Source organism: Monodon monoceros, unplaced genomic scaffold (genome assembly GCF_005190385.1).
Source record: "Monodon monoceros isolate NGI ecotype Baffin Bay Population unplaced genomic scaffold, NGI_Narwhal_1 Super_Scaffold_21, whole genome shotgun sequence".
In the NCBI taxonomy this organism is placed as follows: domain Eukaryota; kingdom Metazoa; phylum Chordata; class Mammalia; order Artiodactyla; family Monodontidae; genus Monodon; species Monodon monoceros.
Window position 1 is genome coordinate 146,763,410 of NW_021703778.1, and position 57,658 is coordinate 146,821,067.

Sequence of the window (57,658 nt, forward strand, 5' to 3'; positions counted from 1 at the left end):
AAAAAAAAAAGGATCAGCTTGAGAGTTGCTGACACTTTATTTGAGGTTAAGGGCACAAAGATAAGTATAAAAGACTGCAACCTACTATCATTTTTATTTCATAAAAAAAGAATCTTAACCACCCTGTTTTAAAAAAAAAAACAGGAAGGGCATAATATCCAAATAAATTTAGCTTTGTAAAAAAACCTCTTTACATTGTCTTTTCTGAAAATCAGGAAAACATCACAGGCCAGTGTTAAGGAACCTCTGATTGTCAAACCATGCCTTCGCTTTATGGATGAGGCAGCTGAAGCCCAGAAAGGTAGAAGTGACATGCCCAAGGTCACACAGTGGCTGCCATGTCTCACTGTTATCTAGGACAACACCCCTGGACATAAAGCGTTCCTTTCATGTGGCTGAGACAGGTGCTCCAAGCTGAAAGTTAGCAGGTCTGGGCTCTACTCCCAGCCATTTGCCCTCAAGCCACACTTTATGCCTTATCTGTTTTTCTAAAATGGGGATGATAATCACCCCCTCACTAAGACTGTCTGAGAACCTAATGAAAGATGAGCTTCAAAACTGCTCGGAGATGCATACCAGGGTATTAGAGAGTGAGGTATTAGGAGTGAAAAGTCTGGTCACTGTCTGTGATCTACTTGAAAGTATTTCTGCCAACAAAAATAGATGAAGCAAATATGGCAACATATGAACAATGGTTAAATCTAGGTGATGGGTTTATAGATGGGTGTTGTGACTCTAGTCTCTCCACTTTTCTGCATACTTGAAATTTTTTTAAATGAACATTCCATCATCATAAAAAGTGCTCTGGAAAGGTAAATGGAAGGGATGGTGTTACTCACAGAGAAGACGCCCTCAGGGTGGTCCGGTCCTGGGCTCTTCAGCCAGGTGGGGCTCGCCACCCCAGGAACTGGAGCAGCAACACAGCCACAGTCTTGAAGTGATTTTGGTTTCCCTGCTTCCTCCCCAGGCAGGCCTGGTGCCTGTGGCTGGGTAAGGGAAGCCTCCCACCTCTTCTCAGTGCAAGGCACCACCTGACAGACCCAGCCCTGCTGCAGCCGCTGGCACTGGGGACAATGAGGGCTGCCTAGCGCAGCCAACCAGTGTGGGGGGGGTTATGAATATGCAGATAGAGGCCAGAGCTGGTTGGCTGCCCCCCTGCCATCTCCCACTCCCACCCCATCTCAGATGTCCAGAAAAGCCAGCTCAGAGAGGACCTTCTTGAAATGCCATCTCTTCTGTCCTTGCCTAAGGATCCACGGAGCCCCTTGATATTTTGAGAATGAGTTACCCAGCTTCGCCCATTACACTGGCCTCCAGCAGGGAGCTCCTGACCTCGGCTTCCAGATTCTCCAGAGAGTCAGCTCCAAAGTGAACATCTTTCTCCTTACCCCTCACGCATCCTGAGGATATGGAAACCAGGCCAGCACCAAAAATACGGCCTCTCGGCTCTGCAGGAAGGCTATACAGCTTCTCCCTCCAGCAGAGGTCTGAACACTTTTGGGGAGGCTGTTTGCTGGGCCAAAAGCCCCCTTCTTTGGCAGAACTGGGGAGAACTCACTGGCCAAATCATTTCCCCCCAACATCACTAGAATTTTAGCAACTTCTCCTCCTTCATTTTGGGAAGTGGAGTGAATGTTGTGAAATACAGCAATGAAAATCGATGCACTAAAGCTCAATTCAACATGGATAAAGCCTCAAAATGTAATGTTGAGTGAAAGATGTAAATCACAGAATGACACAGGTACTGTGATTCCATTTATATTACGTTTAAAAATTGGCCAAGGGGCTTCCCTGGTGGCGCAGTGGTTGAGAGTCCGCCTGCCGATGCAGGGGACGCGGGTTCGTGCCCCGATCCTCCGGTCCGGGAGGATCCCACATGCCGCGGAGAGGCTGGGCGCGTGAGCCATGGCCGCTGGGCCTGCCCGGGCGGAGCCTGTGCTCCGCAGCGGGAGGGGCCCCCACAGTGAGATGCCTGCGTACCGCAAAAAAAAAAAAGGCCAAAATGTCTAGATTTTCGCTGAGTACTCATCTATCCGTTATTTTTAATTACAACTGAATGAAGAGATAGATGGAATCTAGGTATCATGAGTAATTCAAAGTGAATATAGGGTATAGTCTCTATTTTATGGACCCCAGGCTCTAGCTCCATCTATCATCTGGTCAATAACATTAGAAAAAATATAAGTAAGGATGTGAGTGTATAGTTCAGACCACACTTACGAATACTGGGGAATTTCAGTTAAAGAAAAAGAATGCTGTGTGTATTATTTAAGCTGAGCTGCCCTCTCTGTGGTGTTTTTATAAATTAACTGAGCCATTTATTCTTCCTAGAAACACATTTCTTTTTCTTATATAATTTGAAACTAAATACATCTTTTCCTCAATTTAAAGAATAAACAAAAACATGTGTACAGTTTAGGACACATGCATATTGAAGCTGCAATGGAAGCCTGGGGATGGTTAATATATAATTCAGTATAGCAGTGGTTAACTGGGACGACCAGCAAGGAGGGTCACATAGGGCTTTGTCATTTCTTAAGCTACATGGCGAGTGTGGGTATTCTTTTTGTTACTTTTCTTTAAATCATACACATATTTATACACCCTTTTGAATATATATTTTGCCATAAAAATTTTCTTTTGAACCCTGCCGTAAACACAAGTTTATGAACTTGTATTCATCAACTCCTGTCCCAATAGGTGATGCTGTGTCCTGAAAGGCTTTAAATACAGAAGAAGGTGTGAGCTTATTGAGTTGGACCCTGGGCTCCACGGAAGCTCATATGTGACTCTCAAGGAAATCAGTTTTAACCTTTATCCTGTGAGAGAAATTTTGCACGCAACTGTGTGTGTGTGTGCACTCCTACGTGTGTGGTGTCTGACTATAACATCTAATTAACTTGGGCAATCACTGAAACTCCAGGAGAAATGCTTTGCCACATTATCCAGGCCTGAGCTTCTAAACTCTCAATCAGAATCTCAAAAATTAATTATTTAAAACTGAAAAAATTAAGTAGTTATCTAAGAAATATTAACAGCATCCCCTGCAAAGGATTGCCACAAGTCCTGATTACTGTTTCTGGACTCTTTAGCTGCATCCAGCAGTGCTGTCAGCATGGCAGTATTTAATCATTCCAGTTGTATTTATTGAGTACCTACAGAGTACCAGCCATTGTGTCCTGTGCAGGGGATTTAGGAAAATAGAGTCATCTCTTTCCTTCTGCTGTTGTGCCCAATAGAGGAGACAGACAGGTAAAAATGACATTACAATCAAGGTAGAGATACAGACACAATGCTTTGGAAAAACAGAAAAGATATCTGTTAACTCTGCTAGAGGGGATTAGGAAGGGATTCAAAAGACTTTAGAGGATGATTAGGAGTCCCTAGGTAAATAGGAGTTGGGAGCAGCCCGGGCAAAGATGTGAGGGAGTGAAATAGCACTAAAGTTCAGCACCTGGGAGAATGGGGGTGGGGAAGGTTAGGGAGAGGATCGCAATATAGCCAGAGGCCAGGTTATCAGGTGCCTGGTCAAGTTGAAGAGTTTGGACTTTACCCTACTGACAGAGAAGCAACGGAAGGACTTTAAGCAGGGGAGTGACGGGATTAGATTTGCATTGCAAAGACATCTTTGACACAGGTGTGGAGGATGAGTTAGAGAAAGTGAGAGTGGAGGCCCAGGTCCTTTCAGGAAGCTTTTTAAATTTTTTATAAATTTATTTATTTATTTATTTTTGGCTGCGTGTGGGCTTTCTCTAGTTGTGGTGAGTGAGGGCTACTCTTCGTTGCCGTGCTCGGGCTTCTCACTGCGGTGGCTTCTCTTGTTGTGGAGCATGGGCTCTAGGCGCCCGGGCTTCTAGTAGTTGCGGTGTGTGGGCTTAGTAGTTGTGGCTTGCGGGCTCTAGAGCGCAGGCTCAGTAGATGTGGTGCATGGGCTTAGTTGCTCCGTGGCATGTGGGATCTTCCCGGACCAGGGCTTGAACCTATGTTCCCTGTATTGGCAGGGGGATCCTTAACCACTGCACCACCAGGGAAGTCCCCAGGAAGTTTTTTAAACAATCCAGGTGAAGGATGCTGAGGACTTGATCAGAGGCAGCTGCAGGACAAGGACGTTTTCTCTATTTAAAGTTAGGGCTTCTGCTCATCCCTCCAGAATTGCAGTGGAAGTGCTTTCAGGGTTTGGGTGAGTGAAGGCATCATAAAGCTCCTAAGGATCAGGCAAGAAGACTCAGCTAAAGAAACCAACATGAGTAGGCACCAAGTGGCTCATTCATTCATTCATTCTTAATTCAAACTGAAGCTTATAGAACACCTTTTCTATTAGGAAGGCAAACTATAAAAGTGGATACTCAGGGGCCTGGGGCGTTAAGGGGAGGATAAACTAAAGAGTAGAGGGAGTGTTACCTGCTTTCACTTTGAAGCATGGTCTGCCCAAAGCTGGGAGGCCCAAATTCAACCCACAAATATTTTTTGCACACCTAAACTGTGACAATCTCTGTTCTAAGTGCTGGGGATACATTATACTTCAAAAACAAGCAAACAAACTCATAGAGAAAGAAATCTTATTTGTGGTTACCAGAAGTGAGGGAGGTGGGGGAATTGGATGAAGGTATAAACTTCCAGTTATAAGATAAATAAGTACTAGGGAGGTAACGCACAACATGATAGATTAACACTGCTGTATGTTATATATGAAAGTTTTTAAGAGCATAAGTCATGAGTTCTCATCACAAGAAAAAAATTTTTTTAATTTCTCTAATTTTGTACCTATATGAGACAACGGATGTTCATTAAACTTTTTGTTATAATCACTTCATGATACACATAAATCATTATGCTGTATATCTTAAACTTACACAGTGCTACATGTCAATTATATCGCAATAAAACTGTAATTTTAAAAAATTGCTGGGGATACATCAGTGAACCAGACAAGGTCCCTAATCTTATGGATTTTATATTCTGGGGGTAGAGTGACAAATGAATGGCCTTCAAAATGTACAGGATGTATGGGGAACAATTAGCTCAGCTGGAGACAGTTTGAGTTGGCACTATGGCAGATCAGGAGATGTGGATGCAGAAGTAAGCCTACTTGGTGAAGATCTTCAGCTCGGTTAAAGGGCAATAGGAGCCCTTTAGAGCTTCCTTGGGGTTCTGTTTCTTTGTTCCGGTGTTAGGGAGCGAGGCAAGTGATTATTGCTTTTTTCAATATTTGAGGAACCTGAGGCTTAGGAAGGCAATGTCACCTGCCCAAGGCCACACAAGTGTAAGATAAGGCAGGCAAGTCTGCCAAGGTCCGAGTCCGAAGCCCATGCCGCCTTCGGCTCTTTTCCGGTAGTGCAGAGGAGGAACGGCGCGGTGCCCCTGGGTGCCAGGACAGAGGGGCACCTTCGGGAGGACCGGCCCCGGCCGGCTGGCAGCGCGGCAGCCTCACCAGCGCGGACAGCTGGCTTGAAGCGGTGGCAACTCCGCGCTGCCCGTCGGTTCCCCCCGCCCGCCAGTGGTTCGCTCCGAACACCCCTCCCCGAGCGGCGGGTGCCGCGGCCCGCCCCACTTCCGGTTGTTGCCGGGCCCTATATCCGGTGTCCGCCTGCCCTCCGCTCCGCCGCCTCCGCCACCGCCGGTGCCGCGATGCTGTCCCGGTCCCGCTTCCTGTCCCGGGCGTTCAGCCGCTCGGTCTCCGCCTTCCAGAAGGTATGGTACGGCCGGGCCGGGGCCCCGGCGGGTGAGAAACTCGCCGGCGGCGGACGGGCGGCTTGGGGACAGGGGCGTGGCGCCCCGGCCAGGCCGGGCACCAAGGGCACCGGGACTCGGAGGCCGCGGGCTGGGCGGCCCAGAGCCGCTGTTGCCCTCGGGGCCGTCTGGCGGAGCTCACCGGCCCGTCGCTTTCCCGAGACAGCCGGCGCCCCGTCCCCTGCTGGACCCCACCCTCCGCGCGGGCGGAGGAGCCGCCTTAGGGCCGCGCTCGCCCCCGCACGAGACTCAGAGTTCGGGAGGAGGCGCCGCGGAAGCCCCGACGGTATTCGGGGGCCCGTTTCCTTTCTGTTTAAGTTGGTGGATATCAATCCGGTTGGGAAGTTGAGATAGTTTGGCAGGCCCCGTGTGCTGACGGACTGAGAGCCCGCCCAGGCTGTTGCCTTTACCTTTTGGAGTCATGAGATTCGCCTGTCACCGGCACCTGGGCAGCTTTGAGTCTGTGCTTGAAAGAGAAAGCTGTTTATTCTCCCCTTTCGTCTTGGGTGACGTCGATAATGTCTTCTTTCTCAACAGGGGAACTGCCCTCTAGGGAGACGTTCCCTGCCTGGTAAGTTCTGCCCTTGCCGTCACCTAAAATGCTCTCCTCCTGGGCAGAGCAGTATGCGAGGAAATCGGGGTGCCTGTGTTTCTTCGCATCGTGTTCAGATAGATAGAAGTGAAACAGGTGTTGTTTAATAACAGCTATCATTTATTCATTTGGCACTTAGCTACTCAGTATCTGCTGAGTGTCAGGCACCATGCTAGGCCCTCACAAGGGATCCAGCAGTGACGGGTTCTCGCCCTCCTGGAGCTTACAGTCTAGTGGTAAAGACAAAATGTAAATTGCTAAACAAGTGAACTATCGTGAATCTTGGTTAAATGCTGAGAAGGAAACATACGAAGCTGGACACTAAAGCTGTGACCCAGAGGATGTGACAGGCCAGCCGGATGAAAAGCAGGAGAAAGAAAGAGAATAGCATGTACAAAGTCCCTGAGGAGGGAAAAGCTTGGCAGTATTTTGGAACTGGAAAAAGGGTGGTTTGGCCAGAGCATTTTAGTTGAGCGAGAGAGTGGCATGAGATAGAAGATGGCATGGAGACTACCGAGAATTTAGGTTTTATCTCAACAGTTCTTTATATGCGTGGCATAAGTATTTGTTGAATGAGTTGATCTTATTGTGGGCATTCTGTGTGCCAGGCATTGTTCTGAGTGCTTTCTGTGCATTTTTTCAGTTAATCATCAAGAAACAGTAAAAGAGGTGTTTTCTCTATTTTACAAATGTATAACTCAAGACTTAAGAGAGGTTAAGTGCCTTGACCAAGGTCACGCAGCCAACTGTTGGTTAAGCCAGGTCTGCCTATTCCTCAGCCCGAACTCCTAACCCACCATGTTATCATTTACTCATATAATCAACAGATTATTGAATTCTTACTACATGCCAGGCAGTGTGCTACGTGACAGGGATAGAGGTGGTCTCTACCCTCCAGGATCTTAGGGGCTGCTTGGAGAGAAAACAAATAAATATTTATGCATATCTAAGGACATAATTACATTGTGATTACTATAAAGGAGAAGTGGAGTGTAATGAGAGGATGGGATGATGTAGCCAGACTTGGGAGGGTGGAGAGTGTGGTGGCAACGTCAGTAAAGGCTTCCCCAAAGAAGTGACATTTAAGCTAAGTCTTGAAGAATACATAGGAGTTGGCCAGGAGAACGATATTCTAAACAAAGGGGATTGCTTGTGCAAAGGTTTTCAGGCAGGAAGAGACTTGACCGGTCATAGAAATGGAAAGGAAGCCTGTCTGGGAGGGCTGGACAGGAATATGGAAAGTTTTTGGACTTTATCCTTAGAGTCATGAGATCATAGGCACCTAGCACAGTGTTCGCTCATAGTGGACTCTCAGTAATAAACTTTTTAACTTGGAATTTTGAAAAATGTCAATAAACATTTTCTCCACTTCATAGATTGGCAGGACAATGGGAGAAGCCTTGTATTTGGGGTGTGCGTTGTGGTTCAGGGCTTCTCCTTGGGCTAGTCACTTAACCTCCAGAAGCCCTGTTTATATATGAAACGGGAGTAATGGCAGATGGCCGTTCCACTTCAGGGAGTTGTGAGACACAAAAATCAAAATGAGGTCATTACGTGAAAGCTTTTTATAAACTCTTAAATGCTGTACAAATGAAACTTGCTATAGGATGAACTCTAAATTGGAGTTAGGGTTCCAAAAATCAGTCAGGGCTGCTGACTGTTCTAGCTCAAATATATGCTGTGTTTGGGATTTGTACTGCAACATCATTGGTTACTGGATATAGAGGTGACTTAACTTGCCTCTGAAACCCTGGGGGTGTTTGTAAGGAGGTGGGCACAAGAGAGAATTGTCTCCCATTTGGTGTTTACCGTGCCCGTGGTTCAGAAAGAGTTGTTAATAGATCTGAAAAAATAAGACACATGAAAGAATATAATCAGGTGAAGCAGATGTAGTAATTAGTTGTCAGTTGAAGAAGTGCAGTTATCTGTGATAAGGACAATTGGTGGGGCAGAAAGGAGCTCCCACCTTGTTGAGTATGACCAGAGTGGAAGGTCTCGGGAAGAGTGTAGGAAGACAATAAACTGAAAGGAGGGACAATGATTTGCTCGGTCCTAGAGCAAGCTGGAGACCTTAGGCCTGAAGTAGCCTAGTCTTTGCTACTGGGGTTCAGGCAACAAGACTTCCTGCTCAGTGCGTTTTAAGTAACCAGGGAAACAAACTCAGATCAAACATTCCCACTGCTTCTCTGATTAGGCTATATGTAGTCACAGGATAAGCCATCATGTGTCTTTTTCAAGCTTCAATTGTATTTGAAGTCGTGGGGAGTAGAGCATTTTATTATGAAAACATAAAGGGGTAATGAAAGTTTATGAGTTTTAAGATAAATAAGATTATAGAATTCTCCCCTTTCTTCCTCAAAGCCATTCCCACCCGAAGTCCCACATGCCTCTTGTTCTCTGCCGTTACTATTGCTATGGTGGAAAAGTTTAAGAAGCAGGACTCTGTGTGATAAAGATTATGTTGTTGCCTGCTGTTGATCCTGTTCTACCTCAGAGTTAGGGGGTGAACAGACTTCTTTTCCATTCCCAGCAGGTATCCTGTATAAGATAAAGAGTTGTTGGTTAAGAGTTGTTTTGTTTCTTGCAGGGATCTCCTTATGTCAGGGACCAGGTTACCCTGACAGCAGGAAGACTGTGTAAGTATCACTGGGAAGCACAGATATGTGGACATGGGGTATTTAAGACACCAGTTGAACCATCTGCTTTCTTAACTGTCTTGCAAGCCTAGTAATCAAGCTGGTTATGTTGAGTCCCTCTACCTAATCTTGATGTTAATTTATGACATGTGCTTGAGCTTCAGCCCCGTGTTAAGTGCTGGACCAGGAGTGTGTCTATCCTGAGGTGTTTAGATTATAATGAAAGTGAAGCTGGAATCCTCTTTTTATGGGAATAGATATAGAAAGGTGCTCCTAAATATTCTGGTTGGATACAAGTGAAGCTGAGGGACTGGAGGTTACATTTATTGTGGAGATTAAGAGCATCTGTTTGGTTGCATGGTTACTCATTTTAAAAACAGTAAAAGCAGACTAGTCAGTTGAGTCATGGGACTTTGCCTAGTTCAGAGGGAATGCTATTATTGCATAATGCAAAGTTTGGGGAAAGGCCACCCATGTGTGTTTCAGATTAACTTCTGCTTATGAATGTTGCTTAATGCTACTTTGCATTCCAAGTATTTTCAGGGTGGTGGTAAGAGGATGCTCTTTAGTTACCTGTTGAGCAGCTGTCAAGCTATTTTCTCTACAGGTAGGATCTTCAAAATGAAGTGTGAGCAGATTGGCTCCTTCTTCACTGTGCATTACAAGCACAATCCCATTGTAAATGTTCTTTTTGCTGTTTCTAAGTATTCTACTGTTAACATCTAATACTTTGTAATTTAAAAGTTATTTAGGGAGATTCAAAATGTGTTACTCATCTGCAGTTTAAATGAAAAGTGGAGCAGCCACAAATCCTATGCAGTAAATGCAGTAAATAACTGTTCAAAAGTAAATTATTTTAAAATACCCTAAACTTTGAGGGATAAGGATCACACATTAGGGTATTACTCTAATCTAATAACTGTTTTTGTGTCGTATATTGTCTTTATTCATGAATAAGGTACCCATTTTGCTTAAAAATCTTTTATTGTAAAACTATTTTTCATTTTATGTTATTTAATAGCTTATAAATTTACATGGTTCAGAAGTAAAATGAGTGTCCATGAGAAGATTTTTTCCTGTTCTCCGGTGCCACCAAGTTTCTCTTCCCAGAGGCAGCCAGTGCTCCATGTTCTCGGGTGTCCTCAAAGAGCAGTCTCTGCACTTATACATTACCTGTTAGTTCTTGCCTACGAACATGTACTATACATGGTTGTAAACTGTTGGCAGAACACTTTGTGTTCTGTATTTTTTTAATAACATACATTTTCCCCTTGATTTTACATAGACCTTATAGTTATTTTGAAATTATAGAAATAAAAATATCAAAAGGCAACTTAAATCTGTTATACTTTTCTATTATAAAGATGCTTATGGTAGAATATTCAAACAATCCTGAAGTGTAGAAAGTGAAAGTCCCCATCAGTCCAAATCACTCTTCCAAAATGTGTGTGTATGTAACAGATAACCATAGATACCATATATATCTACGTTTCCCACTCTCCAGTGGTAACCACTATTAATGATTTTGTGCATACAAGGTAATATTCTCCAGTTTACATTATTTAAAGTTAGTGTTATATCAAAGAATACCTTGCTTTTTTTTTTTTTTTTCCCCCCCCGCGGTACGCGGGCCTCTCACTGTTGTGGCCTCTCCCGTTGCGGAGCACAGGCTCTGGATGTGCAGGCTCAGCGGCCATGGCTCACTGGGCCCAGCCGCTCCGCGGCATGTGGGATCTTCCCAGACCGGGGCATGAACCCGTGTCCCCTGCATCGGCAGGCGGACTCTGAACCACTGCGCCACCAGGGAAGCCCTACCTTGCTCTTTTGAAGGTCCTCTTGAATGAGTCCAGAATGGACTGATATGCTGCCTCCTGGCAAGAGAACAGATGAGGAGATACTGTATCAGTTTTTTGGTGTTTTGTTTGTTTGTTTGTTTTGCATATAACACCTTGTTTTACTTGTTAACTGTCTCATCTTGCTGTCCTATATAAATCTATAATCGTGTGGACAGAAATTCTGTTGTATGTGGCACAGTGGCATGTACCCTGAGGGCACACAATTTATCTTACTTGCATTTAGTTAAGAAAAAAACGTCATCAGGAAGCTGAGTCCTTTTGGTGGGTATGCAAAGGGCCAAGATGCTATCTTTTCCTTCAAAGACCCAAACTAGATCTGTTCTGGGAGAGCTGGCATTTCACTGCAGCACATTTCACTCACCCAAGGGACTCACTGTTTAAGGCACCCAAGTCATCCAGGCTTTGCTCTAGACATGCTGAGTCAGAATCTCTGGGAATGGGGCCTAGACATGTATGCTTTGAAAAAGTTCTCCCAGGTAACACTGATGGGCACTCCTAGTCAAGAATCACTGATTTAAAGGGAAGGTGGGGCTTCCGTGGTGGTGCAGTGGTTGAGAGTCCGCCTGCCGATGCAGGGGACGTGGGTTCGCGCCCTGGTCCGGGAGGATCCCACATGCCGCGGAGCGGCTGGGCCCGTGAGCCATGGCCGCTGAGCCTGCGTGTCCGGAGCCTGTGCTCCACAACGGGAGAGGCCACAACAGTGAGAGGCCCGCGTACCGCAAAAAAAAAAAAAAATAATAATAAAAAATAAAGGGAAGGTGAAAGAATCTAAAAAAGAGTGGATATATGTATAACTGATTCACTTTGCTGACAGCAGAAACTAACACAACATTGTAAATCAACTATACTCCAATAAAAATTTAAAAAATGAAAATAAAAAAGGGAAGGTGACCTGTGATGCTTTATCTAGACTAAAATGTGAGTGAATCACCTGTTAAAGGAGTTTACTTTTATGTTTGTTTTCTAGCATTAACAGCGGTAGTGTCTTCATTGTTCGCTTTTTCAGAACTACAGCTGTGTGCAGTAAGTACCTTCAGCTCCCTACCCTATTGGGAATGGAGTTTTAATGGGAAGAACAACAATTGACTGAATTTAATTAAAGAAAAAAATTAAAAAGGAGAACTGTGGACTATGTGATTTTTTTTTCCCCCTCTTTTCCTAGAGGATGATGTGATTACAGTCAAAACCCCAGCATTTGCAGAATCTGTCACAGAAGGGGATGTCAGGTGGGAGAAAGGTAAGATTTAGTGCCTTCTCACTTCTTAAGTTTAAATACTTTTGAAAAGTCCCCTTTACCCCCACGATAATCAGCGGCTCCACCCTTTTCTTTACCTGCAGTGTACTTTCCCCTGGCTTTAGGAAAGGGGTCTTGTAACACACCTGCCAGTGGGGATTTTGTGGCTACTGGAGGGTTCCCCCCTGCACCCTAAGAGGTAGCCTTTGACTATCTTTTCAGCTGTTGGAGACACAGTTGCAGAAGATGAAGTGGTTTGTGAGATTGAAACTGACAAGGTAGGCTTGTCCTATTAGTACCAACTTTTCATGGTCTCCCCTTGGTTTCTTAACCTAATGAAAGGAACAGGGACTTAACTGTTGGTTATAGATCATTTTTAACTGCCTCAGTTGTAAAATTGTTGGAATAGCTCATTAAAAAGAAAACATTAAAAGTTTAATTTTAGATTGTTCTAGGTGTATGTACTATGTACTTTAATAGCTTTAGTTTTATAGCTTTTGTGTGTGTGTGCATGAGCTGTTTCCAGTTGTTTTTATGTATCACTTGGAAACACATTAACTGAATCTTGCTTTAGTGTTCTGAGAAAGGACAGAAAGGGTGAATCTTCACAGTAGCATTGATTACTCTTACTCTGAAAGTGTGGCCTTGGTGTTTCTATATACAGGGTCTTGTGTATCTGTGTTGCAACTCTTGTGACTCATTTGAGATTCTATACAATTAATTTTCTAATGCTGAGTAAAAATTTGGACTCTTTCTCCATCTGTCTTCTTTTCAAGACATCTGTGCAGGTTCCATCACCAGCAAATGGCATGATTGAAGCTCTTTTGGTACCTGATGGGGGAAAAGTAGAAGGAGGCACTCCTCTTTTCACACTCAGGAAAACTGGCGGTAAAGAAGTTCTCCTGGTTGTCAAGGTCTCCAGTGTTCCCCCTTGGAACTGGGGCTGAGCATAATATACTAATTCCTTGATACCTCAAAGACCATTTGGCATTCCCTCTGCCCTTTTTGAGGCAGTAAGAGGGGAGCTATTTATATTGTGAACTTTAAATGTCAAGTTTTAGAAGAAAAGGGTACTAAAAAAAATAAAGCTCATAATACTCTGTTCTTTATTGTGCTGGACCTTTTCTTAAATAGGAATGAAGAAGATTCTAAAGACAGTGATTTCCCCCACCCCAGCCCCGGCGTCAGAGTCACATGGAGGCTTTAAAAATAATACAAATGCCTAGATTCTGAGTCCCAGGGATTCTGATATATTAAATCTGGGGTTTTCAGATCCTGGTTATCTTATCATAGTTTTCATTGTTGTTGTTGTTTTTAACGCTCTCCAAGTGATTCTGATACACAGCTAGGGCTGGGAGCCACTCTTCTAAAATGAAAAGTAGTATTTCATCCTGTCTATTATAGAGAATTTGGTGTAGTTTTTTCATATCTATTCTCTCATAACATTTTTTAGGGAGGGTTGGACTTCTCTTGGGAAGAAATGAGAAATAAGGAAAGGAATTTGTACTGGATCTCACAGCCAGTATTAGAGATTAGAAAAGAACTTTCTGATTCTTAATTAAATGCTGTAACTACTAAAGTATTTTTTTCATTGTTAAGATAGTTAAGCAGAAAGATGGTAGATTGCATCGTTACGATTGATCAGGGCAAGACCAGAAGCCCAGAATGGAAACAACATACAGTAGAAGGCTAGGGGATAAAATTGATTCTTCTAGTTGGAGAATTTCATCTTCTGATCATTCCTTAAGAGAATGTTCTTCTAATTTAAATGTAAACCCAGATGTGATGTCCAAATTGGTAAAATCAAAAATATTTATATTGCTTGACCACCTCATTGGTTTATAAAGTTACCCTAGATAAAATGCTTTGAAGTCTTCAGTCTAAATGTGCCCTTGATTATTTAAACTTTTAAGTTTTAATAGTTAAGAGTATTCTCCCACATGGGATGTTAAAATAGAAGAGGAGACGATCAGTATTACCATAACTAGAAAGGTGTTGCTCTTATGTGTGTATTTTAACATCTTAAATTACCTGGGTTTCTTTTGCTTTGAAGTTTACATTACCATGGACTTCAGTAGGTGCTTTGAAAGTACTGGCTGAATTTGATGATCAGTAGATATTTGTGAAATCAGGAAGGCAGCTGAATTAAGTCAGTTATCTAATGTAGGACATCTAGGAGCCCTGGGGAATAGAAGCATAGTGCCTTAAATCATTCTGTGTATCTCAAAGCTTTACATGTATAGCAAATACTCAGGAAGCATTTGTTAATTGATTGGAGATAGAGCTTTTGCTGCTAAATTCTACTTAGTATCTGCAGTTTGGTTGCTTTCCATTCCAGATAGTGCCAATGGCATCTATTTTTCCTGTTTTTCAGCTGTTCCTGCTAAGGCCAGGCCAGCCGAAGCTCCTGCTGCCGCAGCCCCAAAAGCAGAACCTGCAGCATCGGCAGTTCCTCCTCCCCCTGCAGCATCTATACCCACTCAGATGCCACCAGTGCCCTCGCCCTCACAACCTCTCACTAGCAAACCAGGTAAGCCTCTGGCTCCCACGTGTCTTTATGTGGGAGAACAACATCTCATCTTATGTCATGTTCCCTCACAGTCTAAGACTAATTACGGCTCTGAACAGGCTCCACTGTCTGCTTTGTAGAAAGAATTATAGACTTTGTATCAGAAGACCTGATACAAAGGGTTTGCATCTCAGCTTTTTAGCTGAGTGTATAGCTGTGTGACTTTAGGCTAGTTATTTAACTTCTCTGAGCAGATCGTTCGTGAAGTAGGAATGATACTAATTCACCTCAGCATATCTTGAAGATTAAGTGACAGTACAGTATGAAAGCACTGGCATGTACTCAAGTAAATGTTTCTCATTTTCTGATGCAGTGTACCCTTTCTTCATTTTCAGTGTCTGCCGTAAAACCCACTGCTGCCCCTCCAGTAGCTGAGCCAGGAGCTGGCACAGGTCTGCGTTCAGAACATCGGGTGAGTCTCTGAGGACCACTTCCAAGAAAGAAGCCGAGGGGCAGTGCTGAGATTAATGGAGTGGGTATGCTCTGCCTACGTTTGAATGGCTGGCAGCTGATTCCCTTGGCCTTGACAAGGAAATTGAGTTTAGGATGCGACTTGTTCAGTGACATGACTGTCAAATGACAGGACTAGAACCAGAGGTCTTCTGAACACTTGTCCGTTGGTTTTTCCCACTTTGTTATGCCAGCAGTGAAATGCTGTGGGTGAGTAAGATATATGCAGAGGATGGTAGCCTAGTGATGCATCCCTTCCCTCCCATGATAACGCATACTTCAGAGAGGTGGTTTACTGAGCTCTATTCCTATACTTCCGGGATACTTAGCTGAGGGCTACCCAGTGGCAGTCAGGAGCAGACATAAGACCTCAAGGAAGTATGGTCAAGAGGGTGGGTTCCTCTGCCTGAGAATACCTCCTAAAAATACTATAGCCTCAAAAGTTTGTGCCTCTGAGTTTCCATTCCACCAGTAGCTGTTCTCGTGCAAGTCTTTATTACCAGAAATTTCCTTTTGTGCAGTGACTCTTGGGCTGGCTAGCCCTACCCCACACTCTTCCATAAATTGGTTTTGGTTTTTAAATCAAACCATATCCGAGGCCTCTATTCTTTTTTTTTTTTTTTTTAAACATCTTTATTGGAGTGTAACTGCTTTACAGTGTCGTGTTAGTTTCTGCTATATAACAAAGTGAATCAGCTATATGCATACGTATATCCCCATATCCCCTCCCTCTTGCGTCTCTGACCCTCATCCCACCCCTCTAGGTGGTCACAAAGCACCCAGCTGATCTCCCTGTGCTGTGCAGCTGCTTCCCACTAGCTATCTGTTTTACATTTGGTAGTGTACATATGTCCATGCCACTCTCTCACTTCTTCCCAGCTTACCCTTCCCCCTCCCCGTGTCCTCAAGTCCATTGTCTACGTCTGCGTCTTTATTCCTGTCCTGCCCCTAGGGTCATCAGAACCATTTTTTCTTTTAGATTCCATATATATGTGTTAGCATATGGTATTTGTTTTTCTCTTTCTGACTCCACTCTGTATGACAGACTCTGGGTTCATCCACCTCACTACAAATAACTCAATTTCATTTCTTTTTATAGCTGAGTAATATTCCATTGTATATACGTGCCACATCTTCCTTATCCATTCATCTGTTGATGGACTCTTAGGTTGCTTCCATGTCCTGGCTATTGTAAATAGTGCTGCAGTGAACATTGTGGTACATGACTCCTTTTGAATGATGGTTTTCTCAGGGTATATGCCCAGTAGTGGGATTGCTGGGTCATATCGTAGTTCTATTTTTAGTTTTTTAAGGAACTTCCGTACTGTTCTCCATAGTGGCTGTATCAATTTACATTCCCACTAACAGTGTAAGAGGGTTCCCTTTTCTCCACACCCTCTCCAATATTTATTATTTGTAGATTTTTTGATGTTGGCCGTTCTGACTAGTGTGAGGTGATAACCTCATTGTAGTTTTGATTTGCATTTCTCTAATGATTAGTGATGTTGAGCATCTTTTCATGTGTTTGTTGTAGGCCTCTATTCTTGGTCAAACTTCAGGCACATCTGAGTGGGTAGTTTGTGTTTCCTTGTTCTTGCACAGAGGAGCAAGGCCACCACAGGAAAGAGGAAGCCTGTCTCTCCCTGTATTTAGATACTACAGTCTGTCCTTATCCACTCCTAGCAAGCCCAGTGCTCCCTCAGACTAAGTGCGAAGGGTTAGGTCCAGAGAGACCAGGTGGTCAATACTTGTCCCACTTTCCCTTTCAGGAGAAAATGAATAGGATGCGGCAGCGCATTGCTCAGCGTCTGAAGGAGGCTCAGAATACCTGCGCAATGCTTACCACTTTCAATGAGATTGACATGAGGTGAGAGCTCTAGTCCTCTTCCTCCCTGTGCCCATTTTCTTGGAGAACACTTGAACTTGCCCAAGTCCCTACCTAGTGCTGATTCCAAAACTAACTTAACAGGAAAGAAGTACTTCTTTGCAGTGCTTGTTGACTTATACAGAGTGACCCACTGGTTTCACTCTCTAATTGACTTTCCTAATACTGTGCCTGCCTCCTCTGTGACCTAAAAAACTTAGCCTTTTATTTTATACCTGAATCTTGTGATTTCTGATAAACAAGGCTGGTAATAGTCTTAAAATCTAATGACTACTGTCGAGCTGACAAGTAGAGATAGGGCATCCAGGCTGACAAGGCTCCCCTAGGGATACAGAATCACTTGACAGCGTGCCCAGAGTCCGGCGCCACATCCTGCTTCCTTCTCACTGGGACTGCTCCTTATGTGTGTTCCTAAGCGACTCAGAATTGAGTGGGTGGAAAGGCATAGGCTTGTCGTACCTTTCACCTTTCCCAGCTTTGATAATGAAATGGGAAGCAAGTTGTGCTTTTAAAGAAAAACTTCAGAATTAACCAGAGGGGCTAATTCAGTATACCCATTTCTGTAGTGAGCTAATCGTTGACTCACTTATCTTCTTCAAGACTTTGATGTTTATAGGTGTCAGGACTGTAGGGAAGAGAATGTAGTTAAAGTCAACAAACAGTTTTTGAGTGCTTACTGTGCACAGTATATGATACTATATTTGAGGGGGGTGCAAAGATGAGTGAAAAAGAGCCCTTACCTTCAGAGAGCTACCATCTTGCTTAGATAAATAGAAAGTAAAATCTCTAGTATCAGTATCAGGAGGATACAAAACGTATGAAGTGGAGAAGAGAATGAGATCATTTGTTTATGAGGTGACAGGGTGGAGGTAGGGATCAGGAAAGGCTTCCTGGAGGAAAGAGATTTTTAATAGACCTTAAAGAACGACTAGCACTTTGACATAGTGGAGGAAGGTCATTCCAGAAGATGTTAACAATATGGACCTGGCACAGACAGGAAAGTACATGACACATTTGAGAAACAATCGCTTTGAGAAATATGTGTAAGAAAGAATGGTAAAGAAAGTTGGATCCATACTTCAGAATGTTTTAAGTGGCAGAGTAAGAGTTCATAATTAATACAGGAGGTAAAATCATCAAGTCTTCAGGTCACCTCTTTGTTTTTTATTTTTGTCCGAAGTGTTTAGTCTGTGAATCTACATTTCGTTAAGGAAATTGGTCTCCTTTGGAAGGGGTCTGAGAAGTGTAGAGAGGGGAGTGTGCTGTGGCACTCACAGAGTAGGACTCTGTGGCCCATTTCACCAGATGTCATACATTCTATTGTGAAGCTTCCCAAAAGACTGGATGTCATTCAAGCCAAAGATTTCTCTCCTATCCATAGGATGTAGGGAAGGACCTTGACTAATGAATCACAAGGGCTGCAGCTTATGTTTCAGTGCATTAGGGCCAAATTGTACACAAATCGAATTGGGCTTTGAAATTCTACCCAATTCCTTAAGACAAAACATGTAAATATTTGTGGCCTTGAAAGATGCAGTTGGCCCAACAGCTTTGATTGAAGGTAAGTACAATAGCTGGATCTCCTTTCAGCAGCTAATCGAAGTGTCACTTAATGATGGCCTGGGGTCTTACTGCAGTCAGTAATCTGGTTTAGATTGAGTGCCCTTTGGGTCTTGCACTGATCAGCTAACCCATAAGGGGCCTTTCTGAGACCTTCTCCTCTCCCCTGTTGTCCCAGCCTCTGCCTGCAAGGGCAGAGCTCTGAAATAGAAACTACTTAATGACCAGACAATAGCATTTGGGCAGTTTTGAGAGCAGAGATGTTTATCACTTCTCTTTCCCTCTTCTGCAGCTCTTGTGTCTTGGGAACCAGTAATGTCTTTAGGGTGGTAATCCTAGCACTAAATGAGGTTAGACTCAGGAAAACAAAACATTTTAAAACCAATCAGTCTCCCTAGGAAAACTTCCCTTTTAAAAAACAAAAGGTCTAAAGGGGGGAGTTAAAGTTATATCATCTTATCTTTCGTGCTAATGCCAAATTAGGCCATTATAGAGAGAAAGGGAGAACTGAGCATTTGGGCCTAAGATAAAGTTAAATTCGATTTCCATCACGGAACTGTATTCCCATAAATACAGAGGTTTCTGCAGCAAAATGATGGGAAAGCCATTTCCCACTAACTCTGTTGCACATGTGTTGTATGTATGTGAAAAACCAGCCCCGAAGGAACAAAGACTGGTCACCTTGCAAAGGCTTCTCAGGGGCCTTGCTGCTTGTACTTTAAAAAGCTTAGGTCCACACATGGTCACTTTTCTAAATACCAGGGAAACCACGTCCATCAAACTAATCTTAACAGCAGGAACTGTGTCTTTATTATCTTTATATCTTGGTGCCCTGCATTGACCCCCACGTGTGGTGGGTGTTAGTACCTGTTTGAAGGAACAAGCGGGGGCTTCCCTGGTGGCGCAGTGGTTGAGAGTCCACCTGCTGATGCAGGGGACACGGGTTTGTGCCCTGGTCTGGGAAGATCCCACATGCTGCGGAGCGGCTGGGCCCGTGAGCTATGGCCGCCGAGCCTGCGCGTCCGGAGCCTGTGCTCCGCAACGGGAGAGGCCACAGCAGTGAGAGGCCCACGTACCGCAAAAAAAAAAAAAAAAAAATGGTAGAAGGAACAAGCGGATGGAACTGCTAACTCTGGGGAGATGAATGAATCTACTGACTTTCTCGTGAGCCTGAAACAACACTGGATTATACCCATCCACAGATAGTCATGACTGCTTTTGCTCCCATGAAGCCCATGCACCTGTGGGGCTTTGGGGTTTATTTCATCTTCACTAGTTAGGAGACAGGAGGAATGTCACAAGGAAGTCATAATCAGGTTTGGTGGTATTTTGAAAATAAATGAGATAAAAAGAATGGTGCTTATTTTGCAGACTTTGTTTATGCTTAAAAAAAAACTTTTTTCGGTGTGGATGGCTCATGATTTTAGTGTAGCTGGAAGTCACTTTCTTGTCCAGGGTGAGAATGTTGGTGTGCTGTCTGAGCTCTCGTTCATATTGTCTGTAACTGAAATCTTTGACTTCTGGAACACAAAGGAGCCCTGTAAAGGGCTCAATATACCTTAAAGACAGATTGGATCCGATTCCTTCGGGTCCAGGTTTTGTAAAGGAATAAAGTTATTGTGTTGACCTCTAGTGGACTATTTCAAAACTTGAATTTAGGTAGATGGTCCACAGTAAGGGAATAAAGCTTACGCAGCTGTGTACACAGAGTTAGAAACCAGTATGAAAGTCTTCTTTTGTGGTCAGTTTGTTTTGTAATGTTAATGTGTCTTTGCAGTAACATCCAGGAGATGAGGTCTCGGCACAAAGATGCTTTTCTGAAGAAACATAACCTCAAACTAGGCTTCATGTCGGCATTCGTGAAGGCCTCAGCCTTTGCCTTGCAGGAGCAGCCTGTTGTAAATGCAGGTGAGTTTGTGGTGGCTAGAATCACAGAGGTCCTGGGAGGTGTGAGTGTAAACACACACCTGCTCACAGACACAAAGACGGCGGTCGACAGACTAAGACTTCTTATTTCATACGTGTGAAAACTTGAGTACCTTACCTGGGGATTTCTTGACTCACCTTCCCAAATGGACATCATGATTACTTCCTCCCCCCTAGCTGGACAGAACAGGTTATCTTCACAGTGCACAGCTTGGCAGCTGCTGTGGTGACAGGCAGTTCTGAGCCAGCCCAGCAATCCAGGCTTCTCGTGTCAGTGTGGAGACTTGTGTTCTGGCTGATGCCCACCTTCCCACAAGCCCTATTATCTTGGGACCTGACTCTTACACCTGGCATAGCTCCAGGGTGACCTTTGATTTCTGGTCAGTGGACCTCATTGGGAGGCCTTGGGCCTGGCCCCTGTTTCCTGGACTTGGTGCCCATTTTCCTTACTTTTTGCTCACCTACATCATTGGAATGTTGACCTGACAAGCAGTTCTCTTTCCCATTGAGACAATTCTCTGTTCCCTGGAAGATTAGAGAGGACAGTGGCACTTCTGCAACCCTCAGCAGTGCAGGGTCCCTAAAGGTCTAGAAATAGAAGTCCTAGTCCCTTCCGCCAAGTGGTGTGCCCTAAGGTGGGTGGAAGGGCTTTGTTTCACCCCGATGTGTATCTCTTTATTTTTTCCATTCTTCTTATGCTTCCTGATGACTCTCTCCATCGCTTCTGCCTACACATACATGTAGGCATTTCTCAGAGTTCCCCTGACCTCTTTCTCACTTTACATGCTTTTCCGGGGTGTCTTATCTGTAATACAATGCAGACTTTCTATGAAAAAGATTCCCAAGCCTGTATTTTCTCATGAGCACCAGACTTAAATTTTTAGCTGCTGGTTTGCTCTCTCAGGCTAGCATGTTAAAGCCAGACCACCCTGCTTCCTACCGAGTCTCCTAGAAAGAGGCTTGCCTCCTTGTTGAGAGTGGGCAGCAGAATGGGCAGCATCCCCATCCCCCCACTTCCACTTCCTTTACTAATTTGCCCTTTTTGGGAACACTTTTTAAACCTGCCGTTAGCTAAGGGAGGGCTGGAGTAGAGCTAGCTAACAAGAACTTTGGCACATACTTATCCTGTGTTAGCCTGTGTATTGATCCCTCTGAGGGCTGCCAAGGAAACGGATGCTCCTGTGCTCATGCTTAGTCAGGGCACTTGGGAGAAGTTACAGTTGGCTGGCATGGGAGTAAGAGGAGTGTCAGCTGCCACTTGTAACGCGGTGGGTTTTGTGCTAGTTGGTCACCGCACACTGTACCAAGCACCGTGGATTTTTCCTCTATGATGCAAATTTTTCCTCACTAGCCTAGGCCTGGGGAGTTGTATGTAATGTGTGTTTTCTCTCTCATAGTGATTGACGATACAACCAAAGAGGTGGTGTATAGGGATTATATTGACATCAGCGTTGCAGTGGCCACGCCTCGGGTATGTTGGGGCAAGAAGTGGGGAGCTCTGATCTTTGACTCTCTCCTTACCTGTGTGAAGAAGCAGACCCCTGGGAGAGATCTTTCCTGTAGTTCTGTCTTTTTAGAAGGGAGTTACTAGAAGAGTAACCTGTTTTTGACCATACCACATTCTTCTATCTCTGGCAAGCCTAAATATTTTAGACTCTGTTAATCACGAGTCTGGGGGATATTCTGGGAGAGGGGAGACTGTAGGCTTGAATCAAGAGAGTTATAACTATAAAGGGTACTATTAATTTGCAACTGAAAAGAACTTTTCACTCTCATCAGGGTCTGGTGGTTCCCGTCATCAGGAATGTGGAAACTATGAATTATGGCGATATTGAGCGCACCATCAGTGAACTGGGAGAGAAGGTAAAATAGAAAGGATGGTATGAGCTGCTGGGCAGGTCAGGGAAGAGAGCCTGGGGAAGCCTGGGCCAGTGAGCGATGCTCAGGGAGCTAGAGCGTCACTTTCTTCTGAAAGGAGTGCGTGGCCCCTGTGAACAGCAGTCACAAGCGAGAGCTGAAGTACAGCTTCCTGGTGGAGCTTATCGTGCTCTTACGACTGAAGAGCTCATCAGAGGAAACCTCAGAAAAGAAAAGATTCTGAAGTCCTTTCCCCTGGTGGAGCACTAGTCACAGGCATCTCAGCTGAATGCTTTCACGTTAAAGCTAGACCTTGGATCGTTGATCTTAGATATGAGCCTTCTGGACTTCCTTTAGGTGAAGAAAGCTGGGTTGACCTTACCTTTCAATTATAAAATCTGTTTTTAGGCCCGGAAGAATGAACTTGCCATTGAAGATATGGATGGTGGTACTTTCACCATCAGCAACGGAGGCGTTTTTGGCTCGCTCTTTGGAACGCCCATCATCAACCCCCCTCAGTCTGCCATCCTGGGCATGCATGCCATCTTTGATAGGCCAGTGGTCGTGGGAGGCAAGGTAGGGAACATCACCATTAATGTCCTAGCAGCTAGGCGATAAGGAGAGGTAAGTCTAACTAGATGCTCATTATAAAAGATTCGCTATAATTTCAGGCATAAGTTGCAGCTCCTAGTTTCTAATTACTAGCTGAGGCACTGGTTCTTAAATTGTGTGTGGAGTAGCAGCACCTGGGAACTTGTTGGAAATGCAAATTCTTGGACCCCTTCCGAGACCTAGCGAAGCAGAAAGTACAGATGATTCTGATGCACGTTCAAGTTTGAGAACCTTTGAGCTGAGAAGGCTTGCTCCTTCATCTGGGACTAGTCAACAGGCTTCATTCTCTAGGTGCTGTAGAGAGTGTGGGGATACAGTTGAAGACATGGTCCTTGCTCCTGGGGAACAGAGGACAGCAGGGCAGAGCCATCTACAAGCTGCCAAGTTGTAATGATGAGGCTTAGAGGTTTTCTGGGAGTTCACGGAATGAGGGCAAAGGGTCTGGAGCTGGCCCTAGAAGATATGTTGGTAGGAAAATGTTTTCTGGGACTCCTGCGTTTAGAACCTTTTTGGGTCACTAACTCCTTTTTCAATCTAAAAATCATAGATCTTCCCTGAAAATGCTCATACACCCAACTTTGCATAGAGTTTCAGAGAATTTGTGGACCCCAGGATAAAAAAAAATTTTTTTGTTGTTACTATAACCCCAAAGAAGCAACTGCAGGCAGCGAGAACTGAAGAGGAACTTCCCTGTAGGCAGCAGACAAGTGAGAGGGCAGAGCATGGTGTTTTGTTTTCTTTTGTTTTGTGTTTTTAAAGGCAGTTGTAAGGAGACTCCTGTTTTCTTGATTTAAGCTTTGAGTGTGGGAGCTTTGCACTCAGGGTAGGGCTTGGTCTTTGAATATACTGTACATATCCAGAAGCAGCAAAGCAAAGCAGGAAAGGCTCTGCAACTGGGAACTTAACTATGGGCTGTGCTGTGTCATCTTCCCTTTGATCTGGGCTTTCTCTGCCCCGCTGCAGACAACGGGGCAGACAAACCTGTCGACCTCTCTTCTCTGTAGGTGGAGGTGCGGCCCATGATGTACGTGGCCCTGACATATGATCACCGGCTGATCGATGGCAGAGAGGCCGTGACTTTCCTCCGGAAAATCAAGGCAGCGGTAGAGGATCCCAGAGTCCTCCTATTGGACCTGTAGGAGGAAGCCATGCGCCCTACACATCAACCATGCAGGAACTGAAAACCAGTCTTCTCCCTGTCCCCTCATGGGCCCCGGGTTAGCCTGGTGACAGACAGGCATATGCTGTTGTTCTCAAGCAAGGAAACCAGGGCACTATGTAACCAGCAGTCACAGGTCTCTTGGTGTTCCTGCCAGGCTCTCTCCCTCTCTGCGCTGTTCTCTTACACTCGAATATCTGATTTCCTTAGGCTTGAGGGAGAGAGAGAGCCTTAATGGATGCTCATTAATATTCCTGCCTTTCTCCATTAGCCCTCCGCTGAGATGATTTTGCTTCTCCCCCGTCCAGTATACCATAGGGAAACTGCCGGCGACCATGTGATTAAGTTTCTATCTCTTGAAAGTCTGTTCTCCAGAGATGCCTAGGAGGGTGCTGTGCCTCCCAAGCTCGGAGCAACCTCTGTCCTGGCTGTGCACGTCCTTACTCGGTTCCACCCGTGTGGAGGTATTGACCACAGGCCAGGAGGTGCTGCTTTGCTTCTTAAATGGCATCTTCATTCTCAGCTGTCACTGACTTCAAGCTGCCTCTTCTACCTCTTCCAGGAGCACAGGCTGGGGGATCTGGAGGGGCAGGGGATGGGTAGGCAGTGTTGAGGGGGAGGACAGCTTCTGAGGTCAGAGGTTGTAAATGAGACTGGAGCAGAGCCCCGGCCTGCCCTCACCCTCTCCGTCATAGCTTTGTACCAGGAAGACCCGTTTTGGCACAAGCACGCCCAGCTGTGGTTGTGCTGACCTTTCCAGACCACTGGGACCATTCTACCACATTGTTCTCATCTAGAGCAGATTCTAGCACATCTTGGCAGGGAGACAGCATGTCACAACCGAGGGCTGGATGGCGCCTGGTAGAGATTGGAGTGAAGGAGGCATACTGTGGACTGGCTCACATTGTCTTGAGCTTTTAAATTCCATTGGTTTAAGCCTGTGGGCTGAAGAGGCAGTTCTGTTCCTTCCTGTATCATGGCCCTTAGGGAGCGGAGCCTTAGCTCTTCCTCCACAGAACACAGGTCTGGGAGAGGATGGATTGTGGTGGAAACCAGCCCAAGATGCCAGTACACAGTGGGGAAACGGCCGATGTCACCTACGAGGTACTGCCTTGGGTCTGGACACAATCATTGGAATTCTTTGGAGGATGGTTAAATCCACACGTCTTGTCATGAAAGCTACTGGGCTTCATCGCTTCGTATCCAACTGCGTCCAGGCCTGAGGCTGCTGACACTTGACACAGGGAGCCATTTATTTAGTGCAGGGTGCCCATTTGTATTTTGAGCGAAGAAGCAAGGCCTGGGGGTTGGGGTAGGGGGAAGGGGTGGGAGCCAGTACTGAGTGCCTGCAGCATCTCCTATGTCTTCACTATTCGGAACTTGTAACTAAAATATTTAAAGAAACTGATTTTAAATGCAAATTAAAGGGCAAATGTTCGCAAACAGGGTTCCTGCTTCTGTACTTCTTTTGGTTACTGAGGTTGTGCAAGTCTCCAGCACTGTAACTGTCATTAGCACTGAAAGCCACGTAATGTCCCTCTCATCCAGAAAAGTGCCCTGGCTTCCTTCCAGGGCACTTCCTTCCTCGAACCTGGTGAGCCCGGCAAGCCACACTGTTGAAGAGAAACTGGTTCTCACCTGCGTGAAGCCCCTTGAAACACCAACAGACATTTAGATTTTGGTGGCGGTGCCTTGCGTTATTTCTGGGATGGATGGGGGAGTGGTGGAGCAACATAGCTTCGCATTTTGCACTTGATTGCCACGTGGGTACCCAGATGCTCAAGGTTGATTTGAACAAATGAGGGTAGATCACCTCCTAGGAGCAAGTGGTGTGTGACGGCGAGTGGACGGGGTTGAGAGAGAATCTGCGCTGACTACGTGTGATAGGCTTGATGGTGTCCAGGCTTAAACTCAGCCTGGCTTTTCCACACGCAGTCCCTGCCTGCTGATCTCGCTTGCGGTGATACCATCTTCATGTGAAGGTCTGTCACGGGAACAGAGTGGCTCCTAGAGGGTAGAACTAGAGCTAGTAGAAAAAGCTTGGGTTCAGTGAAAGGAAGAATTTTAGGTCAGGTTTGGGGCATGGAGCTAGAAGCTTTAATTTCTTTAGTAAACCTACAAAGGAGGTACATTTAGCCCCATTTTTATCAAATGGAAATAGACTGTACGCCCCTTAAGGGCTGGGACCACAGTATTCTAAACTCAGGGCCTAGCAAAGTGCCGGATGTGCAGTGTTTATTGCATGAATGAGGCCCAGAAGTTGCAGAAGCAACTTGCACTTTGTACAGTAGTTGGAGGTGCTCTGACCTGACTGAGGGAGTGTAGCGGAAGGAACACAGACTTGGGAGCGGGCTTCACCAGGCTCTGGCCAGGTCCTGTCATTTCCCTCTTTGAATTCCAGTTTTCTCAGGAGCCACCATCTGTTGAAGAGGTCACCGTGAGGGTTAGGTCCACTCCCCTGCACCACCCCCAGGCACCATGACCCTCTTCGAAGATGTCTTTTCCTGTTTTACTTCCCACGGAGCCCAGTGCTGCCACTTTCTGGGGGGCTCACAACTGCTCTGCTGGGTACAGGCTGGCGTGCTGTTCACTACCAGCCCTGCTTCCTCCTTCCTAGCAGGATCCAAGCACACTCTTGGTTATCATGGAGCTTGCTCTGGAGGAACCCTCCCATCTCCCCATCTCCTCTCATTGCGTTAATGAGGCAAGGACACCAGAGGCAACAGCAGGCTTTATTGGAGTCGGGGTGGAGGGACGTGGGCAAGCCCCAGGGAGAGCCAGGACCTTCCAAAGGCTGCACCTCCCACGTCCCCCAGACGCGTCCAGAGGGCCTGAGGAGCTTCGCGCCATGCCCACAACAGGTCCCCAGCCCCAGATTTAGAGCTGGGCCTTCACAGCCAGACTGGAGGGTGGTGTCAGAGGCGCCACCTGGTGGTGCCGGAGACGCAGGCGGGAAGGAGTTGGTGGAGATCTGTGGAAGATTGTCTTCGATGCCACACCCCAGTGACAGGGTGAGTCCTGAGAGGAAGAAGGCCCCCAAATCCGGGGAGGGAATTGTCTTTGGGGATAACTACTTACCCCAGTTCTTCCGAGACCAGAAACATTTTGCTTCCGGCTAAATGCTTGGGCAATCATTCCATGTGTTTTGTGGTTTCATTTCAAAAGGATATGAAGTCACAGTGGGCAGTGGATTGAGTGGACCCTCAAGACTAAAATGCAAAATGGTAAACAGGACGAACGTCCGAGAAGGGAGTCCTAGTGGGTACAACTTTTCTTCAAGTGGCTTCAGCCTGGAGACTGAATGGCGGTCTCCCCTCAGACCCATGGGGCAGGTTTTCCTTTCTCTCCATATGGGTGGGCTAGCCGGGGAAGGGAGCTCTTTGTTTCCAAAATTTCTCTAAGTGGCAGAGCTGTGCCTTCCTCTCTCCCCCCATTCCTCTTTATCCTTATTTTCCTCCCCTCCTTTCCTTTTGCTCTCCAAAGTCTGTAATCACAAGATAAGGGGCATGGTCAGGAGGGGGGGATGGGTTGTCCTGTCCCATTCCCTCACCCCACCCCATGCCCACTACAGACTTCTTCCCTGCTTCCTCAGCCTCCCGACCCCCTGCAAAAGTAGCCTCTGGTGGAAGAGGCCCACTAGTTGCATGGTTAAGATGACCAGCCAGGGCAGCCCTGGTTTGGGACCACTAAGCCAGTGGACTAGTATCCTGAGATGAGTCTCCAGAGACATCCCGAGTGGGGCACATGGCAGATAATGAGTCACAAAATTTCACGGCTCAGCACGTGGTCAGTAGCTCAGAGCTAATGCAAAGGAAGGCACCTTTTAACATGGTAGGTCCAAGTTCAAGTACAGGGTGTGCATTCAGCAGGGGACTGTTGACTGATGGGTGGAGGGGTTCAAGCTGCCTAACAGGCTGAGGTCTCTCTTTCCCTCCCGCTCAGCACCGTCTAGGAAGGGTTTCTCCAGGACGTGGCTGGGGGACTCCGTAGGCCCTTCCTGGTCAGTGAAGAGACTTCTGAGGCCCAAGGGAGGGGCCCGACCAGGAAAGGCAAGCTGCCTTTCATTCTTTGCCCGAGGGCCGCCGATTAGAAGGGCCAGCTCTGGGTGGCAGGCAAAGAGAAGAGAGGAGATCCAGACCAGTCCAGCTGCTTCCACCGCCTACTCCACCCCCTCCGGTTACCCCACCAGTTTGCTCCACTGGATGCTGCTGAAAAAGGGGTGGGACTTGAGTTTGTTGACACCGCCTCCTCCAGCGCCCAGGCGCCCGGCGGGCTCAAACTGCAGCAGCTGTGGAGAAAGGCCCAGTCAGCACTGGGCAGGCCTTCCCAACCCCGTTGCTCCCTGCCAGCCCGGCCCACAGAACCCCCAGTGTTACCCTGGGGGACATTGGTGTTTGGCCACCAACATAATAGAAATTTGTTGTCCCCATTAACCTCCTGCACCCACATCAGACACCTAATACGCTGGGCGGCTTGTTCACACACACGGCTCTGTCCTCCCTTCTGTCCACCCTCAGTACAAAGAAGCTGCCTGCTCCGGGCCGGCCACACCTCACCTCAGTCAGCAGGGAGGCTGCGGGGCGACTGAGCCACTCGGGCAGCTGGAGCTGGGTGTGGGGTTGGATTCCTGAGGGGTGGCTCTGGGACAGCGCCTGGGAAGACACGGGGGCGACCCCAGGAGAGTCTGTACACTCCAATGGCGGCCAGGTTTTATCTTTTTCCCCCCGTGTCACATCTCATGGGGATGCTGCTGCTGCTGCTTGTTGCCTCTTGCTTTGGATCTACTGCATGTCAGGCTGCGGAAGATGCCTGAGACCCATTATCCGTAATTTCCACAACAACCTTCAGAGTAAGTATTATTACCCCCATTTTAAAGACAAGAAGCAGCCTCAGAGAGGTCAAGGGATTTGTGCTGAGTTCAGGGTTTGAACCCAGGTCCCTCTGGCTCCAAGCTTGCTAGAAACATTGGTCTTGGGTTGCAGTCAGGGCAGGCACTCTATCAGGAATAGCACTGAAACTTGTCTCCTTACAGAAAAAAAATTTCTATGGGCGACTCATTTGACATGGCGTCCTACTGTCAGGGCCAAGGCAGGGCTGTGGCGAGGGAAGAAGGTAGGACCTCTCTGTGCTCCAGAAGGGTGCAGCTGCGGGGAGCAGAGAGGTCTGTCTGGAGGTCAGGAAGAGAGGCAAGAAGCGACCAGGAGGAAGGCCAGAAGACCTGATCTGGAGACGTGGTGGGAGGCCAAGAGGAGAGAGCCACTGTGTGGGGCTGTGTGCAGCCAGGGCTCTCAAAGGCCCTGGCTACAGGACCAAACCAGGAGGGAGCCAGGAAGGACCAGTCAGATCTGGACTTCCGGTCACACTGCATCCACTTGGGGCATTCCCTGCTCAAATGCAGTTTGGCCTCTCCCTGCTGCCCGACCTAACCAGCCCCAGGTGTGGTGTTGAACTCACGAGCGAGGATGGAGGGCGGAGGCCATCATCCTGAGCAAGGGTACTTGCCAGGGGACTTTAAGCTCTGGGTTGACCCAGGCCGGACAGGGCAGCTGCCAGCCTGGGATGAAGGAGGCCCTCTCTCTGGTCGTCCAGCCAAAGTCTGGGGGTTATAGCTCTGAAGGGTGTGGATGCGGGGAGTGAGCAGCGGGGAGAGGAGGCTTGGGGGATGATCCGGTGGCCTTCTAAGTAAAAGGGCTGTGTCAAACTCCACCCTCCCTCCAGATCCAGGCCCGGACGCTCTCTTCCAGAAACCTTCGCTGATCATCCCGACTCAACTCTCACTGAGTTGACAGTCTCCCTAGCTATAGCCACTCATCTGGCAGTGGTGCGAAGTGTAGCCATGGCCTGGGTGGGAGTGGCTTCCATGGTCTCTCATGGCCTTGGCGGTGGAGGCGGGAGCTGTGCTGGCAGAACACTGGGCCCGACGGCCAGGTCTCCGGGACCCAGGCAGGCTCTGCCCCAACACCGACTGGCTGGACTAACCCCAGCCCCTCCTACATTCAGTGACACCCACGAGGCCCTACACCCTGCCCACACACCGCTCACCGTTCCCGTCAGCAGTTCATACAGCAGAGACCCAAAGCTCCACCAGTCGCAGGCTTCGGTCAGCTCAGAAATCCCACCCACCTCTGTGGGAACAAGAACATACGTGTCTCAGTCTCGCCCGCCCAAGGAGGCGTGTCTCCCCTCCACTCACCCTACCCAGGTGCCCCAGGTCCCTCCATCATCCTCAGTCCCCTGGCTCAACCCACATAAAGACACCCAAGGGCTACCCCCTACCCCTTCCCTTCTTGCCTGGGGCGCTGTAGAGTTTGTCCAAAGCCTCTCTGCAGCACTGGGGCTCCACCTCTGACCACTGGCCGAAATACGTGAGCCGGATGTGGCCTTGTCATGCAGTGCATGCAGGGAGGAATAAAAGGGGACAAAAATTGCTATTAGTCATCTTGGAGCTGCAGGCATGACGCAGGGGACTCCAGCGCTTCTCCCAACAGCCACAAGGCAGGGGCCAGCGGCTGCACTGGGCAGAAGCTCCCTAAGGGCCCGCCCCCCCCCCCAACGCCGAGGCCCCGAAACAACCTGGTCTTCACAGGAGCCTTGCCCTGAGCTCATCGAGGGAAAGGGTTTGTTTCCCAAGCTCAACCCTGACCAACCAGGCTCAGCAGAGTCCTTCCTGAAAAGGCCGGGGAGGGGAGGCAAGGGAAGAAGCAGATAACCTCTGCATCCGCTTGACTTTGGGGAAATTTCCTTCTCTGTCTTGAGGCTTCGGGGGCCTCCCGCCGGAGGGGTGGGGTAGGGTGAGGGCCCACTCTTCTCCCCCTGGGCCCAGGGCTCCTACCTGCCTGGTCCAGGAGCAGGTTCCGGGGATTGAGGTCCCGGCACAGCACCCCCTGCTCGTGCAGCGCCTCCAGGGCCACCAGCATCTCGGCTGCCCACTGCCTCACCTGCTCCTCCCTCACACTCCAGGCGGCTCCACCGGTTGAGGGGCGGCTCCGACCTCTGCCTCGGCCACAGCCCCCCAGCACCCGGCCGGCCCCTGCACGAACCCAAGGGAGCCCGCAAGGGGGCCCCGGATCAGAGCTCTGGCCAGGCCCCCGCCTGGCTTGGTGGTGCAGGTGGCCACCTGGGGCCTTTGGAAGGTCCCAGGAGCAGGAAGGGCCGGTCCCGGCTGAGGGTTCACCTTCAGCCTCTCTCTGGGGTCTGATGGCTGCAGCCCCCCTGGCCGGGGTAAGGCTCTGAGAAGTCCGGGGAGGCTCCAGGGGGATTCCGTCCTGCAGGCAGGTGTGGCCAGGTGGGAAGCGAGCTGGGGTCTGGAGGCTGAGTCGGGAGTTGAGCTGAGCCTTCATCCTCTCCAGGCTGGAGCCAGACCTAGTCCCAGACTGTTGGAGGCACGGCTGGGAGAGCAGGTGGGACCACAGAGTGCCTCCTGGGCCGTGCAGAGGGCGCAGCAAGCATGGGGACAGGAGTAAAGGAGCGTGGGGCCCAGGTCCCTCTCCCACTCCCGCCCCCCCCCCCCCCCCCCCCCCCCCCCGTCTTGGGCACGGACCCTTTGCCTTCCAGGTCCTCACCTCTGCTCCCTCCCCTCCCTCAGCCTAGGATGCCCTCTCCCCTCCTCTCCACCCACCTAAAGTGGCCCCAGCCTCACAAGCTGGCACAAAATAGGTGCTTAACCCCTAAGGAGATGTAAATTATTCTTAATGTCCTTGGTCTACGTGGTGGGTTCGCCAGTGTTCAATGTATTATAATTTTTTTTAAGGGAGAAAAGTGTAATGAAGCTTAAGTAAGTAAAATAAAAACAAAGCCAGGCACGGACCTGCGACGACTGTATGTCATGACCCAGAGATGTGTACCTCATTTAAAAAAAAGTCATAGCTGATCAATAAATATGTGCTACGTGACCCAGTTCCTGTCCTTACAGCTTCAGCACCATCACCCCACGGGGCCACTCTGAGGGGTGGGCACAGACTAGGAAAGTGAAAAGAGCCAAGACTGGAGGAGAGGGTGACAAAGGGGGCATCTGCATAAATGCCCTCTCACCCACCCAAGATGTGAACATCCTCCCAGGACGTCCCCTGCCCCCCTGGCACCACACAGAAGCCCCCAGCAGCCATCATCCTCCAGGAAGGCTGGGTCCCCTGGTCTGTGCTGGGCATCTGGGCTCGGCAGTTTAAGAGGATGAGACAGGACGACATCCCAAAGGCCTAAGGAGCTGACAGGGCCCCCTCACCTTGCACATGCTCCAGGTGCAGGAAGATGGAGTCCTCGCTCACAAAATACCGCAGCAGCTTGGTCATGTAGGGGACGCCGTGTGGGATGATGGTCAGCCGCTCCCGGCTCACCGCGTGGCACCTGGACAGGCTCTGGGGAGGGAGCAGAGCAGGCAGATCAGCTGGGGGCTGGCCAGAGGCTGCTCTGCTCTTCAGGGGCAACCAGACGAAGGGTGGGAGCCACCCTGGAGAGCAGCTGCCTGCCCCCAGTTCCTAACCTGACCCTCAACCCTCTTTCCACCCTGGAAGGCAGGCCCTCCCATCTCTGGTCCAAGGATGAGGCAATGTGTGTGTGCGTGTGTGCACGTGCACATTTCTGGGAGGCAGGGTGCATGCTGGGGGCAGAACAAACAGCTGTTGGATTTGGAGGGAGTGTGGGTTTCCCATACGGCTTCTGGGTAGAGGTTCCCCAGGGGGTAGGGGTTTCCAAGAGCTCTGAGAAAGTCCAAAGGGGAATGCAGAACGGCAGGGGGTTGGGCGGCACCTGCCTTCACCACGAAGGTCCCTCCAGTCGCTGGGTCCTGGACCAGCTGCACCTGCCGAGGTCCAGGAGGCACTAGTCAAGTCACATGCTAGTTCCCGGGACTCCATGGCCCCAGCCCCAGCCTCCCAGGGTCCTCCACCAAGGCTGGGCTGGGAGGCCAGGCTTTGGTAGTGCAGAGTGTACCCCCCACCGCCAAACTGACATCAAACCTGTCCTGCTCATCCACCCTTGTTAGATCTGCAGGTCTTAGCTCAGGTACCACCTCCTCCAGGAAGCCTTCCCAACCCTCACGTTAGGCTGGGGCTCCTAATCTGTCTCCAGTGCTCTCTGGGCTCACCCTATCACACTGTGTCTAATTTCCTGTCTCCCCGCTGGGCTGTGAGCTCCGAGAGGGCAGGGACCACATGTCCAGCTCTGTACTCCCAGAGGCCTGCATAGGACAGGGAGGTAGTCGGTGCTTCCCGCATGCATGCTGAGTGGTCCATCCTGTACGGTCCAAGGGTGTCATGGCTGGAAGTGACCTCAGAGCCAGTCACCTTCTCTGATCTCTTATTTTACAGGTGAAGAAGCCAAGGCTCTGAGAATGTGGCCCCAGTGGTGCCCGAGACCTTGTGGTCTTGCCATGCTCCTTCAGGTCTCATCCCCTGCCCCCAGCCCCTTCTCTTAAATGGTCTTTCTTTCTGGAGGCTATCTTTGGAGGGCAGTCCACTCCTTCTCCTGTTGGTTTTGCTTGGAGGCAGTGGTCTGCCAATTGCTGGGCAGAGCCTTGTTTGGAGTTGGGCCCTAGACTCATCTCCATGGTGGGCAGGGGTGGACCCCAGCCATAGGAGAGGACACGTCAGGGGAGGAAAGCGGAAGATTCGGCCCAGATGAGGGGCATGTGGGGGGCAAGGCCAGCACCCTGGTGTTGTGACTTCTTAGCCGTCAGCCTGCCCTGCACACGTTCCCCGTAGTGGCACATGGGAACCAGGCCCTGAGGCCAGGCCACTGGGCAGTGACAAAGGCTGCAGCCTACGATTGGGGTTCAGATCTTGGGTGAGTGAATTGATTTTCTCATCTACCAAACAGGAATTACAAATGCCCACCCTCCCTTATCACTGGTTTGTTGAGGCCACCAATGGGAAGGCCCTTGGAGAATGTAAAGGCGGTGGGAATGTCAGTTACATTTGCCAAGTCACATGGCCTCTGTGAACCTTGGCCTTCTTCACTGCAAAATGGGTCATAGCAGTACCTCCTTCAGAAGGCCATTAGGAGGATTCTATTAAAGCGAGCAACTCAAGTACAGCAGCAGCCTGTGCCTGCCACATAACATGCTCTCAATAGTCTAGTGACGATTATTAATATCATCACAGGGAAACCCCACACTGGCTATACAGCATTTACTCTGCGCTAAGGGCTTTATCTAGGTCATTTAGTTTCATTCTCCAGCCCTACCAGGTGAGCATTACTAGTGACTCATTTTACTGATGAAGAAATTGAGGTTCAGAGAGGTTACGTTGCCTACGGTCCCCCTGCTAAAAAGTAGTAGAGCCAAGATGTGAATCCAGGCAGGCTGATCCCGGAGCCCTGGAGACATAACTTCAAATAGGGGCACAACCAGGTGACCTGGTGCATGCCTTCCCCTCTGGGCCTCACTTTCCCCATCGTCAGTGAGATGAAGGTGGTGGACTCTGAGCACAGGGGCAGCAGGCGTGAGGCATCCCTTCTGACCACTAGAGGTCTCTCCTCCAACAGCCAGAGATGGAGTCCAGCCTAGTCCCAGCTCTTTGGCCAAATTTATGCAAAGCTTGAAAAAGAAAGAAAGAGAACTCTGGGGTCATTTAGGATAATACAGTTTCCCACAAGTGCTGACACCCCGGATAATTCCCTACTGCCACTTGCCAAGTGGGATTCCCCTCCACCTTGTCTTGTCTTGGGCAAGTCTTCTCGTTTACAAAAAAACAGCAGTGAAGGTCGTGGAGGCCAGAAATAAAACTTGATCAGTACATTGAAACAAGTGTGTTAAAAAAGAGAAGAAAAAATATATATATACACACACATCTATCAAGAAAGAATTAGACCAAACCATTAACAGTGATTATCTTGGAATTAGATAGGATGGTGGGGAATTTTTTTTTCTTTTCTGTTCTAAACTCCTTTCTCTTTCATGGTATTTCAAAAGGGGGCATTTTCCCATTAAACCAAGCAAATAAAAAAATCCCCTTTCTCTTTTGCTCTGTGCTATAGAGCACTAGTTTGTCCCTTGACCTCATGAACCTCAGTTACATTCTCTGTAAGACAATGATTAAAATGCAGCACTGTCCAGGGACTTCCCTGGTGGTCCAGTGAGTAAGAAAGACTCGGCACTCCCAATGCAGGGGGCCTGGGTTCGATCCCTGGTTGGGGAACTAGATCCCACATGCATGCCACAACTAAGAGTCTGCATGCCACAACTAAAAGGTCACACATGCCACAACTAAGAAGTCCACATGCCGCAACTAAGACCTGGCACAGCCAAAATAAATAAATACATAAATACCTTTAAAAAAATGCAGCACTGTCCAGTAGGACTTTCTGCCATGATGGAAATATTATATATCTGCACTGCCCATTAGAAGCCATTAGCCACATGTGGCTATCAAGCCCTTGAAAGGTGGCTGGTGCCACTGAGAAATAGAATATTTAATTTTAATTAATTTTAATGAATTAAAATAGTCTTATGTGGCTGGTGACTACTGTATCGGACTGCACAGGTTTATAACCCTTTTCCTCCCCAGGGTGACCGAGCGGGTTTAATGCAACAGCTTGGCAAACTAGAATGGGCCTTACGAATGTCAGGTGAGTATTGCTATCGGGAAGGTGGAAGGCAGTTCTGGTGAAGGGTGCCTGCCTTCATCTTTTTAAAAAGGGAAATGTCGGGCTTCCCTGGTGGCGCAGTGGTTAAGAATCCGCCTGCCAATGCAACGGACACGGGTTTGAGCCCTGGTCCGGGAAGATCCCACATGCCGCGGAGCAACTAAGCCTGTGAGCCACGCTACTGAGCCTGCGCTCTAGAGCCTTCGAGCCACAGCTACTGAGCCCACGTGCCACAACTACTGAAGCCTGAGAGCCTAGAGCCCGTGCTCCACAACAAGAGAAGCCACCACAATGAGAAGCCCGTGCACAGCAACAAAGACCAAATGCAGCCATAAATAAATAATAAAAAATAAAAAGGGAAATCTCTTTTTTAAAAATGAAACCCACTGAGTTCTCGGGATTCAGGGACAATGAAAGCTTTGGTGAAACACATTAACCCTTTCTTTTAAAATGTCCACAGTATCAAGGTCAGGAGGACTCCTCCTGGAGCAAACAAATCCAGAAGTTTCAAGCAGGTTCTCAAGCACTAAGGTCCACAGGGGCTGGGCATGTGAGCCAATGGGCAGGATGAGAAAGGGGCCGACGGAGGGCAGGTGCCCCATTAAATCGGGCAGCCCGTCCTCTGCTCCGGCTGACATGAATGTGAGGCAGCATTTCCAGAGCTTCTGATTTCTCAGGATAAGTAGGAAATCTGGACTTCTCTATGAAACCTGCCAATTTTTAAATGCTGATAACTAACAATAATTCAAAAAACACCCCTGTGTTTGAGCCAAAAACACGGAAGTGACTTGGCTGGTCTTCTCTTTCTTCCCCTCCCTGACTCAGGGCCTGGATCCGGGACAAAGCTCGGCAAATAGGCAGCATTGTCTCCCAAGCCCCCCAGGCTCCCCAAGAGCAGACCCTGGCTCTCCTGGCCTGCTGCCTGCCTAGTCCTTGATCCACCCTCCTTGCTCTTCCCTGCCACCCCCTACCCCTGCCAGTATCTCTTCGGTCCTGAGGGACCCCCCCGCTCCCCAGCCCCTTTAGCCCTCACAATGGGGTGTTTCTGGGGGCACTCAAGGCTTCCTGAGCGGGGCCCTCTGCTCCCCCTGAGTCTGCGAGCTGCTGCAGGCTGGTACTGCCCTCCCACCTGCCTGCCCAGATCTGCCTGGGCAGAGCTGTGGTATGGAATGTGGTGATACTCATCCAGGCCTGGCTGCAGGGACCTGGGCCCAGTGGCCCCAACACCTCTCCTAATTTGAGGAGATTGGTGTTCCTGGCTTGGGAATGACTCAGAAAAAGGAAGCAGGATTTTAGGAGGGAGGTGGAGTAAGTAAATTGAGTGCCCAAGAAAGTATATAAAAAGAAAGAAAAGAGGGCACTCTCAAGACAGAATGGCTGGGCTTGGCCTGAATTTCTAATTCCCATATGCACAGGCCTCAGTATATGGGATTCCAAAAATGCTTTGCCCATGTGTGTCTGGGGTTAAATTCAAATTCGGGGAATTCTGTCACAGACCTCCCTCTTGGAGATTCACTGTGTACATCTACATCCTAAAAGCCTGAAACTTCCTATACTTAAAAACTGAAGTAATGTAACTTTAGCTCACTGTTTCCAAAACTTATTTGACCCAGAACCCCTCTCTCCAAAACACCACTGGTTCGGTGGGATCCCACACGGGGAAACAGTGGTGGCTGTCACCTCCTCCGCCTGCCCGGGGAAGCGGCCAAGCCACGTGGACTCGCGCAATGGGAGGGAAGGGCTGGGCAGATGGAAGCTGCTGGGCCTTGGCTGACAGACTGGGGCCTGTTCCAGGGACCTGGGAGCAGCAGCTGGAGCAAGGCTGGGATGGGAAGCCTGCTCGCCACACACTCTCGTCATTCGCCTTCACGGCCACCAAACTTGTATCAAATGCTTTAGCGTGTGCTAGGCCTTTCCCCCGAATCATTTCACTTTAGTTCCCACATCATGCTGGGTGGGGCAGAGGTGGGTGGGAGGATCCTTACCTCCACTTCCAGATGAGGAAACCAGCGCCCAGACAGGGAAAGGAGCTCGTCTGTGGCCACGTGGTGCTAGCCCGGCCAGCACTTCACCCTCGGCATGTCGGGGAGCACACACCGGTCCCCTTTTCTCTGCGGGCTCCCAGACCCGTCCAAATCCCCCATGAGTGTTTTAAATTACAGGTGCCTGGGCTCAACCCTAGAAATTCTGACTCAGTGGGTTTGGGATGGGGCCGGCGCATCTGTATTTTTAGGAAGCTCCCCGAGGGGATTCTGATAAACAGCCAGTTTGAGGAAAAAAACGCTTTAGCAAATATTCAGGTATCCCTGGGCTGGGGCGAAGAGCGATCAAATATTGGCTCAAATCTCATTTGACCCAACTTGTCTGTCCTTCTGATGAGTGTCCCAGGTTCAGGTTTGGCTGTCAGCTCCTATCTTCCTGTCTGCCCTGAATTAAGGGAAAAGATCCTAGATGGGGTCAGGATGGGGGGTGGCCGGAGGAGCCAGGAGAGAAAGGGCAGAGCTGCCAAGGCCCTGGACAAGGCACCAGCCCACTTCGACCATCCGCAGAACGGGTTTCTGGAGATAAGCGCACTCCCGCCACAGGAACCTCTGGGCTGTGCTAGGTGGGGAGACTCCTGGCTGCAGCCCTGGCGAAGTGGAATTGGGGCAGGCAGGCAGGCAGGGCAGCGCGGGCTGGCTGGGCGCCCCGGAGGGAGTGGCTTTCTGCGTCTGAGCGGGCGGGCTGTGGAGAGGAGCTGCGCGCCTCTGCTTTTTCCTCACATTTTCCTTTCCAGAGCTGACTGGTGTGGGCTGGGGTGGAGGAAGGGTGGGGGACCGCCACAGCCGCTCTCCTCCCCTTGGACCCTCTGACCCCTTTCCAACACCTGCCCTCCCAATTATACGCAACACCTCCTCCCACACCTCGGGCGGTGCTCACTCACCTTCTCGATGACGGCAACCACCTTGCAGCCCCTCAGCTGCTCTAGGGCAGAGCTCAGTGTGCGGATGGGCCGCAGCCTCAGGCTGCTAAAACCCTGCAGAGGCAGGAGAGAGCCACGTAGCGGCCTCAGGGTGAGTCCTACTCAGCCACAGCCTTCTCAGCAGGCAGTGGGCAGGGCCCCGGCTGCCAGGAGAGCAGTGGCCACAGAGGGCAGGACCGGGGTACAGGCAGGGCCCACCTCACAGGGACAGACTGAGCAGAGAAGCTGGCCTTGGTCCAGGGTGGCCAGGCCACCCTCTCAGCTCGGTCCCCACCTAGCCCTCCTCCCAGACACAGGGAGTTCTCAGGGCTTCAGAAACCCCCTCTCAGAAGCCTCATCCACAGGAGGCAGATACGCCCAGGGAGGGGGGAAGTAACCTGGGAACGTGTGCATCTTGGGAAACACGCCTCGAAGACCAAGGCATGTGGCCCAGGCACCTGCTTTGGGGGAAGCAGCTTACAAGGTGCAGCAAGCCTAGAAGGGGTGTGTACGTGCACACCTGTGGGCTTGAGAAGTGTGCGTGTATCTTCAACCCTTTCTGAGTGCCCACTGGGTCAAGAAAAGCCGTATGGGGAGAGGACTTTTGCACATTTATATATGCACATATTCATGTGTGTGTATATGCACGTGGGTATTTATGTCTGCTCCGAATACTCACTGCAGCCCAGCCAAACACAGAGAGATCTGGGAGCCTGAGTGTGCGCATAGGTGAGCACGTGTACGGGCCATGCGTGAGGGTAGGGAGGTGTGTGTGTGTGTGTGTGTACTCTGTGGGGGCGTAAGACTGGACTGGAGATGATTCACTAAGCGTTTGCAAATGAATGAATTATGGAGAGTGTGGGATAGAGAGGAAGCCAGGAGGGGGGCAGGAGGGCAGCCCTGGCACACACACCAGCCGAACTGTGCTCTCCACCGTCTGCCTGCCCCCCGGGATGGCGGGCGACAGCTCCTTGGCCTGTGGGGTGAGGGCCTCAGCTCTCTCCCCTCAGAGCCCTCAGGCCTTTGGGGTCTCCTTACCGTGCCAGGGCTGGCTCCACTGCTCAGCGTCCTCTGCAGGTGGCAATTAAAGATCTCCTCCGCCCGCCGCAGGTACTTGGTAATTTTCAGCTTTACAGCCTCACATCTCTCCTTGTTGGGGTCGACTGTGGGGAGGAGGGGTCCTGTCCTTGGGAGGACGCTGGGGTTTGGGCTCCCACTGCCCGCCCTCTGCCCTCCATAGGAGGTAGTGCCTATTTCTGATGCTGCTCAGTGGATTCTGACCCCACCTCTGTCCTTGGGTCCTCCTCTGGATGGGAGACCAGCAGGGGAGGAGGAGGAGGGATGGTGGCAGGAGAGGTTGGGAACCACAGTCGCCACTCAGCCTACAGCACTTTACAGTTGGCACCTACTACCTCGCTGGCCACCATCACACCCTGGGAAGGGACACAGTGTGGATTTCCATGTCCGTTTTTCAGAGTAGGAGACAGAAGCCCCCAGAGAGCACACGTTCTATCTCTGATGCCCAGTGTGAAAGAGGCCAGAATGGGGATCAGGACGGGAGGGTAAAGGAAGTCACTGGACAGGCACGAAGCCCAGGTGTTGAGAGGTCTCATCGGAGGGAGGGTAGGAAGCGTGAATTGGGGCCTGACTCCTACCCCCAGCCTGGCCACCAAGGCCCTCAGGGGTCTCCAAGTGGCCTCAGGGCCAGCCTCTCCCCCTACTTGGAAATGCCTTCCTTTTCCCTGAACAGGCCTCCCCTCTCACCTCCAGGCCTGTGCGGTTCTCCCTCTGGAGCCCCACCCAGCCCTTCAGGACAACATGCCCACCATTCTTCAGTACTCAGATTAGGGTTCTGACTTCTAGAAAATGCCCTATGCCAGCCTAGTCTGGCCTCAGTTTCCCTCTTCCCTCCCTTCAGTCCCTCCTCATTGTTCTTGCCACCTGGGACTGTAATAGTCCATCATCAACTCATCAATCTCCCCCCATTAGAATGCAAGCCTCCCGAGGGCAGGACCCCAGCCCAGCTCCAGGGGCAGGCAAGCCGAGTGAGCTAAGCGCACAGCCTCTGGAGCCCACACTGTTCAAATCCCAGCTTTGCCACTTGACAGCTGTGGAGTCTCAAGCAAGCTAGTTAACTGCCCTGTGCCTCAGTTTCCTCATCTGGAAAACAGGAACAAAAATCATTCTTATCTATTTGGAAGTATATGCAAGAACATATACAGTGGTTTGTATTACTGTGAATGGGAAATGAGGTGATACAAGTAAAGCCCTTAGACCAGCGCCTGGTGTATAGAAACCGTTCGATAAATGAGAACTGTTATTACTGTCCTTTGCAGAGGCCCTGCAGGGCCCACACAGAGAGCCCTGCTCGCCCAGCTCAGATGGACAGATGGCGGGATAAGCCCTTCACCACCGGCCTCCGTCCCTGCCCAGCCCCAGCCTCACCATTTACGCCTCGGAGCAGAACGTCCACGCCATTCTGGTAGTGGCTGAAGGCTGCCTCATACTCCTCACTGACATCACGCTCCAGGGCCAGCCGGATCTGTGTGGCTGCATCCACAAGGTAGTCGCGCTTGGTCATGTCAGATGCCCCTGGAGTGACCCGATTGCGAATCTGCTCCCGGTACACTAGGGCCTGGGACCGCACTCATGAGCAGGGCTCGGGGTCCAGGCCAGGGCCAGGGGGGCACTCATGGGCCACCAGGCTCATGGCTGCCCTAGAGCAGGGACCTGGAATGAGCAGAGGCATTAGGGAGAATCCTGCTGGGAGTAACACCCCATCTGCACCCTGGTTTCCTCCACTGAGTATTGGGAAGACCAATGCTCACGTCCAAGGGTTGGAGGGATCAGAGCTAATGTGGGTAATATCCCTCACTGAGCCAGATCTGTCCTAAGTGGTGGTAATAACAGAATAATAACATGCTTTGGGCTCTGGGTTTTTTGTTTTCAATTCAAATTCAGTTCATCAAGTATTTCTTGAGCACTTACTATGTGTTGAGCACTGGAGAGAGCTGAGGATATGCCTGCAAAGGGCCTCTATACACATTAAACATGGAGGTCACACACTCTGAGGCTGAAGCCAGGGCCCGGGGCCCAAAGGCCATTCCTTATACTGTTCCCTCCATCCTGCCTGTTCTCCCCTCCCTGGTCATCCCATGGGAATCTCATTTATCCTTCAAGGTTCGGCTCCATGGCACCTCCTCGAACAGAATGGATTGCCCCTGCTTTATTTCATTTCCCTAGGTCCTGAGGTCAGTGTGGCCAGGGAGTGAGGACCCCCAAGAAGCCAGGCAGAGAGCCGGGCACAGGGCTTGGCCTTAAAGTCTGCGGGCAAATGAGCTGACTGAGTGGCAGATTCAGTGCCACTCTGGGTGGAGTTAGAGGAATGAGGTCAGAGCCCAACCAGCCCTAGGGAGGGGATGCCTCTGGCCTCCTGGCTCTGTCTCTGAGAAGGTCAGGAGGCCACGTGGCCTCCAAGGACCGTACAGCAGCTCCTCCCTGAGCAGTGTGCGATACAAGTGGCCAAAGGGATAAGTGCAGTGTCTTCAGGAAAGGAAAGGGCTCAGAGAGAGGCCAGCAGAGTTGCCTTTGCCCCTCACTGCAGCCTCTGCACCTTCGCTCCCTCAGGCCCCACTGGGAAGGGGCAGGGCCCAAATTGCCAACTTCAGGTCATTTCTGCCTCTGTGGAGAGAGGGAGGAGAGAACAGGATGGGGAGTGGGGCGGGGAGGAAAACCCACATTGTGAAGCCAGCGGGAGCTGAACCCTGGCCAGGATGCGGCCAGGAGGTGGAGGGAGGGGGGAAGGGAAGCCGCACCCTCCCCACTCGGCCTAGTCACCAGGGACATGCCGCGCTGAGCCCTGTGCTCAGAGGCACCAAGGCCGACAGGGCGGGCTGCTCTGTGTCAGGGCCCGGTTTCCGGGACCACCCGCCGGGCCGGGTCCTTCCGGGCAGAACCGCATAGCCGCGCCTGGACCCAGAAAGCGTCGCGTCCAACCCGCGAGTCCCCGGTACGCAAGGTGCACCGCCCCTCGGGGGTCGTCGAGGAAGGCGGGCTGGGGGAGTGAGAAGAGGGGGCATCCTCTCCTAGGGGAGGGGGATGGAGGAGGAGCCGGGCAAACACCGTACCTGCCCGAGCCAGGAGCTCGGTCCGCGTGGCCAGACCCAGCCCGGCCGCCACTGCCCCTTCGCCCCCGCGGGGGACCTTGCACCGTGGGCGGCTGCTTTCAGCCCTCCACCCAGGTTCAGGAGTCTGGCCGGATGCAGCTCGGTCATTGGTTGCAGATGAGCTCATCCTCTATCCGTTAGAATAAACCACCAATCAGCGCCCGGCTCGACTTCTGCGGGGCCCTTAAAGCAGAAGCGCCCGCAAAGCGGAGCGCTGGGGGAGGGGGAGGGGGAGGGCGGCGGGGAAGGGATTGGGGTGGGGGTAAAAGCTGCGAAGAGAGGAGGTCCAGAATGTCACAGGGATGCGGAAGGAGTTGCTTCAGAAATCTAGGCCGACTAAAAGCACACATGCAGCTTCCAGGACTTTTCTCATCCATTACTTCATTCATTTATTCAACTATTTAAATATTATGTATTGAGAGACTACTGTGTGGGAGGAGCTAGATGCCAAGATACCGCGACGGAGGGGACAGTCTCTGCTCATGTCTTCATGGGGTTTACAGTCTAGGGAGGGTTACAGGGATTAAAGAACTAAAGAATACAGTTGATATTTCATTCCAGTTGTGATCAGAGTTGTGAGAGAGAAGCACCACAGGGGCCATGAGGCAGCAAGGGGAGTGACCTAGTCTGGGGGTGAGAAGACTTTCGGGAGGGGGTGATATCTGAACTGGGCACACAGACCTCACCTGCACCCTAATGCTGCCTGGACTCACACTATTCTTCCCTAGTGCAATTGCTCTCTTCTAGATACCTTTTCACTCCATTCCCTTCTAATTCCCAACACCTCCTCCCCCTCACTCAGCCAAAGACCATGCTTCTTCCATCCCTTGAAAATTTAGGAACACAGACTCCTACCCTGCCTGCTATCTGCCTTCTGGCCAGGTCTGCACCCACATACCGTCTCCCCATCTCTTTCGATAGATGGCCTGTCCGAGCCCCATCAAAGGCCAACCTTCCCCTTGGGATCAATCTTGTCCCGTCACCTCCTCAAGGAACCCCGTCCGGCAATTCTCCCCTTTCTCTCCTACATCATTAATTTTTGGCTCCCACTGCATCGTTCATTCCTGTCTGAAACAAACATCATGCTGATTCTCCCATCTTGAAAACAAAACAAAAAACACTCTTGGCCTCACTTCTCTCCTATCTACCACCCCAGGTTTGCAGCAAAACTCCTCAAAAGAGATGTCTCTACTGTCTCCAGTTTCTCTTCTCCCACTCTTTCTTGAACCCACTCTTTCTTGAACCCACTCTGATGAGGCTTTCTTCCCTGACATCGCTCTGAAATAGCTCTTGGTCAACCAGGAGCTCCATGACCTCCTGGGTGCTAAACCCAATGGTCATTTCTCAGTCCTCATCTTACTTGACCTCTTAGGAGCATCTGACCCAGGTGATCACAGCCTTCTGTCCATGCAGTTTCTCCCCAGGCTTCCAGGACCCATACTCTCTATTGCCTCCCTCTCACCAGCAGCCCCTTCTCTGTCCCCTGTGATGGCTTCTTCTCTTCCAGATGTTTGAGTGTGCCAGTTTTGGGCATCTTCCTTCTCTCTGTCCTTACTCACTTGATGAGGGATTGCACCTAGTCTCATGATTTTAAGTAGTATTCTTCCATATATTGATGATTCTGTATATCTATTTACAGATACCTTATATTTTCTGTATCCCTTAGCCCTCACCTCTCTACCAGACTTAAATATTTAATAGGCTAATAAAACACCTCAAATTCAAAGAGTCCAGAACCTTGGAAAAATTATGCTGAATGAAAGAAGTCAGACACAAAAGGCTACTTACTGTAAGATTCCATCTATATATAATTTCCAAAATAGGCAAATTCATAGAGACAGAAAGTAGATGTCTAGGAGGGGGGGATGGAGAGTGGATTATAGGTATGGGTTCCTTTTGGGGGGGTCAACAAATGTTCTGGAATTAGATAGTGTGATGGTTGCACAACTCATGAATATTCTAAGAACCATCAAAGTCACATTTTAAAGAGGTGACTTTTATGATATGTGAATTTTATCTCAATAAAAAAATTATCATAATGAAAAAGAAAAAAAAACTGAACTCTTGATCCTCCCCCACCTGAAACCTTCTCCACCTAAAGCCTTTTCCACTCTTCCAGCTCCATCCTTCCCATTGCTCAGGCCAAAATTTTGGAGCCATCCTGGCTTCTCTTATTTTCTCATACTCCACATCTAATCCATTAGAATATCATCATGGTTTTTCCTTCAGAATGTATCCAGAATCTCAGCACTTCTCACCACCTCCACTGCTATGACTCTCATAGGAGCATCTTCATCTCACACCTGAGTTATCGTAGGCGATTCCTCCTGTCTTCCTGTTTCTACCCTTGCCACCCTAAAGGTGGTTCTCACCACTGCATCAGGGGGATCCTTTCAAAGCGCAGTCAGTTTCTGTCCTTCTGTTCAAAAGTCTGCAAGGGCTCCCATCTTAGTCCAAGAAAAACTCAAAGGCCCTGCTATGACCTCTAAGGCCCTCACGGTCACCCTCCTCCACTATTTCTCCAGCTTCATCCCTTACCAGGCTCACTCACTCAGCTTCAGTCCCGGAACTTCCTCACTGCTTCTAGAACCCACATGGCAATTCCCACCCCAGGGCCTTTGCCCCACTGCTGCCCTCTGCCTGGAACAGTCTGCGTTTGGATACCTACCTAGTAAACTCTGCCCCTGCTTTGAGTTGTTGCCCTGATGTCATGAGAGACCTGCTCTGGCTACACCCTCCCAACATCTCCATTTCTCCCTTGCCCTGCTCTGCTTCTTCTCTGTTGTACTCAAGACTATTGGCATGCTATCTAACTTATTTATTTTATACGTTTCTTTTCTTTCCTCCCCCCACTGTAAGATCCACATGGGCAAGACCTTTATCTGCTTTGTATCCCAGACGTATCACAGATGTATCCCAAGGGCCTAGAACAACATCTGGCAGATAGCATTGCTCAATCAATATTGGCTGGATGAGTGAATGAGCTCTAAAGAATGAGAATTAACCAGGAAAACTGTTTGAAGAGGACAGTGGAGGAGAATGTTCTGGGTAAAGAAACAGCATATATAAATGCCTTAACAAATTAAGGGAGAAAAATAACATTTACACATCAAACAGATGACATAAAAACAGTTGATAAAATTTAACACTCATTCATGATAAGGACAAACTCTTTACTTAACAAGTTCTAAACAAACTCGTGCACTTACTTCTAAACTTGATAAAGGGTTATCTACCAGAAACTTAGAGCAAACACCATGTGTAACGGTGGAGCATGAGAAGCATTCCCACAGTCCAGCTGTTCTTCTGGCATATGGAAGGATCACACTTCCCTACCTCTTTGGAAGTTAGGCTTGGCCATGCGACTTGCTTTGAAATGTCAGTGGACAGAACAGCAGTTACTTCAGGGTGGAAGCTTCAAAAGCCAGTACATAATTCCTCCTGCCATAGTGATTGTGGAAGCACACGTCCATGTGCTTAGCCTCCATCAGCCTGAGTCTCTGAGAAATAACAATAAGGAACCCCTCCCTGACCCATGACTTGTGTTGAATATGAGGTGTAAATGAGAAATAAATTTTGATTGTGTTGAGCCACTAGATTTTGGGACCGTTTGTTACTGCAGCAAACCTTGACCTATCTTGAATGATACCCCAGTGCAGTCAGAAATGAGCCAAGACCTCTACTCGTCGACAATATACTGGAAGTTACAACTAACACGATAAGAAATTAAAAACAAAGAAGAGAATAAAGACGCAGATGAAGAGAACTGACTTGGGGACACGGGGTGAGGGGGGGAAGGGGAAGCTGGGAGGTAGTGAGAGAGTAGCACTGACATATGTACACGACCAAATGTAAAATGGATGGCTAGTGGGAAGCAGCTGCATAGCACAGGGAGATCAGCTCGGTGCTTTGCGACCACCTAGAGGGGTGGGATAGGGAGGCTCAAGAGGGAGGGGATATGGGGATATATGTATACATATAGCTGATTCACTTTGTTGTACAGCAGAAACTAACACAACATTGTAAAGCAATTATACTCCAATAAAGATGTAAACAAACAAACAAGCCAAAACAAAAAAAAGAAGAGGTTTAAAGATTGGAAAGGAAGAGACCAAATTGCCATTATTTGTGATAATGTGATTACTCACCTAGAAAACCCAGAGCAACAATTAGTGAGTTAGAACGGTTCAATATTTACAAATCAAGAGAACTTTTCTATATATCAACAATAACAATTTGAAAATGTAATAACTTTAAAATCCCATTCATCACAGTAACAAAAACTATGAAATGCTTATGAATAAACTAATCAGAAGTATATAAGACCTTCATGGAGGAAATAATAAAATTGAAAGCCACAAAAAATGGAGAGACGTGCTGTGTTCAATAATGGAATGACTATCGTCGTAAAGATGTTGATTCTCTCCAAAATAATTTAAAACTTCAATGCAATCTCAATCAAAATACTAAAAAGACTCTGTAGTACTTGACAGGATGCTTCTAAAATCCATATGTTTATTCATTCCCTTAACAAAAACTTATGGAGGGTCTACTATGGGCCTAACCCTGTTCTAGATAGTAAGGAGATGGTGGTAAATAAAACAAAACAAAAACGCCTTCCTGGAGCTCTTTTTCTAGTGGAGAAAAACAGTAGTAAAGACACAGACATACAGATACATAATATCTCATGATGATTTTACACAGTATATGAAAATGTGCAACAATAGCCCAGCCCCTTGGAAAAAAACAAATGGTGGGGGTCAGGATCTTGCCTTACCAGATCTAAAGAGTTATTATAAAGCTGCAATTTTTAAAAGAGGTGACGTTGGTACACATACATAGATAAGAATAGACTAGAGTCCAAAAAAAAAAAAAAATTCATGTATCTAGGGGATTTGACTTAGGATAAAGAAGGCATTTCGAACCAGTGGGCTAAGGATGAATTCTTCATGAGAGGTGTCGGGACAATTGACTTAAGGAAAAAAAAATGATCTCTTCCTCATACCTTATACAAAAATAAATTCAAGTTTAAAATTCTAAATTAAAAAAAAGAGAACAACCTCAAAATTTTAGAAGAAAGTATCAAAGAATATCAGCATGATCTTCAGGTAGAAATCACCTTTTAAATATTCCTGGTGGGGAAGGATATGTGAATTAGTATATTTTGGAGGGTGATTTATCAGAACTATTTAAAATGGAAATACACATAATCTATGACCTATCAATTCCACTTCTAGACATTTAATCTAAAAAAAAAAAACACTTGCTGAGATACATAAGGATATATATGGATATTCACTGCAGCATTGCCTGCAGTATTAAAAAATTGGAAAAAATTCCAAATTTAGTATCTTGTGAAATATCAATGTAGAAATGAATTAATAAAATGTGGTATATTCATATATTGAGTTATTATTATTATTCAGCATTTTAAAGGAATGAAACAGAACTAAATCTCTGTGTACGAACATGCAAGATCTGAAAAACATATTGTTGAGTAAAAACAGTCAGTTCCTAAGAGCTACCCGCAATATGATGCCATTTATATTTATATGTTTTTTAATTTATGTATTTATTTTTTATAATTAAAAAAAAAATTTTTGGCTGCCTTGGGTCTTCGTTGCTGCGTGTGGGCTTTCCCTAGTTGCGGCGAGCGGGGGCTACTCTTTGTGGTAGTGCGCGGGCTTCTCATTGCGGTGGCTTCTCTTGTTGCGGAGCATGGGGTCTAGGTGCACAGGCTTCAGTAGCTGTGGCGTACGGGCTCAGTAGTTGTGGCTCACGGGCTCTAGAGCGCAGGCTCGGCAGTTGTGGCGCACCGGCTTTGTTGCTCCGCGGCATGTGGGATCCTCCCGGAACAGGGGTTGAACCCATGTCCCCAGCATTGGCGGGCGGGTTCTTAACCACTGCGCCACCAGGAAAGTTCTATATTTTTTATTTATTTATTTATTTTATTTTTTGGTTATGTGGGGTCTTAGTCGCGGCATGCAGGCTCTTCTTTGTGGCGCACGGGCTTCTCTCTAGTTGTGGCGCAAAGGTTCCAGAGCTTGAGGGCTCTTCGTTGCAGCGTGTGGGCTCCAGAGTGTGTGGGCTCAGTAGCTGTGGCACGCGGGCTTAGTCGCCCCACAGCATGTGGGATCTTAGTTCCCCGACCAGGGATCGAACCTGGGTCCCCTGCATTGGAAGGTGGACTCTTAACCACTGGACCACCAGGGAAGTCCCTATATTTATATTTTTAAACTACACACACAAAAAAATACTATATACGATCTATATATTATAGAGTATTAGGATTCTCCAGAAAAACAGAAACAATAAGTTGGATAAACAATAGATAGATAGATAGGTGATAGATTTCTTACCGTAAGAAACTGACTCGTGCAATTATGGAGGCTGAGACGTCCCATGATCTGCTGATCTGATGTCTGCAAGTTGTAGACCTAGAAAAGCCTGGCATAGCTCCAGTCTGAGTCTGAAGGCCTGAGAACCAGGAACACTGGGCATAAGTCTCCGACCAGCGTCCCAGCTCAGTCAGGCAGAGAGAGTGGATTTTCCCCTCCTTCACTTTTTTGTTCTATTCAGGCCCTCAGTGGATTGAATGACACTCATCCACATTGGGGAGAGCAATCTGCTTTACTGAATCTACCAATACAAATGCTAATCTCATCTGGGAACATTCTCACAGACACATCCAGAAATAACGTTTAACCATATATCTGGGCACCCCATGACCCAGTCAAGCTGACACATAAAATTAACTATCACATATAGTAATAGCTAACTTCCATTCAGCACTTATTATGAGCCTGGCACCATCCCAGTCACTTAACATGGAACATCTCATATAAATCTTAATCCTACACTATTAGTTACTATTATTAATCCAGAGTTTACAGATGATAGAACTGAGGCATAGAAAGGTTAAGTAACTTGCTTAAGGTTACATAGGAAGTACGAGCAAGCACTGGGACTCAAATCTTAGCAGTTTGGCTCCAGAACCCAACCTCTGAGCCACTATGCTGATCATATTAAGCTCGTAACAGTGGTGTTATCTAGGAAGTGGGGGAAGGCAGGGAGCGAGACTTGGGGGAGGAGCTGGGTAGTGGTCAAATAAAGCTCTGCAATACCTGTAATGTTCTATGTTTTTAAAGGGCAAAGTAAACTCGTATATTATTTGTGATAATAAATTAATTTTTAAAAATTACATATGGGGGCTTCCCTGGTGGCGCAGTGGTTGAGAGTCCGCCTGCCGATGCAGGGGACACGGGTTCGTACCCCGGTCCGGGAAGATCCCACATGCCGCGGAGCGGCTGGGCCCGTGAGCCATGGCCGCTGAGCCTGCGCGTCCGGAGCCTGTGCTTCGCAACGGGAGAGACCACAACAGTGAGAGGCCCACATACCACAAAAAAAGAAAAAAAAAAAAAAATTACATATGAAATATATATATACACATGAAAATATATAATTATTTTTCAGGATATAGTGATTAATGCTACAAGGAAGTAGACAGTGCTCCATAGCCTTTAATGGTGGGACCTAGTCTGACGCGGAGGGGTGTTTGGGAAACGTGCCTGAGGAGGTGTCTTTGAGCTGAGTTGTGGATGATGCATGTGTATTAGTCAGCAAGGGTAAGGAGTTGGGCGTGGGAGGGTGGAAAGACTTCCTGGCATAAGAAACTGCATGAGCAAAGGCCCTGAGGGGGGCACCACAAGTTCCCAGAACTAAGAAAAGGTAAGTGTGTTAGGCTTTAGAGAGAGAGGGGACATGGCTTGAGATGAGGCTGGGGAGGTGGACAGGGCTCTGACCTCATGGAGGCCTGTAGGCTGAGGAAAGGACTGGGAGTTTAATTCTCAGAATATTGTGTGCTGTTGGGTAGGATGAAAACTGGACACTCTGATTGGCACCATGGAAATCGCTGGAATCACTTTCGCAGGGCTGTGTTATGATAGTGAGTAGAAATGCCAAGAAAGAGACTGAAAATATAGACAAATCTCAAAACACGTGGATCTAAAGCACAAGACTGGGATAGGGAGGCCCCTGGAGGGTGAACGTGCCATTGAAGTCTGGGTTTAATTCCGGCTGCTATTGTTATTTTTATGATGGGAAAGACTTTTACACACAAAGACATATCCACAAGGACGTTCATCATAGCATTGTTTATTACAACAACAACAAAGAGAAACTAAATATCCAGCAACAGATCAAGTAATCAAATTATGGGATATCCAAGTGACGCAAAGCAATTCAGTGCTTAAAAAGCTATATCGTAGAAGAATATCTATTGTTGTGGGGAATGTCTACAACATATTAAGTTTAAGAAGCAAGTTATAACATAATGAATATATTACGATCTCATTTCGGTGTCAGGGTGTCTCCTCCACCTCCTCCTTTCTCCCTGTCTTCATGCCTGGTGGTGGGAGGAGGAGGGGGTCTTTTGACATAACGCAACATGCCCAAAATTATGCCGAGGGAAGTGATCCACTTTATCAAAAGAGAGGTTTATTTGTCTTGTGGATGCTCCATGTGGGTCCAGGATGGAGCTGGAATGTTGGGGGAGGGCAGAGGGATAAGAAGGAAGGCACTTGTGGTCCCAGCTTAGGCCAAATTTATACCAAAGCTGAAAAAAATGTATTGCTCGTTCTCTGGATTTTGGAGGAATTTGTGATAGGTTATAGGAAATATCTGGGTGGGGGGCAGAGTTTTAAAGGAAGATGTGACCGCTCACCATCAGAAACAAGAGTCTTGAGTGTACTGCTTGCTTAAGAGAGCTGTACCGGCAAAGGCATCTCTGAGCAAGGGGGAGAGGTAATCTCATATAGGCTTTGGGGAAGCGTGGAGTTCAGCGATGGGTCAACTTTCAGAGTGTTTAGGAATGGTCGACCTTTGGCTCTAGAAGCACCGTCAGTGGAGTGAGGTCGCTGCTGACTGGTTATTCTCAGAAGGGTGGGCTATGACTGATGGAGCGCGCGGTTCCAGGAGCATGGTTACTGAAACAAGTGGTCATAGAAGAAGCCGGGTAGATAACTGGTGCTAAGAGTTACTTGTTACTATAGCCACATAACAATCCATCTTTTTCTAAGAGGATGGGAAGAGAAGGAAAGAGAAGGGAAGAGATGGCAGGGCAGTCTACACATACATGAAGATGAAGGGTCTCAGTGAAACAGCCCAGGTGGAGTCTTTGTGCTAGAGCTAATCCTGATTGGCCAGGACTGGTTTCTAAAGAAAGATCCCAAAGGCACCCAGAGCTTCCTGGATTTGGACTCAGGACTTGGTTGTGAGAGAAGAGTGCTATCCCCTCCTTACCTCCGCAGGTCTGGTGAGAAGTTGTATTTCCAGTGATCTGGGGTGGGGGAGGCATAGCTCCCAGGCACCCCCCTACCCTCAGGTTCCCCCCTACCCTCAGGTTCCGATTGGGCCCTCCCTCCTGAGTGATGACCTCCACGACCCCAAAGGGCTGGCCCGGGGTCCACGAGCCGATCAGAGCCTGCGAGGCCTCGGCTTCTGCCTCGCTGTGTGGCAGCCGCGGCCAGCTGTCAGCCCACTGGACCCTCCAGAGACTCTGGGGCTGGAATTCCTCGGGCAGATTTCTCACCCTCTCAGTACTTCCTTCCAGCTTGTCTGGCAAATGAAAAGACTTCACAGGCTTCTGAAGAGGACTGTGGCAGGGACAGCTTTGGGAGGGATAAAGAGCTCAAGGAGGGGCGGATATCACCATCATTACAGTCTAAACCTCAGACCCCCGCTGGGGGCGTCAGGCGGTTACATGTCTGTAAACAACTGGGGCTGCCGGCCTGGCTGTGTGAGCACAGAGGCTCCCGTTGCTGAGTGGCTCACACGGTGACTCATGGGGGGCCCGGGCTGACTGCTGGGTGGGGTGGGGGTGGGGGAGCCGGGGCCTTAGATGGGAGAGAAGAAGGGATAGGCCTAGAGATTGGGGCTGGCGGTGGGGGACTCTCCTCTTCCAAGTCCAGTGAGGACAGGGGCTGATTCTCCAAAGTGCCTCGACGACGGAAGGTCAGTATGGCCGCAGGGCCCTCTGCCCGTCACCCAGGTAACGCCCTCTCCGTGGGAGGAATGCGGGTGGTAGGGTGCCCAGCCCCGTGGGGAAGCCCTCACCCTCCTCCCCACCGGACTGTCCTGCCTGGTGGTTGCCATGGTAAAAAGCTACCTCAGGGGCTAGAAACACACTATCTTTTTGGCCTGGAGCCCCATGGCCTGTGAGGTGGGATCCACAGATGGCTAGCAGGGACCAGGCCCTCATCTGCCTCAGTCACAGCCAGCGTCGGGGTAGGGAGAGTACACTCCAGGCTTCCCTCAGGAAAAGGAAGGGTCGGCCTTCTCTAGGAAAACAGCTGCCGGGCTCCGGTGCTGACAGAGCCGTCTTTCCACAGCAAGGCTCTGTCCTGTCACCGCCCTGTCTGGAGCCTTGGTTTCCCACCAGCGTGTGCAGAGGGGCCCGTTCTGTGGACCCACCACGCAGATGTCTGGCCTGCTTCTTAGGTTTGGAGCAGACACAGTTCTCCTCCCCTCCTCTCCTCTGCGCTCCATCCTGAGAAGAGATGATGCGGTGAGGGGTAGAGAGCACGGATTTTGGATTCAGATCTGGATTCAATTCCATTCCTGTCACTTACTGGTCAATTGTGAAATTCTGACTCACTTAACTTCCACGGCTTTGGACGCACCTGGCCCTCAGCTTCTTCATTTGCAAAATGAGGATATGGAAATGGATTATTTGTAAATTTTCTTTCAGCCTGGAATTCCAAGATCACAGTCACCCTCCTGCCTAAAACACTTCCGTGCCTCCCGCTGCTTCGCAAAGTCCTGACCCCCAGGATGGCGCCTGGGGCCCAGCCCACCTTCTGGCCTTATCCATCACTCCTCTGCTGCACCTGCCTTAAGTATCAGTCACGCTGAACCACTGGAAAAGCCCTGGCTTTTACCCTGGATTTGGGGGAGGGGGTGCCCCTCTGGGTCTTTGTTAGTGGGTTGCCTCCACCTAGAACACCTTCCCCAGCCATGTCCCCGCACTCAGGCTTGCCTATTCCTCAATGTCACTGACTTTGCAAAGCCGGCCCTGATTTTCTCCATGGGTAAATCAGCTCAGCTCAGATTTCTTTAGTAGCACTCCATCTGCCTTTGCTGAAGCTATGTGACCTTCTTTCCTTCTGTTGTGATCACCTGTGCGTATCTGATTCCTTTGACGAGTTTTTCTAGGAGCAGGGACAATGTCTTAGTTATCTCTGTGTAATCCTAGCTAATCCAGGTGTTTCACTGGGTTGGGTTTCTGCCTAAGAACATTAGGGCCTTCAACGTTAGGGCAGTGTAGCAACACTCCCCAAACCCTTCCTTCGCTCCCCATGCTGTCTTGAAGCATCAGAAGCTCCAAACAGAGCACCAAGCTCTTTCTCTAGCTCTGGCCCTGGCATCTTTGATTTCTCTCTCAGAATCGTGCCTTCTCTCTCTTAGTTCTCAGGTAGACAACTTAGTCTTTCCAGCTAAGACCTCTCTCTTTATCCTTATTTCTTCCAGAATGGGATTTTCTTTAGTAAGTGGGGACACTGGAAAGACTTTCATGTGCTAACATATTTTGCCCCTTCACACATGTATCTGCTACAAAATGCCTGGTCCTAGGAGACTCAAAAAATGTTCATGAATGAATGAATGATCGGGGTAACGAGCCCACATGCATAATTAAGACCAAACTCTACTTCTCTCCATCCCATGTGCTTCTTCCTAGACAAAGCCACCGTAATTGGTTGTCTGGATTTGCTATAGCCTTCTAGGTGGTATTTGTACCTCTGGTCTTGTGCCCTTAGAGTCCATCCTCCGCATGGAAGGCACAGTGATCTTTCAAAAATGTACGTAATGCCACTTCATTCCCCTGCTTGAAACCCTCCAACGGTTTCCCTCTACATTACAACAAAATTCAAACTCCTTACCCTGCAAAGCCCTTCATGATCTGCCTACCTCTAACATCACATCTCCTGGCCCTTCCTTCCTTACTCATCATGCTCTAGCCACACTGGGATTCCTTCTAGGCTTTTGCACCAGCTGTGTTTTCTGTTCAAAGGGCTCTTGTCCTGTTTTGGAGTGATCTTCACATGACCATAACTTCACCATAAATGTCACCTCCACAGAGAGGCCTTCCGTGACCTCCTGGTCTAGAGAACCTTCCCCAAACACTATCTCATCACCTTTCCTTATTTTCCATTCAGCCCCTATTGCTGCATAGCAAACTGCCCCCAGACACTTTGTTTTTATTACATCTCATAATTCTATGGATTAGGAAATCAAACAGGGGACAGTGGGTACAGCTAATGTCTCTCTTCTCTATGGGGTCTGGGGCTTCAGCTGAGATGACTGTAATGCCTGGGAGCTGGAGCAACTGGAAGCTGGCTGCTACCCCTGCCTACATATCTATACATATCTAAATTGCTAGCTTGGGCTTCCTTCCAACATGGTGACCTCACAATAGTTGGACTGCTTACATGGCAGCCCAGGGTTCCAAGAGACCAAGGCAGAAGCTGCCAGTGCTCTTTAAAGGACTTGGAACAATTATAAAGTCCCTTCTGCTATACTCTATTGATCAAAGCAGACCCAGGTCAACTCAGATTCAAAGGAAGGGCCATCTCTAATATGCCAGAACCGTATTCTGGCAATAAGACATTTTCTCATTAATTTCTCTGCTTACATGTATAGATTGCTTATTGAGCAAACCGTGGGAGCACAAACAAACCAGTTTCTTTCTCTCATCATTGCTTGTAGATTAACTATGTTGATCCTCCTTTTCCTGTTTCTTAATAGCATCTTGGGCAGACCTTCTAATGTTCCTCCTGTCACTTTAATTTATTAAAGGTCCAGCCCCATCTAGGCTGGTCCATCCAATTTAAGACTAAGCCCTTTCTCTCCCCTGGGCAGGGCCTGGACTTGGCTCAAGGGAGCGGGGAGAGGCGTAGTCTGCCCCTGTACTCCTCTCTATTTTCCTCGCCAAAGTCCCTTTCTCTTTTTTCACAGGGTCGGGAAGGAGAAATTAGGGGAAAATTTCTCTTAGCTGTGGCCATTTCTTCTCCAGCTATGAATGCGCCTCGTATGACGGGCGTCTAGATGCCCACTCTCGCGTGGGTGCACTGCACATTGCAGGGCTACCCCACGCACTGCTCCCTACTGCGTGCCCGTTCCAGATCTATACCTGACACCTCCACTCAGCTACTGTCCCAACCCTACGTCCACAGCCTCGAGCCTCTGGGGTTCCCTCATCTGCACGTATCCCTCTTGGGAGAACACGGGAAAGGAGGCTCATGGCCATTCACCTTCCCCTATGTCCCCCTGGAAACTCCCGCTGGAGGTGCTGAGGTGTCCCCTCTCCCCATCCTCTGTCACTCACTATTCAGTTTTCCATTCCTCCAACTCCCAGCCAGCTAGCACATGGGCTAATCTGAATGACAAATCCAGCTCCAGGGAGACGAGAAGGGGCCAGCAACCCAGGTCTCTGGTGACCTCCTCTCCTTCTCTCTCCTTTCCCCCTCCCTGGTCCTCCGCTTATGGAGACTGAGGAAGGGGATGCTGGGTGATGTTTGAGCCTAGCAGGATTACTTCAGCCATCTCTTAATAAATCCTGTAGGCAGATGTGTCCAACCCCAAATTGCTTCTTCTTTGTTTTAGAGTGTGGGATACTCAAGACCCCTTTTTCCTAAGTTATGGTCCAGTCTCCAATTTGAAAAAGAATAAAGTCCACCCAACATCCTTATTGGACCACGATTATGGTCTGTCTCTCCACTAAATACAAGATCCATGAGAGCAGGTCCTGGGAGTTTTATTTCCCACTGAGTCCTTGGTGCCTAGGACAGTGTCAGGTACACAGGTGGGGCTCCACAAATATATAAAGAGCAAAGGAAAAGGGCCCTCTAGGTCCTAAATGATTTGAAAGGACGGCCAGTGTAGTCAGGTGGACCAGTCAGCTCCTTTCCTACTGACTCCTGCTGTGAGGCTCTGGCCACGGATGCAGATTTTTGCTTCTGGCCTCTGGATGCTCCCCTGGTCTCTGTCTAGTTCTCTACAGAGGTGGCTGGTCTGGGTGGGGAGGCAGACCTCCATGGGGGTGACTTGTGAATCTGAGAGCCTTGGAGATGCTGCAAGGGCTGCGGTAGGGTCCCTGGGGCCACATCAGAGCCTAAGGGGGAGGGGTGCTCTTCTCAGTTCTCAGTCCCTCAGAGGCAACGGCTCGGAATGCGTACAGCCCAAGAGTGGAGAAGCTGGAGAGAAAGTGCGTTTCTTCTGCAAAGCGTGTCCCCCGGGGCTGGCCCACCCCTACTCTGTGATCACCAGCCAGAAGCACATTCTGACCAGACTGTCCTCCAGGGGGGCCCAGGCCTCGGTGAACAGACCACCAAGGGCCTCAGCAGGGCCTCCCCACTCCACCTACCTCACTGGAGCGTCCATGGCTTCCTTCCAAAGCCTGGGGCAGGCCCCTGCCCCCGGGCCTTGTGGCTTTGTCTGAGCAGCCTGCAATTAGAGAGAACAGGGAGCTCCCCTTCCCAAAACACAACAGGAAAACAAACACATCTTGTGGGTCAAAGGCAGAAGGGAATCAGAGAGTAAGTGTATGGGATTGAAAAAAGAAAAATAAGCATTTTTTTCTCATTTCATGCCAAGGTGTTCAGGAGGAAGACAGAGGAAGACAGGAGGTCAAAGGAGGAAGAGATCAGGCAGCATCTGCCGATCCCTGCATTCAGCAGCCAGCGTGGGTTGGAGGTGGTGCAGTTCAGTCCCCCAGGGCCACAATCTGTGGCGCCTGGGAGCCCCCATTCACTCAGGGTCCAGAGGGTCGGGCACTGGGCTGGGTATAGGGTGGCCCTGGGGGGGAGAGGAAGGGGACTGTGCTCTTGAATTTGAGGGTGATCGGGGTGGC

General features: G+C 48.8%; 2 protein-coding genes across 2 annotated transcripts; one reads left to right on the forward strand and one right to left on the reverse strand.

Annotated features, from left to right (window-relative positions):
• The first annotated feature begins 5,553 nt into the window (after nt 1-5,553).
• Nucleotides 5,554-25,509, forward strand: DLST (dihydrolipoamide S-succinyltransferase). The gene is made up of 15 exons (XM_029238371.1): nt 5,554-5,691; nt 6,268-6,301; nt 8,910-8,958; nt 11,782-11,837; nt 11,977-12,051; nt 12,271-12,326; nt 12,825-12,936; nt 14,423-14,578; nt 14,953-15,029; nt 16,837-16,934; nt 20,290-20,420; nt 21,836-21,909; nt 22,218-22,301; nt 22,704-22,871; nt 23,912-25,509. Exons 1-15 carry the CDS (start codon nt 5,629-5,631, stop codon nt 24,044-24,046), a joined length of 1,368 nt encoding a protein of 455 aa, XP_029094204.1. The 5' UTR covers nt 5,554-5,628; the 3' UTR covers nt 24,047-25,509.
• Nucleotides 25,510-26,754: 1,245 nt separating this feature from the next.
• Nucleotides 26,755-42,837, reverse strand: RPS6KL1 (ribosomal protein S6 kinase like 1). The gene is made up of 11 exons (XM_029237869.1): nt 42,715-42,837; nt 41,033-41,317; nt 39,626-39,750; nt 38,570-38,662; nt 32,816-32,863; nt 32,288-32,420; nt 30,899-31,486; nt 30,358-30,447; nt 30,109-30,191; nt 28,623-28,718; nt 26,755-28,354 (listed from the first exon to the last, which is right to left on the reverse strand). Exons 2-11 carry the CDS (start codon nt 41,166-41,168, stop codon nt 28,244-28,246), a joined length of 1,503 nt encoding a protein of 500 aa, XP_029093702.1. The 5' UTR covers nt 41,169-41,317; nt 42,715-42,837; the 3' UTR covers nt 26,755-28,243.
• Between the last annotated feature and the right edge of the window lie 14,821 nt (nt 42,838-57,658).

Excerpts from the sequence above, each read along its gene's own strand:
- DLST (XM_029238371.1), top strand. The coding sequence starts at position 5,629 with ATGCTGTCCCGGTCCCGCTTCCTGTCCCGGGCGTTCAGCCGCTCGGTC. Across the intron at positions 5,692-6,267 it reads CGGTCTCCGCCTTCCAGAAG|GGGAACTGCCCTCTAGGGAG; the intron begins GTATGGTACGGC and ends CTTTCTCAACAG. Across the intron at positions 8,959-11,781 it reads CCTGACAGCAGGAAGACTGT|CATTAACAGCGGTAGTGTCT; the intron begins GTAAGTATCACT and ends TTTGTTTTCTAG.
- RPS6KL1 (XM_029237869.1), bottom strand. The coding sequence starts at position 41,168 with ATGACCAAGCGCGACTACCTTGTGGATGCAGCCACACAGATCCGGCTG. Across the intron at positions 39,751-41,032 it reads TCTGCTCCGAGGCGTAAATG|TCGACCCCAACAAGGAGAGA; the intron begins GTGAGGCTGGGG and ends TCCTCCCCACAG. Across the intron at positions 31,487-32,287 it reads GCACCTGGAGCATGTGCAAG|GAGGCACTCTGTGGTCCCAC; the intron begins GTGAGGGGGCCC and ends TGCACGGCCCAG.